At 43.1% G+C, this 60,396-nt stretch overlaps 2 protein-coding genes and 1 long non-coding RNA gene across 3 annotated transcripts; 2 read left to right on the top strand and 1 right to left on the bottom strand.

Moving 5' to 3' along the window:
- Positions 1-260: 260 nt before the first annotated feature.
- On the top strand, positions 261-21,287 carry LOC124100975 (uncharacterized). The gene is made up of 3 exons (XR_006854495.2): positions 261-1,020; positions 20,536-20,644; positions 21,136-21,287. It is a non-coding gene; the product is annotated as an uncharacterized LOC124100975 (long non-coding RNA).
- A 1,000-nt stretch (positions 21,288-22,287) lies between these two features.
- Positions 22,288-23,796, bottom strand: LOC124100971 (sperm motility kinase 2B-like). Its single transcript, XM_046456642.1, has one exon. It carries the CDS (start codon positions 23,794-23,796, stop codon positions 22,288-22,290), a length of 1,509 nt encoding a protein of 502 aa, XP_046312598.1.
- Positions 23,797-26,991: 3,195 nt separating this feature from the next.
- On the top strand, positions 26,992-28,500 carry LOC124100972 (sperm motility kinase 2B-like). Its single transcript, XM_046456643.1, has one exon. It carries the CDS (start codon positions 26,992-26,994, stop codon positions 28,498-28,500), a length of 1,509 nt encoding a protein of 502 aa, XP_046312599.1.
- Positions 28,501-60,396: the final 31,896 nt, after the last annotated feature.

Below are 60,396 nucleotides of genomic sequence, written 5' to 3'. Positions count from 1 at the left end.
TGAATTGTATTTGACTGGGTGAAGCTCAGAGGACACGTACGGCCTCCAGCCTGGGTCACACCATGAGAACAGTGGCCTAGGTCTGCAGGGTTCCATGCTGGAAGGCTGTGTGTTCTCACACTGCACGTAAAGATCAGCAGGCAGGACAAGCAGGTTTCTTTTCATACATCCTTGCAGAGGAGCCAGCAGATCAACTGGGTCAGACTGAGGTAAATAAAAAAAGACTTAAGGATAGGTTGGAAGGAGACATATGAGGCACCCAGGAGTGGCCAAGATTCAAATCCAGGTTTAATGTCCACTTTCCTACATGGATTAAGAGTCCCTTTTGCACTCCTTGATCCCAACCAGCACTACTACATCAGTTATTAGGCCCTATCCACAGGCAAACCAATGTAGTACCGTGTTCAAAGGCAGAAGGCAGCAGAAAAAAAACGACCCTCCACGCCATTGGGGGTCAACAAGTAAATGATCCCCTGCTCTGGGAATGGCCAACCTGCACAGTTAGCAACCCAGGGGGAATTAAAACACCCTCTTAGATCATGCCCCTGTGGACCTTCCATGTGTAAATATGTCAGCTAAGATGGAGCCAGGGCTTCCTCTCCAAAGCCCCCACTCCTCCCTGTCTCTCAGAGTGCCCCAGGTCCCTGACCACACCTAGGTCCCAGCTAAAGGAGGCTTCAGCCCCTCCTCCGCAGTCCCCTTCCTCTCTGCTCCCCTGCCCACAACCCGGGCTCAGTCGGGGAAGCCACCTGCGGAGGGTCTCTCAGCAGTGGACAGGGCGGGGTATGCAAATGCCCCCCTCAGCCTTTCTTCCTCCCCAGCTCTCCGGGTCCTTCCCCAGAAGTCCCCACGACACAGCCTGTGACCCAGAGGCTGTTGGGAGGTTCGGATCGCAGCTGTATAGCCTTGGTTCCCAGACGCCGGGCGACAACGAGGGCGAACGCTCCCCTTCACCGCTGCGGCCAGCTGAAGCAGGGACCACGTCCGACCCGGATCCAGGCTCAGCAGCGCGGTCCCGGGGTGAGTGCTCGGGGTCTCCGGGGGCAGAGGGCGCCCTCTACAGGCAGCCAGGGGCGGTGCCGCAGCAGAGTGATGGCAGTGGGGTGTGGAGTGAGTCCTGCTGCTCCAGGGAGCCTCGGGTGGCCTTTGGGCCCCAGGAGAGTGTAGGGTGGGGAAGGGGCTGCTGTGATATCACCGGACGCCACCTTTCCTGGAGGCCACTCTGAGCTTTCCCACCCAATGCTGTCCACTGTCCGGTGTAGCTTTGATGGCTCTCCCAGACCCCCTCCTTCCAGCCATTTAGGTCCATCAGGTGCACTTCATGAAGAGCTGCGGGTAAGAGCCCAGGCTTTGGCGTCGACCACATCAGAACTGGGGTCCCAGTTTCTTACTCTCTGTGCCGCCCACCTTCCCAAGTCTAGTTGGGGTGATCTCTGTGTCCACAGCCCAAGGTGGTTTTGAAGGGAATGGCTTCACCATGGTCATGGTGAGAAGCATCTGGCCAATGACAAATGCCCAATCCCAGTCCAAGTTTTGTCCTGCCCAAGTTCCAGCCAGTGCTAAGTGAGAGCCTCAGGGAAGGATATTGAAGCTCATCAATTTTGGGCCAACTCAGTGAAGAAAAATTTAAACAACCTTCTTGGATTCACTGCACGTTACTTTTTGGACTTGTTTATTTCCTGCTCTTCTGTTCTTTTTGGAGTACACCCACATTGATGCCAAAAATACCTGAGTGACTCAGTGAACAACCTGATGTCCTGTCCCTGGGATGCCATGTATCTGAGAGCAATCTGGGCCTTACTTATTGTCTACATAGTTCACATTCTGCTGCTATGATGTGAGTGCCCAGAAATGAGATCAGCCGAGCCGGCAGCAGTGAGACCTCAGTGCAGAGAGAGGCTGGGTGGCTGGTGAGTTCTGGGATAGCAGTTCCCCTCAGTGCATTTTCACCTACCTGGTGAGTGTCCATGGCTTGCAAAAAATCTTCCTCCATCCAGCAGTCTGTGCTGAGGTACAGCTCTGGGCCAGGCTCTTGAGCTGTGGAAACAAAGCAAAGCGGATTGGTCTTTGTCTCTGCCTTGGTAGGAAACAGCAGCTGAGCTCCAGGACAGGAGCACTCCTGTAAAGCATATTCTTAAACAAGGCTTACAAAGCAAGCTCTCTCCTTGTTACCATTGTCCTGCCATGTGTTGGGAGGGAGTTACACCTAAGTCAGAATACATTCACCTGGTGAGATGATAGATAAGTCAGCCCCAGTCCAAGGGCTGGGCTGTGGACCCTTTGAGAGCTCCAGTGGTTGAACTGCTGTTCAGTTTAGACCATCAACCCAGTTTCGCACAGAGCAAAAGCTGTGGTAGCACAAACCATTGCTGTCACCCTGGCTGAGGACTCACCAGGGCTGGAGGGATGAAGCAAAAATGCTCCCTCCCAGGCCTAGTCCCTTAATCAGGAGCCCTGACTTCTGGGTCTCCAGTTTACCACCTCTCTGGTCCTGGTGTGCCGTCCCTGCTCTTCCATGTGCAGTGACTGGACGACCATAAGCAACACCCTGACTTCAGGTCTTCACGTCTTTCCTCCACCGTGAGCTGCGATGATCTCAGTGAGTCTTGTTCTCTACCCTGTTGGGAATGGCTGCAGGACCCTGCCGGCACTCTGCTGTATTCTGTCATTCACATCTTATGTACTCTGGCTACTCCCAGTTTGTAGGCCGTAAGGAATCCCCAACAGGTCATGGGAGCATCACTGCTTCCCAGGCTGGAGGTGGTGATGGGCCGTGCAGAGCACTGGGCATCTTCCTGCCGGTGGAATGAGGCCTCCAGGTTGGTCACCCACTTTTGGTCACCTTCCTTCTAGGTGTGATGCCAGATTTCATTGCAAGTAGATTTCCCTGAACATCAGAACTTCTGACCACCAAATGCAAAGACCTATCCCAAGGTCAAACAGAAGTCATATTCACTGTCGGCTCTCCCCGGCCCCCCAGGACAAATAAGATAAGAACGGGGAGATGGTATGGGTCTCACTGCAGGTGAACTTAAGGGTAACCGAGGAGCCAGAAGAAACATGAGCACAGAAAGGAAGACTGGGTGTTGGAGTCTGTAAGCAACTGGGAACTGGCCTGAGGGTTGCAAAGCTGTTGGGTGTGAGGTAGGGAGTCAAGGTCCCCCAGAGGAGGAGGCAGTGTTGGGTTAGGACCCAGAGCCTACCACTGCCTGTAGAAAAGCATCCTTTTACAAAGGCTTTCTTTCTTTTTATGACTTTTATGGGTACATTGTATACATAATTGTAATTATATATAATAATGGGTGTCACTGTGACATATCTCTGCAGGCACATAGCTAATTTGCTCAGTCTCATTCCCCAGGGCCTCCCCCTCCCTCCCCTCCCCCCCCTGCTTCCTTCCTTCCACGGATCTCCTTTCTTACATTGTGCTGTATTTGTCCACGGACGCAGCATCATGGGGTCAATTTTGTTTCCCAGAACTTCCCCTCCTCCTCCGCCTTGTCCCCTTCCTCTGCTCTATCGGTCTCTGTCCTAGTTTGGTTTCCTTTATCACAGCACAATTCCTAATAGCCAAGCTATGGAGCCAGCCTAGGTGTCCGAAAATGGATGAGTGGAAAAGGAAACGTGGTCTCTACACACAATGGAGAAAGCTCTGAATAAAGATTCGGCCATGAAGAAGAATGAAATCATGCCATTTCCAGGACAATGGATGGAACTTGAGAGCACTATGTCAAGTGAAGTGAGCCAAACTCAGAAAGTCAAGGGTCATATGTCTCCCTCCTATGTGAAAGCTAGAGGGGAAAGAGCAGAGGTTTTCTTGGCCGGCTAAAAGGCCAGCATCCCGTGGAGGTGCTCCCACTCAAGCGTTCCCCTGGACGGATGACCTGACTTCGTCCCCCCTTGCCATCTGGTTTTTACCAGAGAGAAGCAAGGTGAGTGTGAAGATCCCAGGAGAAATCTCTTGGAAGACCGCAAGATGCGACTTCACATGCCAGTGGTCCAGCCCTGCGACCCAGTGGACGGTTTTTGGGAAATTCGCCCCAGTCTCGCCTGGCCTTTCCTGCCGTCCTTCCCAAAGAGGCCAGGGCTAGTGAGGGAAAGGTGGCTTTGTTAGGAGGAGGAGCTCATGCAGGACGCCTGTCTGTCACAGGGATGCTCAGGTGCACCTGTCAGCCGCTGTCTTGTGGGGTGGGCGGGGAAGAAGTGGCTTCCCCTTCCTACTTCTGAGTCATAGGTCAGGTATAAATCATGCCCTTTCCCTCACACAGCCACCTCGAGGCGCCGGATAAACGCCCTGGCTCAGCGTCGTAAGCAGGGGGTTGCTCCCAGCAGACTCTGCAGAGCAGCTGGTTGCAGCTGTGCACCTGCCCAGTGTGTGGGGGGTTCCTGGTGCCCCACAGCCAGGTGGCCTCTCTGGTCTTCCTCAGCCTTTCCCCACTGACTTCCTGAAAGTCAGCCTTGCTGGGATCCCAGGAGGCAGCAGAAGGCTCCGTACACCTATGACGGTGCCCTGGGCGGGCACACAGGGACATAGAAGAGGGACCAGCATGTTTGCCCTGTGAACCCAAGAATGGCTGAACTGCACGGGCCTGTGTCCTCCTCTCTACAATGGGATGCCTCATGTTTATTCCTGAATTTTCTTGCTTCTGTCAGGAATCTGATCAGAGTTTAAGTCAGTTTTCTAAGCCTTGTCTCTTTTGAAGTGAAATATTTAATTTTCCCATGGAAGGAAATGAAAGTCTCAGAAACGAAATGGGAGATGTTTCAGGGTGTGTGTCGGAGGCTACAGGTGCTCTCCTTGTCCTCAGAACACTCCTGCCGTTTTACTCTTTAAAATGTGCAGTATGATTGCTTCTGAGATAGGTGTATAGAATGACTCACGTGCTATCACCTCCACCCAATCTTCTTGGCTGTCTTGCCTTGGACAGAGGTTCCCCAAGAGGGACGGTGTCCTCTTATCCGGTTTCCCACTCCCCAGAGCCAGGTGTTTCCTAAGTGTGCCCGGGGCTGTTGAAAGGACATGTCAGTTGGGCAACTAGACTGTCTGTGCGTGGAGGGCAGGAACCGACCTGTCCTGTTCACCCTTTCTTGTCCAGTTCACTGCATCTGACTTCAGAGCAGTGGCCAGTCATGTAACTGCTAATGAGTTTCCTTATCAAATGGAGTTCTAAATGGGCTTACGTGAAAGGGCAAATGGCCCAATAGACAGCCCTGGGAAAGGTGCCAAACTGGAAATCCCACGTTCAGGAGGTGACTATGCACGGTAGGGAGGCTGGGCCCATCCTAGCTAACCCTGAAGAGACCTCAGAATCAGAAACACTGTGCATTGCCAGCTGCAAGCAAGCCTCCCGCCTGCCACTCCCTCCTGCCTGCCACTCCCTCCTGCCTCCCTCTGCTACACAACCCCCCCACCCCCCCACCCCCGCACTTGCCCTTTCTAACCCTGCCATGGGCAGAGAGGGAGGTGCAGGGACTTTTCAAATGATCTCCCGATGCGACTTCTTGCAGAGGGCGGTATAAACCTGGCATTCTCTTGGTCCTTATAAACTCCCCTCTGCCCCATCCCCAAACTGCATTCCCTCTCCCTGGGCTCCAGCCTAAGAACTGATGGCAACTGGAGGCAGGGGCCTCCTGCTGGTGAGACTTGGCAACTACAACATCTGAACAGCCTCTTCCAGACTTCGGCAGGGTCAGAGCCAGGGAGGAGGGGATAACGGGGCTGGGGGCCTGGTGGCACCCTCCTGTAATTCTAGCAACTGAGATAGAAGAATCAAAAGTTTGAGGCCAGCCTCAGCAACCTGGCGAGACCCTCAGCACCTTAGTGAGAACCTCTCACAAACAATATAAGAGGGCTGGGGAATGTAGCTTGGTGGTAAAGTGCCCCTGGCTTCCTTCCCGGGGATGGGGAATGGGAATGACAGCTGAATATACTGAAGACTCCCTCTGTGACACACACTCTCCTCGTTGATGTCACACAGACTGACTGGTTTTCCTCCTAGCAACTGTATGGGGTCCACCCAGCCAGGAAGCCAGCAGGGTGAACCTGCTGTCCCAGCCCTGACTCTGACCAAGAGACCGACCGCCTGTCCCGATTCAGGATTTATAGGTGTTCATACTGGTATGAATTTATAACACAGGGAAATGCTTATTTATAAGGAGTTAATGGTAAAACTCAATTGTTTGAAAGAATGAAAATTATTTAACTCAGCAAACATTAGATATGACTTGCAAGTCTCTGGCGGGATACTGCGAGGACGAATGACAGTGTTACAAAGAACAAATTGCAATAACTCACAATGCAGTATCTGTGACAAGACACTAACGCAAAGAGAACGTTCTAGAAGAATGCTATGAATGCTATGGGAATGCAGGGAGGAGACGTGGCCTTCTGGCCCAAGGTGAGGTGGTGGGGGCAGCAGTGCAGATCTGACAGGCCTCAGCCTTTGGCTGCATGGGTGACGGAGTAACTGGTGAAGTGGGTGTGGGGTGGGAGGAGGTGGCAGTCGCGTCCTGGTGGGGGAGCAGAGCTGCAAAGGCAGCGAGGCCACAGAGCGGAGGGCCTCTGGGAGGCCAGCTGACCAGTGAGGCTGCTGGGACTGCAGCGGGGGAAGTGACGGAAGCCCGGAGGTGGGGCAGGGCTGGGTCCTGGGTCTTGGGGATTTCAAGTTACAACCCTGAACCCTAGGGGTCAGGAGGGTGGTGACAGCCATGCACACGTAGGTTGGTACCAACAAAATTGTGAGCAGGACAGCTTCAGGGAGAGGCAGATGTACATAAATATCAGGTAACATTAGTGATGACCCTCAGAGGACGCTATAAATAGTATATTGTCCACTTGCTGGCTGTCAGCCGGTGCCGAAGAGCACACCTGTCCCAGCCTCCTCACCAGAATTGCAGCATCAACCCCAGCCCTTGGTGACACAGTACTGGGGTGGGGACGGCTCCAGTTGCATTGAAGGCAGCTGCTTTGGTGGGTGGAGAAGACAGGGACTGGCCACACGCGGATGATGAGGGTGGGGTAGTAGCACCAGCCATGCTGAGAGTCCCGACTGTTGAACATGGTGGGTGACGGGTGACGTAGGGCACAGCAGACCCCGTTTGCTCCACCATCATCCCCTGTGGTGGCTGCTTATCATTATCCCTGTTTCGCACAGGAGAAAACTCAAGCCCACAGTGGGCGACTACAAGGCCACACAACTAGTAAGTGGCAGAGCTGGAAGATGCCAGGCCACCTTCCTGCCTGCTCCTGGGAGTTCACCATCACATCAGTGCACTTAGCTCTGACTGTGGGGGAGCCACAGGAGCAAGGCCCCAAGGAGATGTGACCCAGGACAGGCCCATTTGGGAAGCACGGGCAGATGTAATTGAGGACAGGACAGCTCTTTGAAGGGAGAGGGGTCCGGAGGTGAAGCACCACACAGTGGGGAGGACCCGACCGAGCGATGGTGGGCCAGCTTCCCGGGAGCGTGGCCACACCTGGCTCTGGGTGAGGAGGTATGTGCAGCGTGTGTGTGCATCCTCTGTGTGTACCCAGCATACCTAGTGCATGCAGCGTGCGTGTGTCTATAGCATGTATACATGTGCAGCACTGTGTAGCATGAGCAGCTTGTGTGGAGTGAGTAGCATGTGTGAAGCACATGTGCAGTGTGTGGCACATACACAGTGCGTATGACATGTATGCAGTGCAATGCAACATGTATGAGCACACATTCAGCATGTAACGTGTGCAGGGAGCAGCATAAGTGAGTGGGAGACATGTGCACTGAGTGTGTGGCACACATGAAGTGCGTGTGCAGCACACTGTGATGTGTGGTACACCATGTAATGTGTACCATGTGTTTAACATGTGTGCATTGTGAGTGTAGCGTATGCAACTGGAAAGTCACTCACTCTGGCTCAAGATGGTGCTGGAAATTCCCAAAGAAAAGATTTATTTCTTCTCTAGGCACCTCTCATGGGGCTATTTTCCAGCAGGGCCACTAGCTAGGAAGGAAAGAGTTTGCTGGGCACAGCCCATGCTGCAGGGGATGTTCCCAGCATTCACCTGTGAGCAGCTGCCCTGCCGTAGAAGCACGTCTGACAGACGGATGAAGATACCCAAGAGCCTCACACTGCATCACTTACGAACACTTCCACCTACATTATTTAGTTAATTTTCACAAGGACATCAAGAAGGCACTCTCTTCATTTAAGACACTTAACACACAAACAACAACAATAATAATAAAAGCCACTGAGATTCAGAGAGGTCAGTTCACTTATCTGGGGTCATACAGCTCTAAACAGTGGGATGACTGTAGGCAGCCACCAGGTCACATGATTTAATGGGTTCTTCTGCATTTTCCATCTTTAAATAGAATGTCCTATCTTCATAGGACCCAGCAATTCTACTCCTTTGGTATACCCCAAGATAACTGAACGTATGTCCACACAAAAACATGTACACAAATATTTGCAGTAGCACTGTTCATAATAGCCCAGAGTGAAAAGAACCACAGAGCCTATCAGTTGATAAACAGAGAAGCAAAATGTGGCTGATCTACAAAATGCAGCACTATTCTGCTGTACAAAGGAATGAAGAGCTGAAGCATGTCACAACCCGGGAGCCCTGAGACATTGTGCTAACTGAAAAAAATGTCAGACATGAAAGACCAGGTGGTGTGTGGAACATAAATGGAATAGGCAAATCCGCAGAGACAGAGAGAGACCCGTGGTCACCAGGGCAGGAGGAGAGGGACAGCTACCAGCACATGGTTGCATTTTGGGTGGTGAAATGTTCTGGAATTAGATAGTGGGGACGGATGTTAAGAAAGGATAAAACCAGCTGGGCCCCGTGGCACATGCCTATCATCCCAGTGGCTCAGGAGGCTGAGGCAGGAGGATCATGAGTTCAAAGCCAGCCTCAGCAATGGTGAGGTGCTAAGCAACTCAGTGAGACCCTGTCTCTAAATAAAATACAAAAAATAGGGCTGGGGAAGTGGCTCAGTGGTGGAATGCTCCTGAGTTCAATCCCCGGTACACCCCCTCCAAAATAAATAAATAAATAAATAAATAAATAAATAAATAAATAAATAAAGGATAAAACCAAAATACTGACCCTTCATGACACTAAATTTGTAATTCTCTTTGCCACTTTGTCTGTAGTCCCATCCATCAGAGGAACATTTGGGTTCAGAAATGCCTCTTTAAAAAGGCCAAGGGCTTACCAAAGCCGTGGGTTATCTGTATTACAAAGGTTTTGTTTCTCTCAACACTTAAGAGTAATAGAAAGACTACTTGGAAAGCAACTCTCCAGGAAGGAGGAGCAGTGTTAGGGACCGTCTGTTCCCCTCTGCCAGAGCCCAGCACCACCTGAGGCTGGTTACCCAACCTCTCTATGCCCCAGTTCCTTTCAGTAAAATCAACATAATGAAAGCCCTTTTCACCCCATCAAGTCGATAGGGGTGTTACCGGGCTTAGGACAGCGCCCACCACTCAGCAGGGGCTCAAAACTAGTTGACATAAGCAATAATTTCAAGAATCTGATAAGGACTCTGAGCAGTAGGCTTACCCTCTTGTAAAGGTCACTGCTGGAGTAAGCCACATTCTGTATTCTTCTAGTTGGTTTTCCAGTTCACCCCCCTCCCCATTTGTCCACCTGTTAGGAAAAGATTTGTTACAACCCGCAAAAGAAAACTAGTTCTACTGTAAACTATATCCTATTTCTGTGCCTGATGGAAATGAAATTTCCAAATGAGCAACACTTTTGTGACTTTACACACATTCTGAGGACCACAGTTCCATGTGTAGAAGGCACTGGGGTGGGTAGTTTTTCCCGGTGAGGATTTAGTTCTCACACTCAATCTTTTTGTTTGGTAAGGCATCCCCAGTTAAGCCTTAGATTTGAGCAGATAATTCCAAATCCATGGAATGCAGATAGATTCCTTTCTACAGAGGTGCAGGAGCAGATGATTCAGCCTCCAGCTCAGGGAGTCAAGGGCCCGAGAACTTTCTGAGGAGCAGGTATTCCCCCAGTTCTGTGGGATCACTGCTGAATAAGACAAGGGTCCGAAGAGCATGTCCCGTGACGTGGGAGAGCCTTGCCCAGTGGAGCCGACTCTAAGAGGAATTCCAGGGCTGGGTACCTCTGGAAACTTGGCAGGGGAGATGTGAGCGAGGCATTCCTGGGCTGTCACTCGGCAGCATTTCCCTGATGGCACACGGCATTGCTATGGAATCAACTGGCAGCGCAAAATAGAACACCTTTGATGATACGCTGCTTCTTTCCATGAAGGCGGCCAGAGGGATCCTCTTCTTGCGGCTTTGCAGAAGAGTCATCTTGAAGCACGGCAGGCTGGTCTGAGTTTCCACCAGCGGGACTTGGAATGTGGATGACTTCCCGAGCAACAGTTGTCTTTGATATTTTGGGTTTTTAAAGTTGTATTTCAGCAGATGTGAAGTACACGAATAGTCAGGTTATAACAGGATAACTCCTTCCTAAACATGTGGGAAATCCTCTCGATTCATGGAATCAGGGCGACAGAATGCCCTCCAATGTCAGAGGTGGAGACAGATGTGCCAGATCAGGCTGCCATCGGAGACTGAGTCCGCTCCTAAATGGTCATATACTCAAGGTCACGGCTGGCAAACTCCTGACTGAAGCTGCTGGGGGCTACAGGGAAGGACTGGTGTCAGGGCCTTGGCGGATGGGGCCCCATCAGGCCAAGCGGGAGGCGGAATCCCACCCGGTGTTGGGATGGTGGCATCGTGTGTTAACCCCATCCAGTCACCAGTGACATGTAGAGAGGCCCTGGCTGTACTGTGAGGAACTGCTGCTCCCACTCAGGCTCCCCCATGGGCTTGGTGTGTGGCTTCTTCGTTCACACCACCAGCAGCCCATGAGGGTGTCCCTTCCTTCTGTCTCCTTGGCTTGCCAAGAGAGCAAAGCACTGATCATCCTCCCAACTGCTGTGGCTGGGATGAGCCGGCTGGGGTGGGGGACAACCAGTTGCTACTCCCATCTCAGGTTTATTTGTGCCCCCCACAGAAGGCTCCAGAAACTTCCCATTCCCAAACTCCAGACCTCCCAGTCTCCAGAGATCACCCACATAATGAACAAACATCTTAAGTCACCCTTGAAAAAGGGGGATCCTTTCCTCCTCCTCTTAATCCATGGAACAGCCTTCTTTCCCTTCATCAGAATAAAAAGAAAAGAGCTCTTTACAGAATAATTCTGTGGTTTGGAAAAAGCAGACAGCTGTGACTGTGTGGGACGGGTGTTCAGTGCCCACGACCCCTTCCTGGTCTCCTGTGGCTAAGTCCCTCAGAGTCTAGTCACAGACAACCTGTTTTCCTCCGCGACTCTGCAGAGGCTTTCTCGGGGATGACCTGGCCCTCTTTGTTGCCACAAGCATTACAACCTACATATAATGGAAGGAAACTTAACAAATGGTCAAGACAGAGGTAAGAATATATAACTACAGAGAAGCAGCCTGAGAGAGCCAGGCCATCTCCCTGGTGCCCAGAGGCAAGATGGAGGAGGACGCAGGGCAGGGCTGGTGCAGGAGGCCCAGGGAAAGCACAACTGAGCTGCTGTATTGCAAACTAGATGGGCTCCCCTGCGTCCTTAGGGTCCAATGCATCATCTCTTTCAGAATCTGACACTGTAGCAATTTTGAGTATATTCCCCTTAGCACTGAAATTGTTTAAAGAAACAGAAGCAAAGAAGAATTTTGGTCACCTGAAATATAGGGAACACAGGTCTGGAAAATTCTTTTTTCTTTTTTTTTCAGGGGGAGGGGGACTGGAGATTGAACTCAGGGGCACTCAACCACTGAGCCACATCCCCAGCCCTATTTTTGTATTTTATTTAGAGGCAGGGCCGCCCTGAGATGATTAGCACTTTCGCTGTCGCTGAGGCTGGTTTTGAACTCCTGCCTCAGCCTCCTGAGCACTATGATTACAGGTGTGCACGCCACCGTGCCTACAAGAAAACGTCACCAGTATGGCAGGGCATGTACTTCCCTTGCTTTAATAAAAAGATTAAAATGGTTGAATTCTATAAAATGATATTCTTTTTCCTTCCCTCCTCAGGGGCTGATCTCCAGGAGGTGAGTTCGCCCTCGACTTCCTCCAGCCCCCTCCCCGGTGTGGCTGATTCTCAGTTTAAAGCGAATTGAATCATGTCACTGTCCTCTGGAAGAGTGGCTTGTTGTCACCCATGCCCTATGCCCCCAGCTCGTCACAGGGACCATGGTCCTTCAGCACACTGTTCCCTGACACCTTCCTCCTGTGACCCCTGGTGTGTGACAGCACACTGCCCTGCCTGTAACCCCTCCCTGCTGGAAGGCCTGGTCCCTGGTCCTCTCCTCCCAGAGCTTCCCTGTCTTCCCCGGCGTGGGGGGGGTGGGCTCCTTTGCAGTGCTCCCCGGACACCTCCCCTTCCTCCAGTTGGAGCCCAGCACACTGCACAGGGGCGATTCTGCACTGGTCCATGCTGGCCATGAGCTCCGAGGTATGGCCAGACCTGTGCTCCAAGTGCAGTACTTGGTCAAAGCTGGTGGCATCAGCAAGTGTCTGAATGACAGGGATACTACTAAATGCAACCCAAAAGAAAAAACAAAAACAAAAACCAAAACAACAACCCAGAAAGCTTCTGTTCCATAGAGCATGGGGTGGTGACATGGAGATTCCTGGTATGTTCTCTTTGAGTCTGTGACAAGCTCCTACTCTCCCTACTGGCTAACAAACCCTGGGCCTTTGTAAATCTTACAAAGCTGGTTGGTTTTTGTTTAACAACTTCTGCTCTGAATTGGGGCTGGGATCATATGCTGCTGCCTCCCTTTAAATCCGCTGACACTGGTCTGTCTACTTTAAATCACATACCACTTCCCCGGTCCCTTTGCTCCATGATGTATTATTTCACATAAAACACTGTAGGGGTCTTTGTAAGAAAGAAGTCCACTCCTCAGATGAATCGAAGTTTCATTTTATCTGACTAGTGTTCCCTGAACATTAACAAGTACTGTTGATTTCAACTTAACATTTTTAAATTAATTAACAAATTATAATTTGTCATCAAGTATTATCTAGGTGTTGCTCCTAATGCTAAACTGATTGTTTTTGATCCTAAATTCTGAGATGGATGTTCCTGAAAATATGATGGCTCATTATTTATCTTCTATGCTAATGTTTCTTTCTAGTAGAACTTTAAAAATCACTTGGAGCCTCTATTGCACTTTTCTGTGCCATCCACCCCCAGCACTTGGAGGAAGATGCCAGAATTAACCAGGAAGGGGCAGAGGACACACAGGCGAAGGAGATTCTTGATTAGAATGTAAGAGCCCAGCTCTTAGGCCCCCCAATGTCCCTTTCTTTAGTTTGGCATTTCTAAATAGATATTTCTTTTAAAACTTAAAAGAGAAATACATGTTCATTTTAGAAAAAGTAAAACATGTTCATTTTAGAAAAAGTAAAACTATGAGTGCTAAATAGACAACTCCCCACATCTCAGCTACTTGGTAAAGTCTGGAACCCTGCAAACCTGGGCCCATTTTCCAGACATCACATAAGCACCTCTAGATACCTCACGCCAGACCTGGGTCTGTCAATAGCACTCAGGAGAACCAGCGGCTCCAGCTGGAGGCTATTTTCAGTCTCCTGGGGAGCGAGACTTGCCATCTCCCACCTCCTCCAGACGGAGGTCCCCCTACTTACCATGCCCATGGTGGCGGGGACGCTGTCGCGGCTTTCCCCTTGCGGTGCTCTGGGGGGCTGGGGACCAGGCATAGCGGTGCCTCCAGGGTGGCAAAGGGCTGAGTTTAGAGTCTCATGGTCAGAACCCTCGCTGTCCACTCCAGGCAGAAGTGCCACAAGAGGGCCAGGCCGGGCACTCCACGCATGCGCTCTCTCCTCCCTGCCAACTGGCTAGAAAGTAGCGATCTCTGTTCTCTCTTCTCCCCCCCCCCCTTTCATCCTAAACTTGGATTGACCTGCCAAATTCTTAGGAAAATCATGCCACAAGGGTCTATTTTCAGCAAATGCTGCTTGGAGGGTTAGGGGTTGTTCTTGTGCAAAGCAGGTCACTCGAGCACCTCTCCCTGTGGAGGCCTCTGTCGTCAACTGTTGGACACTTACTGAGGGCACGACGTGGGCGGGGACTACAACACTGCGCTCCCCGGGATCCGGCAGTGGCTGCATGCAGGGTCCCTTTTTATAGCTGGCACAGGTGGCTGTGCTGCAAGCCCTGGTCTCCAAAGCGGAGCGTCCTGCTCCTCGCCTGTGGTAGGAGTAAGGGGGAGAGAAATGGCCTGCTCGCTTCTGGGAACTCCAGCACATTGATCGTCAAGGCTGTCTTTATTGATGGATATCAAGTAATGGAACGAGCCCATTCTAACCAGGAATCAACGGGAGAGTGTACCTGACAAGAACTTTCTGTCAGTATCTATGTTGATCTTTCAGAAGAACTTGTAGAATTTCACACTTTGTTGCAACTTGAAAATTAATCTGGTCCAAACTTCCATTTTCTAAGCAAAGAAAGGAAGATTAAAAAACAATGACTTCTTCAAGGTCAGGGAATGGCACATTTTGCTTTAGCATTAAGATAAAGTCTCTGCTACCGGATCCGTCCTTGGTGTTTAGTGTTGGTGGCATTCCATACCCAAGGTGCACGCTCCACACATCAGCAACACATAGCTAATGTGCAATGACTTCATCCATCTTTTCATAGACATAAGTTCCTTAGAGTGGTTTCCAAACACTGAAGGACCATCAAAAATTTGTAAAGGAGAGCTGGGGTTGTGGCTCAGTAGTAGAGCACTTGCCTACCACATGTCAGGCACTGGGTTCAATCCTCAGCACCACATAAAAACAAAGATATTGTGTCCATCTACAACTAAAACTCTCTCTATATATACGTATTTTTGTAAAGGAAGCTCTGTTCTTAAGGTTGCATTTTGAGAAAAATTGTCCCTTGATAATCTCTAAGTGTTTTTACTCCTGTGAAAACTCTCTCTCTCACACACACTCTCCAGCACTCTTGGTTGTTATGCTTGTGTGGGAATACACTGCCTCCATTTTTCTAGGAGACTGTGCTATATGCCTCTGTAGTTCCAGACCTAGGAGGATGCCTGGTATTTGTAAATGCACAATCAATATTTTTTTAAAAGAATTATGTATAATCCCGACGGAAGGGAAACTCCAGGTTCTCAGAAGCAAAACCATAATTTCCAGTAATTTAAACTTTACCGAACCTTCTACCAAGGGGCATGGCTTCCATCTTGTGTTGCAAAACCTTGCAAATAAACTAGATAGAGCATCAGAAGTCATTCTTGGGACATGTTTACTTTATACACCCGCACTTTGAATGCAACATTGAGTTTGGTTCTGCGTCTTGTCTCTTTTTACTCCTTTCATAGGACGGGAATTGGTGTCAAGGTCAGATTCACTGACGTTACCCAGGAACAACTATTTCCTCCCAGGGTCACACAGAAGAACAAGACAGTTGGGGACTTCTGGTGCTAAGTGGAGATGAGGCTTTGTTTGTGGCTGAGGCCTGCTTGGAGGAGCGGGGATACCGAGGGGCTGCAGGTGGTGGAGGGGATGGTGCGGAGGTCTCCGACTGACAGAGGAGCTGCCACGGGAAGCTGGTGCAGCTGCGAGGAGCTGCTGAGGAGGTGGGAGTCTGTGGCACTGGAGCAGGTCCAAGGGTGGCAGTGAGGGTGGCAGGTGGCTGTGGGACGGCTGCTGACCTGTGTGTGCTGACGTCATAGAGCTCTTGTCTTTTGATTCAGCCTGGAGGGGACAGGAGGTCACTTCCCTTCCTCAAAGGATAGGACCTTTATTTTGGAAAAGTCCAGTGGGGTGGCAGGATGTATCTTATACAGTCGCTACCATCGTGAGGACAGTGCCTCTGGCACTATTATCCCGGTGACTGCCTTCTTCTGGTCACACCTAGCGATGGCATGTGGCCTCCCTGCCAGCGCCTATTTCCTCTCTTTCCCTCACTCAGCTTAGCCCCTGTCTTTCTTGTGTGTTCTGAATTAGTTTCGCTTACTCAGCTAGAGATAGAGGCGGCTCTTTGAGGTTAGGGAACCAGCCTTCCATGACTTTATTTCAGTGCCCAAACCATGTCCTGCAGTCGGAGCACACAGCAGGAGTGGTTTGCTGGTTGAAGAACAGCTTAGGAAGTGGTTTTCTATGACCTGAACCTGGAGCAGACACAGGAGTGAGGTCCCCTTCATGGCAGGACAGCTGCTCATCCCACTGGTAGTTTCCTGCTGGTTTCAAACTGAGCTCCCTCTTGCCTTCCGCTGACCAGTTCATCCAATCTGTCAGGATCCTAAGGAGTGTTTTGGAGCGTGGTCCTTGTGAGAACTGTCCCCTCAGCAGAGGTGAGAAGTCTAGTTGGAATTCAGTGACACCCTGAACCCTGGGAGTACACCAGACTTATCTTTTTCTTGTATGTGGTAGGCACCGAAAGTTTGTTCAATAAATACAAAGTAATAAAAATAAAATATAGAGAAAACCCCTTTTATTTAAGTAAAATAATTAATTTCAAGTAGTTCCACGTTCATTATGCGTCTCTGCGTTGAACAGTTTTGCCTTTAGAACTCAGGGAGAAGAACAAAGGTACTTTGGCCTCTACCAATATGGAGGAGCCAGCACCTCTTTCCTGCAATGGAGCTCTAGTTCCCTCTAGTGGCAGATCCTGGGACTGCAATGGACTCTTCTGAGGCTCCAGCAAGGAGGTTAGATTGGAGCAGAATGGATTGTTCAACTGGGAGGGTCCAGCTGGAGTACTGTGATAAATTTGAAAAAGCATCTCCTTCTCCAAAAAAATAAAGATTTGCTTGAATTTTGACATATAAGCATATTTTGGGCTATGTGGATGACCACTTTCTGATCCCGACTGCCTCAGAGTTCTGTTTTGACCTTTGTGTTTGCATTTATAGTCACACTGGTGCCCCTTCAGTCACCATGAGAGGCTCACAGCAACCTGGGTTTCCTGTGCCAATGGAAGCTTAGCAGCTTAGAAATGCATGTAGCACAGCACAGCACACGTGGGCCCAGAGCAGAGCCCTGTGCTGTCTTCACCCTCGGCCATGAGGGGCAACGTGGTTTCAGACATCTGCCCTTCTCTCTTATGTTAGTTTTGCCAACTGAGTTCTAGTGAATTCAAAGTTATTATTTTAAATATGTGTTTTGCAATGCAGCGGACCCCTTATCCACAAGAGAGAAGTTCCAAGACCTCAAGTGTATGCCTGAAGTCACAGACAGTACCAAACACTATATATATATATATATATATATATATATATATATATAATATATGATTTATATACACATATATTATATATGATATATATCACAAATTATATATCATGTATAATCATATATGATTTTTTTCCTATTCATACACACCTATGATAAAGTTTAATGTACAAATTAGGCACATTAAGAGATCAACCACCACACTGATAAAATAGAACACTTGCAAGAAAATGCTGTCATAAAAGCTACATGAAATGTGGTCGTCCTGTCAAAGCATGCTAACTCCTCCTGGCACTGTAGGACGACGTTCAGTGCAATTGGCTGTGGGTGTCTGAAACCATGCAAGGCGAGTCTGCAGATCAGGTGGCATTGTACTTTACCTGAGGGGCTTAAGCCTAAATGGTTTATACCTTATATTTAGAAATTTTTAAATGTGTTATTACAATAAAAAATGAAGTAATTCAAGGGTTCAGTCTTTAAGTTTTCTCTTGAAAAGTAATTCAAATGTTAATTGTGTTTGAGCAACAAATAATACAACCCAGGCCTGGAGGAGGGTGTCACTTTCCCAACTGGGTTGGACTCTTGGATGTTATATGTCTCCAGCCTCAGCCCCCAAACATAGGCCTGTGGTCCTTCCAAATTCCAGGCTAATTAGCTATAAATCTGCTGAGTGTCCTTAGAAATGGTGTCTCCAGGACCTATGGAGAGAGGTAAGTCCTATATCCACAACGGAAGGAAACAAAGGTTACCCTCTGCTCACACATTGGCATGCCATGATCCCAGTGCTCTGTGGGCAGCTGGGCCAGCTGGGCCAGCTGGGCCAGCTGGGTGGTCTGGGGTGGTCCAGCATGGCGCTGTCAGTCAGTCTTATCCAGTAGTTGCTTGATGTCAGTGGGAGCATGGCCCCGCATCTAGCCTGGGTGCCATCACAGCGCTGGCCCAGGCTTCCCCACCTACCACCTTTGCTGGTGTCCTGCTAACCCAGATGCACATGGCCAAGGCCAGCTTTGAGCAGAGTTGGGGGTTGGGCAGAGGTAGGAGACTGACTACCTGTTGGCAGGAGTTACCACCAAGTCACAGTGAAAAATAGGTAGAGGGAAAATTGACTGAAAACCTTGGGAATCCGCCCCGTGTTTAAAGAGCGATGATCAACACTCACCCCACCTCACAGGGTTCACAACCTGGCTGGGGTCAGGTGGAGGCAGGGGTGGGTATGTTTTCAGTCCATAGGACCCAGTGACAGGTGGCCTGAAGACCCAGAGTGGCCCTCAGCAGCCCCTGTTAGGTGGCCAGGAAGATGCAGAAGTGGGCTGCACAGAGAAGTTTCTCCCCTGATGGAGGGGCCCAGAGCACCTGGGGTCTGTGGCAGGTGGGGGAAAGGAGGCAGGTGAGGCCCCAAGGTACAGCCATTGAGGCCTCATTCCTGAAAGGGTGCTTGGAGATTTTATTACTTTTAATTCAGGCCCACATTCCTGCTCAGGTAACTTGAACTTTCACTCACGACAGTCCTAGCGAGTTTACCGGAAAGTTCTCTCTCTGTCTCTCTCTGGCATTTATTAGTGGCATTTATTAGTGCAGCTGCCACAGTAGAATGGAAACTATGTGGATGAATTTATATCCCTGCTCTAAGGATGATTTATTTAATCCTCTTTCATTTTCAGACGCATGTTGATATTTCTGTGGGAGTTCCCTGTATTATCCCAATTATACAGTCAAAGGGAAAACACATTTATAGATTTGTAGCTGAGGGGGTTGCAACTTCAGCTTTTCTGATTAAACTCGGCACAAGGATTCTGGCAGCATTATAAGCTGGAATTGCTGGGGATCTATTTATTACGGCCTGCAGCCACTGCAGCAGAAATGGAATTTTGTTTGAGACTGTGAAGGAAAATAAAAAAAAGTCCTGAGGGTTTATGGAAGCACAATTGGTGGATATCTCTGTGAGAGGTGTCAAATACAAACCGTGCTCCAGGTGACCAGGAGGCGGCTGTGAGGCTCCTGCCTCCCTCCCTCCCCTCCCTCTCCACCCCTTTCTCACTGGCCTCCACAGCCCTCTCCTCTCCTGCTCCCTCTCTCCGTCCTTTCTTGCTTTGCCCTAAGAGCAAGTAGCCATTTGTGCACCTAAGTCTTTTCCACAAACGGAGACGGGCCTTGGGATGCTGTGGGGACAGGAAAAATTACCAGTCACTTTTTTCACAGGGGCAGGTGAAAGTGTTCCTCAGGAGATGAAGGAAATGTAAGAAGATGGATCAGAAACTAGAGTGTGCTTTTTTTTTTTAACATAGTATTTTCCATCTTTCTCTTGGGGAGTCCCTAGCCTGTATCCCAGGGTTTGGCATTGAGTGACCTGGGAGGAAGTCAGCTGGGGCAGGGTCCTATTCTGAAAGCTTCTGAGAGACAGAGAGAGAGAGAGGGAGGGAGGGAGGGGGCGGGCAGGTGAGGGAGGGCCCAGGTGCTGGAAGGATGGTGTTCCTGCTGGTGGGTGGAACCAGAATGTGCTGTCTGGGAGGCTGGGGAGGGGATTTGCAAAGCGCCTACTCAACTAAGTGCACAGACCAGCTGCTGGGAGGTCACCCTCACAGTGTTGTTATGACCCTGAGGGTTGGAAACACCTTGTATTTTCTGTAAGAAAGCAGTCATTAAAGTTACAGCTTTTTCTTTCAATGGAATACTAAGTGGACATTGAAATAATATCATAGAATTCTACTTATTGATATTAAAATATTCCTAATGACTTCTAAATTTAAAAAAGTTGCAAAATCATATAAAACAGCACATCTACTGTGATCTTGAAAAAAAATGTATAACTATCTATACATAGAAAAATCTGGAGTGATTATATATTGGAATATTAACTGAGATGTTTTCACTGTAGTGTTTGAGGGCTGTTTTTACATTCCTCATTATGCATTTTTTTTCTGTATCGCCTGACCTTTAAAAAATTAGAATTTTTGGAGGCGCTTTAGGCTCATAGCAAAATTGGGGTGAAAGCACAGAAAGTTCAAACACAGCCCTGCCCTAGTAGCACAGGCTGCCCGTGTCCCACAGCAGAGCAGGACATTTGAACCTACACAGAGGCTATGCCAAAGTCTACAGTCCACTTCAGGGTTCTTGCTTCGTGCTGTGCATTCTACGGGTTTTGACAAATGCTAATGATGCAGATCCTTCACTGTATTGTTGTACAAAGGATTCAATCACCCTAAAAATCCTGGGTGCTCTGGGATTTTTCCCATCAATCTCCTGGCAATTACTGGTCTTTTTACTCTTTTCATCTGTGCTTGTCAGGCTTCTGTTGCTGAGACCAAAACACCTGACAAGACCAACTTAGAGGGAGAAACGTTCATCCTGGCTCATGGGTTCAGAAGTCTCCGTCCACAGATGGCCCCACTCCAAGGTGAGGCGATGCATCCTGGTGGAAGGGGAGAGCAGAGCGGAGCTGCTCAGCTCCCAATCTGTCAGGAAGCAGACAGGGAGGGAGAGGGGAAGGGGAAGGGGAAGGCACACCCTTCCAGGGCACTCCCCAAGTGACCCCCCTCCTCCAGCCCCACCACACTTGCCCCCAGTTGCCACCCAGACAGTCCAGGATGGACTCAACAGGTTAGAGCTCCCACATTCTGGTCATTTCACCTCTGACTGTTGCTGCATTCACACAAGGGGCACCTCACCTCAAACCACACACCACAGTTTTACCCTTTCTATGGCGCCGTAGAGTTAGAATCCCACACGGTGTGTCTTTTCCAGCTAGCTTCTTTCGCTCAGTGATATGCATTTAAAGTTCTTCATACTTTTTCGTGGCTTGATAGCTCCTTTAGCTATTCCATTTTCTGGAAGTACCACAGCTTATGTATCCACCCACCTGCTCTAGAACATCTTGGTTGCTTCCAGGCTTTGGCAATGAAGAATAAAGCTGGTATAAACATCTGCCTGCAACCTCAGAGTCGGCACATACCAGGACGCAGAGGAGAGAACTGATTTCAGCTGAAGTTCAATTTACAGGTATTTGGGGGTTCACTATGGATTTTGTGTTTATTCATGAATCTGTGTTCTCTGTATCAAGCAAAAAATAATCTCATACAAATTGAGGATTTTTTCACAATATTTTGAATATTTTTAAAGGAACACTTACGTTAGAAAATTTGGACACGTTGGAAAGGAGACCCTGAGTTTTCTTTGAAGCAATCTTTCCTGTTTTAGAGCAATGGTTCTTGAGGTTGGTAAGTGCAGCACTCCCCCATGGATAGCTAGCTACCTTACCTGGGAGCCTGTTAGGATCCTGGTTCTCAGCCCCACACTGACCCACTGAATCGGAAACATGGCCTGTGGTCCAGGAATCTGCATTGCTACAAGGTGGTTCTCATGCACACTAAAGATTGGTGACTAGATTTGGAAAACCAATCAGAAGAGTCTGAAAGGTGATTGAAGGTTTAAGAGTTAGAAAGGGAAAGTACACAGGAAAAAGGTCTGAGGTGGCCAGGGCCTTCTTTGAGGTGACAACTCCGACAGGTGCCACCCCCTGCTGCCCAAAAACCTCAGGGAAGGATTCCTCCTGGCCAAGGTCACCAACTAAAAGTGATGTCTATATTGGCTCAAGTGGAGAGACACTCTCCACCCTGGGTCGGGGGAGCGAGTCTGTCCACAGGAGCTCAAAGCAGGAGAATGCTCCATCCTGGATCAGGTGAGTGACTCCTGTACTCAGTCTCAAGACCAGTGAGGCCCTGTCAACATGCAGAGGGAGGCACAGAAGTCCAGGCCTGGGAGAGGACGGTTGGTGGGCCCCTGCGCTCAACCTGAGGCTCACGTTTCTTTACATCATCATACATTTTAAACTTAGGAACAAAACAGTGATGATCCAATTTGTCGGAAACCAATTTATTAAGAAACATCTGAGAAGAATTGTGGGAAAGGAGAGAGGGGCAGGGCGAAATGTCCCAGGCAGAACAGCCTCTGAGGTCTTCCGCAGGTGGGGGCAGAGGAGAGACGGCTGTCCGCTGGCGCTGTCTGTCTGTCTGGCTCTCCACTTCCTTGGAGGCAGGCCGTCTATGGGTGTGGCACGTCGCTTCTCTGTGACATTGGAGCCACTTTATTGCTGACACGTGGCACGCAGCAGCAGCACAGGGCTCGGACACAGGCAGCGATCCTGCTCCTCACCTGTTTCCAGCCATTGGTGTGGCCAGGGCCTTGCCTCGGGGCTGTGTCCAGGGAGGAGGAGCTGCTGTGTGCCCTGGACCACCAGACGAGGACCCTGGAGGGCTCGGGCCTGGGGAAACCAGAGTCAGACTGGGAGCAGCTGCGGAGAGTGGGGGCCCCTGCAGGCGGGCAGCGCAGAGGAATGGCAGGCAGGCTGCCACCCCTGATGTCCCTGTGCCCTGGCTGTTGGGCGTCCTCGGGCAGCGGATACTCAGAGGGCAAGGGGAAGGTGCGCAGGGCAGGCTGGCTGGCGCTCCTCTGTGGGAGGACAGGGACATTGGAGAGATTCTCGGGGCGCTGGCGAGGCCTAAGCCACTGAGGCACAGGCTGCCCCTGGAAGGCGCTCCCTACCCCCTGGCCTTGCTGGTGCTTCAGGATGAGGTACGTCGCCATGACCACATCGAACTTCCTCTTGGCCAGAGACACCCAGGTTTGGTAGGGATCAAAACTCAGGTCGAACAGCATGGTCAGGATGGCGGGGTCTGGGCGTGTGGGCAGGGCCTGGCTGGAAGGATGGGGTGCACACGGCTCACCCTGCCGCAGCCAGGGGTGCTGCAGGATCTGCTTCACTGTGGGTCGCTTCTTGGGGTTCAGGACCAGGATCTGGCGGATGAGCCTTCGTGCTTTGACCGGAACAGAGCTGGGCACCTGGAACCTGGCCAGAGTGATCCTCATCAGCAACTCCTGAGGGGTGTCCCCCCTGAATGGATAGCTCCCCGTCAACATACAGTGCAGGATGACGCCCAGGCTCCAGATGTCCGCTGGGGGGCCCTCATACTCTTGCTTCAGGACAATTTCTGGGGCGATGTAAGCCAGAGTACCCCATAAGTCATTAAGCTTCTGCCCGGCTGTGAACCTGGTGCTGAAGCCGAAGTCAATAAGTTTTGCATGTCCTCTGGCATCCAGCATGATGTTCTCTAGCTTCAAGTCCCTGTGCACGATGCCCTTGTCGTGGCAGTGGCCCAGGGCACACACGATCTGCCTGAAGATTCTGCAGGCCTCCTCCTGCTGCATGCCACCAGGGGGGATATGCTCAAGTAGCTGTCCCCCACCTGTGTACTCCATCACCATGTACAGGTTTTTCCTGGTCCTCATCACCTGAAAGAGTTGTACAATGTTGGGGTGCTCCAGGCTCCTCAACATTAGAGGTTCGGAGAGGTCCGAGATGTCCTGCGTCTCCGTCTTCAGGACTTTCACTGCGACATCTGCCCCTGTGAGGCGATGGCGGGCCAGGTAGACCTGACCAAACTCGCCATGCCCAATGGCCCTCAGGACCTCGTACTGGTCCAGGAAGTCTGGCTCCTGGCAGGAGCCCGGCCCCCACAACGCTACTGTAGACTGACTACTGTTGCTAACCATGGACACCCTGAGCAGGAGCACCCACTCAGGATGCTAACTGGAGAATAAAATAACAAACCAAAACAATAAATCAAAATCAAAAACCAAAACCAGACAAAACAAAAAACCCAAATCAAAAAAGCAATATTCACAGTCCACAACCACCGACCGCCAACCACCAAGCGCACTAAGGATCTGGTGTCCGACAGGTCACCACCAAGAGCTTCCTGTACTTGTGGACAAAACCCAGCCTCAGCCACCCCCTTATATACCGGCTGTTTGAGATTCCTCACAATGGCTCCTTGTAAGGTCAGAGCTAGAAATGGCCCAGTCATGGCTGGCCATAGCCCCAGTGGTCCTCTCCCTCTGGGGCCTCCAGAACTTTTTCCATTTTCAGAATAAGAATAGAAAAGGACTCCAGATGTTTTTTTTTGCTCCAGTGGGGTGTGGAGACTGATGTTTGCTTGTTTAGAAATCAACATTTGTACACTAGCTCAATGGACTTGTCATTTCAAGTCTCCAAATTTCTACTGACTTTGGGCTTTGGAAGACCTTGTCCTACCTGCACTCGAGGCATTCAGTTCCTTTCTCGGAATTACCGTCAAAAGTGCGGTAGCCCCTCATCCACCTTGTGATACCACAACTGAATGCTCTGTCCCCTGAGACACTCTAGCGCTCAGTCTTCACACCTATGGGGTTGGGAGGGAGGAAGGCGTCCTCATCATTTCCTCAGATGGTCCTCATAAGACCTCCTCTTAGAAGCCCTGGAATGCAAAAGACTTGATAGATTCAAAGTGATAAAAACGTGGAAGCCAAAAATCCTACAAAGGCTAAAGTGTCCTTCCCAAAGAGGGAAGAAATGGAGGCGTTCCTGAGGACTGGGATCCCTCATGCTGCTGGAGCAAAATACCTTAGACTGGGCAATTTATGAACAGGACTTAATTCTCCCGGTTCTGTAGACGGGCAAGTTCAAGAACAAAGCACTTTGTTGATGAATCCACACATGATGGGAGGGGCAGAGGATTTAACTGGATCCCTCAATCACTCTTCTTTATAAATTCTGGGCAATAATCTGGAGAAAAAATCCTGACAGATATAAATAAGTGATAAAGTGTCAAAACAAGGTGCCAAGCTAGGCACTGACTGTGTGCTGCTTGTCCTCAGGTAGGTGTGTGTCAGGATCTATGTCTCTATGTGCAATGAACAACCTGGAGAGAGAAGCAGATTGTGAAGCTGAGGGACAGTGCTGGGGGCACTTGCACAACATTTGCATCTTTAACCATGACTATGGCTACCAAAAACAAAAACAAAAAAAAACTGCTTTTAAAAATAATTGCTTCTGCTCTGGGAGCGTGACGTGGACTCCCACTTGCCAGGCCTCAGGAGCCAGAGAGTCCTTCCCTCCCTACCACCCTCCTTGCCCATCTGCCTATGCCCCAGCTCTGCTCTGGGTGGGGCCCAAGCTGTGCAGGTGCTTTCCCTCCACAGAGTCCCTTTCTCTCTCAGCTGGTTCTCTGCTTTCTGGTAACAGAGATGGCCCTGGTGTGGGTGGCTCAGGCTGGATGGAAGGAGTCTGGTTTTTCCTTTCCTCCTGGCACCGCTGGCCCTGGGAAGGCTTTTCAAGGCCTCCTTCCCAGTGCGAGTATCTCAGGCCTGCCCTCCTTGAATGATTTCATCTCTGTCTCACTGACCTCGCCTGATCTATCTTCCATCTCACAGAACCACAGCCTCCTCTGTGGCACCTTCCTGGCAGGTTCATTGTGTCCCTGTGATGTGTTTGAGGCAGCTGAAGTCCAGATTGCTGGTGGAAGTCATAAGTCCGGTGTTAGCTTCTCAAAACACTCCCTCTTCCTGCCTTTACCCCCAGGGATGTGCTGCTTGGACTCCAGGAGGGATGTCCCCCATCGGGCCACCCCTACCATACATCGATTGACATGACTGTGAAGACCACAGGACTCACTTGGCCATGTTCACTTTGGCAAAGTGGGAGCACTGAAGATTTTCTAATAGACAAACCAGGAGTAATACTGGACAATGTGGGACCTCCAGGTTTGTTTTCTCCACAGTGCAAAACCTTTGCTCTTCTGGGGAGCTAGGCCTGTACCTCGGTGGTACAGATTTTCCTGACATGTGTGAGGTCCTGGGTGAAATCACCAGGATGCCCCTCATAAAAAAAAATAAAAGAAAGGTGACTGAGGGATCCAGTTAAATCCTCTGCCCCTCCCATCATGTGTGGATTCATCAACAAAGTGCTTTGTTCTTGAACTTGCCCGTCTACAGAACCGGGAGAATTAAGTCCTGTTCATAAATTGCCCAGTCTAAGGTATTTTGCTCCCGCAGCATGAGGGATCCCAGTCCTCAGGAACGCCTCCATTTCTTCCCTCTTTGGGAAGGACACTTTAGCCTTTGTAGGATTTTTGGCTTCCACGTTTTTATCACTTTGAATCTATCAAGTCTTTTGCATTCCAGGGCTTCTAAGAGGAGGTCTTATGAGGACCATCTGAGGAAATGATGAGGACGCCTTCCTCCCTCCCAACCCCATAGGTGTGAAGACTGAGCGCTAGAGTGTCTCAGGGGACAGAGCATTCAGTTGTGGTATCACAAGGTGGATGAGGGGCTACCGCACTTTTGACGGTAATTCACGAAGAGAAAGGAACTGAATGCCTTGAGTGCAGGTAGGACAAGGTCTTCCAAAGCCCAAAGTCAGTAGAAATTTGGAGACTTGAAATGACAAGTCCATTGAGCTAGTGTACAAATGTTGATTTCTAAACAAGCAAACATCAGTCTCCACACCCCACTGGAGCAAAAAAAAACATCTGGAGTCCTTTTCTATTCTTATTCTGAAAATGGAAAAAGTTCTGGAGGCCCCAGAGGGAGAGGACCACTGGGGCTATGGCCAGCCATGACTGGGCCATTTCTAGCTCTGACCTCACAAGGAGCCATTGTGAGGAATCTCAAACAGCCGGTATATAAGGGGGTGGCTGAGGCTGGGTTTTGTCCACAAGTACAGGAAGCTCTTGGTGGTGACCTGTCGGACACCAGATCCTTAGTGCGCTTGGTGGTTGGCGGTCGGTGGTTGTGGACTGTGAATATTGCTTTTTTGATTTGGGTTTTTTGTTTTGTCTGGTTTTGGTTTTTGATTTTGATTTATTGTTTTGGTTTGTTATTTTATTCTCCAGTTAGCATCCTGAGTGGGTGCTCCTGCTCAGGGTGTCCATGGTTAGCAACAGTAGTCAGTCTACAGTAGCGTTGTGGGGGCCGGGCTCCTGCCAGGAGCCAGACTTCCTGGACCAGTACGAGGTCCTGAGGGCCATTGGGCATGGCGAGTTTGGTCAGGTCTACCTGGCCCGCCATCGCCTCACAGGGGCAGATGTCGCAGTGAAAGTCCTGAAGACGGAGACGCAGGACATCTCGGACCTCTCCGAACCTCTAATGTTGAGGAGCCTGGAGCACCCCAACATTGTACAACTCTTTCAGGTGATGAGGACCAGGAAAAACCTGTACATGGTGATGGAGTACACAGGTGGGGGACAGCTACTTGAGCATATCCCCCCTGGTGGCATGCAGCAGGAGGAGGCCTGCAGAATCTTCAGGCAGATCGTGTGTGCCCTGGGCCACTGCCACGACAAGGGCATCGTGCACAGGGACTTGAAGCTAGAGAACATCATGCTGGATGCCAGAGGACATGCAAAACTTATTGACTTCGGCTTCAGCACCAGGTTCACAGCCGGGCAGAAGCTTAATGACTTATGGGGTACTCTGGCTTACATCGCCCCAGAAATTGTCCTGAAGCAAGAGTATGAGGGCCCCCCAGCGGACATCTGGAGCCTGGGCGTCATCCTGCACTGTATGTTGACGGGGAGCTATCCATTCAGGGGGGACACCCCTCAGGAGTTGCTGATGAGGATCACTCTGGCCAGGTTCCAGGTGCCCAGCTCTGTTCCGGTCAAAGCACGAAGGCTCATCCGCCAGATCCTGGTCCTGAACCCCAAGAAGCGACCCACAGTGAAGCAGATCCTGCAGCACCCCTGGCTGCGGCAGGGTGAGCCGTGTGCACCCCATCCTTCCAGCCAGGCCCTGCCCACACGCCCAGACCCTGCCATCCTGACCATGGTGTTCGACCTGGGTTTTGATCCCTACCAAACCTGGGTGTCTCTGGCCAAGAGGAAGTTCAATGTGGTCATGGCGACGTACCTCATCCTGAAGCACCAGCAAGGCCAGGGGGTAGGGAGCACCTTCCAGGGGCAGCCTGTGCCTCAGTGGCTTAGGCCTTGCCAGCGCCCCGAGAATCTCTCCAATGTCCCTGTCCTCCCAGAGAGGAGCACCAGCCAGCCTGCCCTGCGCACCTTCCCCTTGCCCTCTGAGTATCTGCTGCCCGAGGACGCCCAACAGCCAGGGCACAGGGACATCAGGGGTGGCAGCCTGCCTGCCATTCCTCTGCGCTGCCCGCCTGCAGGGGCCCCCACTCTCCGCAGCTGCTCCCAGTCTGACTCTGGCTTCCCCAGGCCCAAGCCCTCCAGGGTCCTCGTCTGGTGGTCCAGGGCACACAGCAGCTCCTCCTCCCTGGACACAGCCCCGAGGCAAGGCCCTGGCCACACCAATGGCTGGAAACAGGTGAGGAGCAGGATCGCTGCCTGTGTCCGAGCCCTGTGCTGCTGCTGTGTGCCATGTGTCAGCAATAAAATGGCTCAAATGTCACAGAGAAGCGACGTGCCACACCCATAGACGGCCTGCCTCCAAGGAAGTGGAGAGCCAGACAGACAGACAGTGCCAGTGGACGGCCGTCTCTCCTCTGCCCCCACCTGCGGAAGACCTCAGAGGCTGTTCTGCCTGGGACACTTCGCCCTGCTGGGACACTTCGCCCTGCCCCTCTCTCCTCTCCCACAATTCTTTTCAGATGTTTCTTAATAAATTGGTTTCAAATTGGATCCTAACCTTTTGTTCCAAAGATTAAATTGTAGGCTGATTAGAAGTAAGGTGGGGCCTCAGGCTGAGGGCAGGGCCCACAGGGTCCAACCCGCCATCCTCTCCCAGGCCTGACCTCTGTGCCTCCCTCTACAGTGCAGGTAGAGACTCACTGGCCTTGAGCCATCATGGAGCATTGGGTTGCTTTGAGCTGGTTCAGACAGATTTGTTCTACACTGGCTCTCCCCTTGAGCCAGTGTAGACATGACTTTTACTTGGTGACCTTGGCCAGGAGGAGTCCCTACCTGAGCATTGTCCACAGGGTGGGTGGCAACTGTTGAACAAATCACCTCTGAGAAGACCTGGGCGACCCCAGTGTTCTGTGGCATCGTCTTCATGATAGTGTGTGCAGGGAAGGGAGATGGGAGAGCGGGCAGGGCGGGCCTGCCTGAGGGGTCCTGGGCAGGGGTGAAGGGACTCAGCACAGGGACAAAGGAGGACGGTGTTAAAGCATTGCCAGTGCCGGGAAGAAGAGATGCAAGGGACGGTGCACCCAGGCACATGTGTGCCCACCTGGCATGGCGGGGTCCTCTGTCACTGCCCCATTGGGAAGCATTCTTGATGACTCCAGTGGTCCATGGCATGCCTGGTCACTTCCTTAGTGACTCAAGTGCCTTGGAAAATAAGGGCTGGGATCACATATCTTCTCACAATGGCCTGACGTTTGGGGAGGAATCCGCCTCCTCTGTGTGATGGGCCAACTCCTAGCCCCTCACAGTCCTTGTTTTGAAGTCCTAACCCAGGAGCTCAAAGTGTGCCCAGATGGAGAGACCGGGTCTACACAGGGATTATTAAGTTCAATGAGGCATCTGGATGGCCCTAATCAGAGGTGAGCCATGTCTTTTGTCTGGCAGAGGAAATCCGGGCACAGACTCCCAGAATTACCACTATGAGGATCAGGCAGGGAGTCCATCTGCAAGCTCAGAGAGAGGCCTCAGTGGCCACCTGCCCTGACTACACTGGCTGACAGATGCCGGCCCCAAAAAATGTGAGTAAATGATGAGCTCACCTGGTTTTATGGTGGGTGTTGCATTCAGTCTACAGGCCTGGAGAAGTTAAGTCCTGCTAATAAATTACCCAGAGTGAAGTTTTTTGCTATAGCAGCATGAAGGCTCCCAATTATTTGGAATGACTCCCCCTTTGGATAGGCCACTTTTGCCTGGGCTTCCACGTTTTGTCCTTTATCACTTTGAATCTACCAACCCACTGTTTTTTGCATTCTACGGAGAAATCTATGAGGACCCTAGTGGAAATGATGATGCCTTCTTCACTCTCAACCCATAGTTTTGAAAACTGTGCTGTACATTTTCTTAGTGAATAGCATTCCGTTGTACCATCATAAGTTTGGTGAGGTGTTACCATACTTTTGATAACTCTTTGAAAAAAAAAAGGAATTGAATGCCTGAGTGCAGGTAGGTAGGGTCTTCCAAAGCCCAAATAAGTAGAAATTTTGAGATTTGAAATGACAAGTCCTTTGAACTAGTGCACAAATAACAATTTCTTTTTTTTAATATTTATTTTTAGTTTTAGGTGGACACAATATCTTTATTTTTACATGGTGCTGAGAATCAAACCCAGTGCCTCATGCATGCTAGGCAAGTGCGCTACCACTTAGAAATGGTAATTTCTAAACAAGTGAATATCAGTCTCCACACCCCCTGAAGCACATAACTTCTTGAGTCCTTTTCTATTCTTATTCTGAAAATGGAAAATGTTGTGGAGGCCCCAGAACATTCAGAAAGATTTTGGTGGTGACCCCTCAGAATCCTAGTTTCATTAGAACATTTGGTGGTTGGCTGTTGGTGTCTGTGCTCTCTGGACATTGTGTTTTTTTTTTTTTTTTTATTTCTGAGGACTAAGAATGGAGGCTTCAGTGGGGTTTAGGTTAACATTAAACTGTAATGGAGATGACATGAGGTGAAATAAAATTGGAAGCTCAAAGAAAATTCAAGCAAATGGCTTTCTGGTTGATCACAGATCAGAGAAAGAAGATGGAAATGGAATTTGGGGAAATTGGATGGCCCTGTAGCAATGGCCCACAGGGACTTTTCACCCCTACAGCTTGGACCTGGGTTTAGTGGCAGTTCTTGTGGTAGGCCATATTTAATTGTCTACCCAATTTATTTTCGGGGAGTCACACACAAACCTAGTTTCTTTGCATCTGCATATAGGCTGCTCTGAAATTCTGCTGGAAGATTTCAAATAGTGTTCTGGCAGCGGTGCTGGGATGAAGTGTCGTTTGTCACTTGAGTACTCCTCAATTAATCTTAGACATGTTCAAATGTTGCTGTTGTTGTTTTAAAGTTTTCCTGCATGTCTATTCTAAATCTTTAGCTTTTTATGTTGCTTTTTTTTTCATTTTTCAGAATGATATAATGGTTCCTTCTCATTTTATTATTATTTGAACATATTGTGACTTTTTTTCCTCCGTCTCCTTCCAAAGTCCATTTTTCTTTGCATTCTGTCTTCTCCTACTTGCTCTAAGACCTTATTTCATGAGTTTATTGGTTCTGATATTTTAATTTCTCATCTAATTCTTAAAATTGAGAAATTTCTCTGTCTCTTTCTTCTTCACCTTTTTTCCCTCCCTCTTTCTTCCCCTCCGCCCACACACACACACACACACACACACACACACTTGTGAGCTTTCTCTCTCTCAGGAGATCCACCTTCTTTTCTTTTCTTTCTTTTATTGGTTGTTCAAAACATTACAAAGCTCTTGACATATCATATTTCATACATTAGATTCAAGTGGGTTATGAACTCCCATTTTTACCCCAAATACAGATTGCAGAATCACATCGGTTACACATCCACATTTTTACATGATGCCATACTAGTGTCTGTTGTATTCTGCTACCTTTCCTATCCCCTACTATCCCCCCTCCCCTCCCCTCCCATCTTCTCTCTCTACCCCATCTACTGTAATTCATTTCTCTCCTTGTTTTTTTTTCATTCCCCTCACAACCTCTTATATGTAATTTTGTATAACAATGAGGGTCTCCTTCCATTTCCACGCAATTTCCCTTTTCTCTCCCTTTCCCTCCCACCTCATGTCTCTGTTTAATGTTCTTTTCAGTGACAGCACACTGACATTTTGCTTGGCCCTGAGTCCACTGAAAACTATTCTTTGCCTTCGGCACAAATGATGAATTTTGTTTTGTTGTTTGTTACTTGTTTATTTTTAACTAAAGAAAATCCATAGTTTTTCATTTGATTTTGGGGGTTTTGACTATTTCAATCATTGCTTTCTTCCAGCGTTTAACCTCCTCACTGTTAACCCGGCACTGCATCTTCAGTCTCCCACCCTCTCACTGGGGTTTCCTTGTGTTTTGACCAATGTTTCTTTTTTCCCTCTACATCCACTATTTGTTGAAGCATTAACTTCCTCGTGTTCTTTCTCCGGCTGATTACCTTCTCAACTCTCCACACTCTGTTGGTTGCACGGCCACCCCTCTGTGTATGGCAGCTCCGTCTTCCTCCTTTTACCTTCCTTTTCTGGGACATGTAGGGCACATGAAAACCCAACAGATGCTTTTCTCCAACACTGAGAATTTTATTCAGATTCAAAGTTTGTTTCCAATTCTGTTTTTCTGATTTGCTAAAAACATTGGGAATTCAAAGTGTTTTCATTTTGTCTCCCTCAATTCATTTTCCTTTTACTGTATTTCAGATTCTTGGGGCTTCGTCGTCAGCTTCTTTTCTTCTTGTCTGTGAGCTCCTGAGCCTTGGGCATCCCTGGGTTCAGTTCCTAACACTTTACTTCTCTTTGTTTATCCTCATAATCTTCATAATTCTGCACATGGTTGTAGCTTTTAAATTAATTTCAAACACTAGGCTGCTTTAAACAGTTTCTGTATATTCAAGGTTTCAAACTTATTCCTCCATTTTAACTTCTACTCTCAATTCACACTCATGTATCCACCAAATAAACGTCATTCCTGGGTACGCACTGGGCGTTGGAAGCCCAGCCTGCACTTCTCTTTTCCCACACCTGACCCTTTCTCATCTCCAGTATTTTACTTACATGGTCCAGAATTCTTAACTCTTGATTTTCTCTCACACTTTGCCTCCCAACTATCAGGTTACCCTGTTGGTTCCACCTTCAAATACATTCAAAATTTTACTAATTTTCCTCAGCTTCCCCCCACCCCTGATAGTCCAAGAGCTATCATAGGACCTGTGTCCTTCCTCTATGGTATACCTGACTAGCTCCACTTCTACACCTACACTTTGCTAAGACTATATCAGCCATTTTAAATTAAATAAAATATTTCTTGCATATTCTTGCCTAAGGACATTTGCACAAACTTTTAACTAGAAAACTCTTCTTTGGAGAAAGGCTATGAAGTTGATTTTGTCTGGGCTTTCAGCAGTGTATTATTTCTTTAAAAATCAAAATTTCATACTGATAACATACACACATATACTCCCCAATTTCTTTTTCCTATAGTATTCCTTTTTTTTTCTTTTTTAGAGTCACTAGAACTCCCTTTCACAAGGCAACCCAAGATGAAACTGACTATATTGAGAAATATATTATATGTGTGCATAGGTCAGTTTTTAATGGCTATAATGAAATACCTGAGACTGGATGCCTTATAAAGAAAATGGGTTCATTTATCTCATAAGTTAGAGGTTGAAAGTCCAAACAGTATAGTGCTATCTCTAGCAAGGGTCTGCCCCCAAATTAATCACATCTGGAAAATGATATCAAAATGGCAGAATGTGTGAGAGTTAGGATTCATGTGGTGAGACAGGAAGCCAGACATACAGAGAAATGGGGGCTACCTGAAGTGTCCTGAGGACAATTTAAACCTCTCAAGACAGTGCCCCCAATGACCTACAGACCTCATATTTGGATCCCATCTCTCAGGAGACCCACCACCTATTAACACTGTGACACTGAGAACCAAGCTTCTGACCCAGGAGCCCTTGAGGGACATCCTTATACCATATATGTCCAAACCAGAGCATTGCATTTCTACAGTTCCCAGTGGAGCCCATTTCAAGTTTCAGCTCCCCCTGCAGTCCTTAGCTCTTCACATAGATCTATTTTCTTCACATGCTTATTTTCAAACAAAATATGTGTTATTTTTTATTTGTACAGTGCATACTTCCAAAAAACCAGAGATGTTGTCTGTTTCAGTCATGGAAGAACCCCAGGCATCTAGAACATTGTAGAACACGATAAATATTTGTAAGAGGAATAAATGAAATATTTTGTTTCTTTCATGGTTTGCTCTATTCTTTGAAATAATGTGTTCTTTTTTTATTCTAATTTGTTATGTATGACAGCAGAATGCATTATGATTCATATTACACATATAGAGCACAATTTTTTATCTCTCTGGTTGTACACAAAGTAGAGTCACACCATTTGTGTCTTCATACATGTACTTAGGGTAATGATGTCCATCTCATTCCACCATCTTTTCTACCCCCTTATCCCCTCCCTTCTCCTCCCCATTGCTCTATCTAGAGTTCCTCTAACCCACCCATGCTCCCCACACAAACCCCATTATGAATCAGCCTCCTTATATCAGAGAAAACATTCAGCATTTAGTTTTCTGGGATTGGCTAGCTTCACTTAGCATTATATTATCCAACTCCATCCATTTACATGCAAATGCCATGATTTTATTCCCCTTTAATGCTGAATAATATTCCATTGTATATATATATATAACATCTTTGTTATCCATTCATCTACTGAAGGGCACCTAGGTTGGTTCCACAGTTTAGCTATTGTGAATTGTGGTGCTATAAACATTGTTGTGGCTATGTCCCTGTAGTATGCTGTTTTTAAGTCCTTTGGGTATAGACCAAGGAGTGGGATAGCTTGGTCAAACGGTTGTTCCATTCCCAGTTTTCCAAGGAATCTGCATACTGCTTTCCATATTGGCTGCATCAATTTGCAGTTCCACCAGCAATATATGAGTGTACCTCCCCCCCCCCACCCCGCACACACCCTCATCAATGCTTATTGTTGTTTGTATTAATAGCTGCCATTCTGGCTGGAATGAGACGAAATCTTAGAATAGTTTTGATTTTCATTTCTCTAATTGCTAGAGATGTTGAACATTTTTTCATATATTTGTTGATTGATTGTATATCATCTTCTGAGAAGTGACTCTTCATTTCTTTGGCCCATTTATTGATTGGGTTATTTGTGTGTTTTTTCTTTCTTTTTTTTTTTTTTGGTTTTAAGGTTTTTGAGTTCTTTGTATATCCTAGAGATTAGTGCTTTATCTGATGTGCATGTGGTAAAAATTTGCTCCCAAAATGTAGGCTCTCTATTAACCTCACTGATTGTTTCTTTTGCCGAGAAGAAGATTTTTAGTTTGAATGCAGCCCATTTATTGACTCTTGATTTAAAGTCTTGTGCTATAGGAATCTTATTAAGAAAGTTAGGGCCTAATATGACATGATGGAGATTTGGGCCTACTTTTTCTTCTATTAGACACAGTGTCTCTGGTTTAATTCCTAGGTCCACTTTGAGTTGAGGTTTGTGCATGGTGAGAGATAGGGGTTTCATTTCGTTTTGTTGCATATGGATTTCCCGTATTCCCAGAGCCGTTTTTTGAAGAGACAATCTTTTCTCCAATGTATGTTTTTGGTGCCTTTGTTTGCCTTTGTCTAATATAAGATTACTGTAGTTGTGTGGGTTGGTGTCTGTGTCCTCTATTCTGTACCATTGGTCTACCAGTCTATTTTGCTGACAATACCTTGCTGATTTTGTTACTATTGGTCTGTAGTATAGTTTGAGGTCTGTTATAGATGAATTTCATGACTGTTTTTTCTATTTCTGTGAGGAATACCATTGGGACTTCGATTGGAATTGCACTAAATCTATAGAATGCTTTTGTTAGTATGGTCATTTTGACTGTATTAATTCAGCCTATCCAAGAACAAGGGAGATCTTTCCATCTTTTAAGGTCTTTTTAAATTTCTTCCTTTAGTGTCTGTAGATTTCATTGTAGAAGTCTTTCACCTCTTTCATTAAGTTGATACCCAAAGTACTTTTTTTTTTGAGACTATTGTAAATGGGGTAGTTTTCCTCATCTCCCTTTCAGATGATTTGTCACTGATATACAGAAATGCCTTTGATTTACGGGTGTTGATTTTTTATAGTGCTACTTTGCTGAATTCACTTATTAGTTCTAGAAGTTTTCTGGTGGATTTTTTTTGTGTGTGTCTTCTAGGTATAGAATCATATCATCAGCAAATAGTCATATTTGAGTTCTTCTTCTCCCTTTAATTTCTTTTTATCTGTCTAATTGCTCTGGCCAGTGTTTCAAGAACTATGTTAAATAGAAATGGTGAGAGAGGGCATCCCTGTCTTGTTCCAGTTTTTAGAAGGAGTGCTTTCAATTTTTCTCCATTTAGAATGATGTTGGCCTGGGGCTTAGCATAGATAGCTTTTATGATTTTGACTCTTGATTTTGAGATATGGTCTTGTTATCCCTAGTTTTTCTAGTGTTTTGAACATAAAGGGGTGCTGTATTTTGTCAAATGCTTTTTCTGCATATTTTGAGATATCTTATGATTCTTATCTTTAAGTCTACTGATGTGACAAATTACATTTATTGATTTCCATATGTTGAACGAACCTCACATCCCTTGGATAAACCCTATTTGATCATGGTACCCTATCTTTTTGATATGTTTTGTATTAGATTTTCCAGAATTTTATTGAGAATTTTTGCATCTATGTTTATTAGAGATATTGGTCTGAAGTTTTCTTTCTTTGATGTGTCCTTGCCTGGTTTTGGAATCATGGTGATACTTGCTTCATAAAATGAGTTTGGAAGTGATCTCTCTTTTTCTATTTCATGAAATAATTTGATAAGTATTGGTATTAGTTCTTCATTAAAGGTCTTGTAGAACTCACCTGTGTATCCATCTATTCTTGGCTTTTCTTGGTTGGGGGGCTTCTGATGGCATCTTCTATTTTATTTCTTGAAACTGATCTGTTTAAATTGTGTATATCATCCAGATTTAATTTTGGAAAATCATAGGAATCTAGAAATTTGTCAATGCATTCAATATTTTCTATTTTATTGGAGTACAAGTTTTCAAAATAGTTTCTAATTATCTTCTATGTTTCTGTAGTGTCTGTTATGATATTTTCTTTTTCATCATGTATGTTAGTAATTTGAGTTTTCTCTCCTTTTCTTTATTAGCATGGCTAAGGGTGTGTCAATTTTATTTATTTTTTCAAAAAACTATTTTTTTGGTCAATTTTTTCAAATGTTTGTTTTGTTTCAATTTCATTGATTTCAGCTCTGATTTCAATTATTTCATGTCTTCTACTGCTTTTGGTGTTGGTTTGGCCTTCTTTCTCTAGGACTTTGACATGTAATATTAAGTCATTTATTTGTTGACTTTTTCTTCTGTTAAGGAATGAACTCCATGCAATGAACTTTCCTCTTAGAATTGCCTTCATAATTTACCAGAGATTTAGATATGTTGTATCAGTGTTCTCATTTACCTCTAAGAATTTTTTAATCTCCTTCTGGATGTCTTTAGCAACCCACTATTCATTCAGTAGAATATTATTTAGTCTCTGGGTATTGGAGTAGCTTTTATCTTTATTTTATCATTGTTTCCTAGCTTCATTCCATTATGATCTGGTAGAATACAGGGTAGTATCTCTACTTTTTTGTATTTGCTAAGAGTTGTTTTGTGGCATATAGTCTATTTTAGAAAAGAATCCATGTGCTGCTGAGAAGAATCTGTATTCACTGGCTGAAGGATAAAATATTCTATATATGTCAGTTAAGACTAAGTTATTGATTGTGTTATTGAATTCTAGAGTTTCTTTGTTCAGCTTTTGTTTGGAAGATCTTACCACTCTTGATAAGCTGAAGGTTTCATATAATGAATTATTATGGAATAAAAAACAACAAAATACAGGGGAAAATTTGAATCATATATTTAAAATGATGAAAGAAAATAGCTGTTGACACCATTTTAAAAAACCGGCAAAAATATTCTCCAAAGAGGAAGGTGGAATTAAAATGTTTTAAGACAAATAAAAATTACTTATTTATAATAAGCAGAGTTAGATTAAAAGAATTGCTTAAGGGAGTTTTTGAGGAAATGTAACTCGTCCCAGAAATAAATACAAATTCACAAATAAAGAGAATTAATGGTAAATAAATAGGCAAATGTAAATAAGTTTTGACTCAGCAGAATAATAATGAAATCTATTGTGATATAAAAATAAAATACACTTCAAATATAGTGCAGATGTGAGCATAGGGTAGGATACTGAACATATTTTTCAAACATATTTTTTGTCAGAGAAGTAAGAGAAGTACTAGTTTATATTAAGAGATTTAAGTCAAGATTTCACATTGTAATTTTTAGTAAAACAACTAAAGAATAATAAAATGTACAATTCTCAAGTTAAATAATACTCTATTCACCCCAACCATTCCCCCAGCCCTTGAGTGGTATGGTTATATGATATCACATAAAATTTACTTTAAAGTCAAAAGTCTTATTAAAAATGCCTATGTTCCAATACTATATACTAGCAATTTTAAACTATGTTTAAAATTCCTGTTTTTGTAAATAATGTTTTATTTACAGCATAAAAGAGCCATACGTATCATCTTGATATATTATCTATAGATGGATTTATGACATAGGATAGTTACAACAGAGAGCCTATGTCCTGAAAGCACAAAATGTTACTACCTGCACCTATACAGAAAAAAAAAAAGATTTTTGGCTTCTATGTAGATGCAAAATACATGATTATAAATGTAAAAAACTAAACAGAAAAATAAATAATTCCTAAAACATTTTGTGAAATTATATTAAAGTACCTTTATGAAAAAAATCACTGTGGACAAGGAAATTTTTAACAAGCAACAAAATAGAACTAATTTCTATATAAGAACACAACACTCAAAGGTACATATATTTTTCCAAGTAGGCATAAAATACTTACTAAATGCCATATTCTGACCCACAATGGTATTTTAAGTAATGAATATATATATATATATATATATATATATATTCTCTAATTACAATGAAATTAGCCTAATGATAAGATCTTCACAGATTTTCAAATAATATACGTCCACATATATTGGATCAAAGAAGCCACAAGGAAAATAGTTTGTGCTGTATAACAATGAAATTATTCCATATGAAAACTTGTTGGATTCATCTCAAATCAAGGTTGAGATGTGTAGTATTAACTGTGAACATTACATAAAAGTAAAAGAAAATGAGACATTTAAGCATCCACCTCAGGTAGTCAGGGAAAATCAGTAAATTAAACACTGAAGAATATGTGGAGGAAAAATAACTAAAATTAGCAAAACAGAAAATAGACAAATAACAGAACAACTCATAAATAAAAAGGAGAGAACTCCAATATTCCTACAAGTGTTGAAGAAACCACAACGAGCTCTCAAAAACAATTTTGTGACAAAAAAAAACTGTAGCTGCATTTGAAATGGAAATATTTACAGAAAAACACAACTGAACAAAATTGATGCAGAAAAATGAGCACACAACAGGTAATATACAAAGGCATTGAAACTTCATTCAAAATCACCCAAATAGATATTTCATTGGTGAATTCTTTTTAGGTTTTGTGTACTGGATTAGAGATCAATCAGATAGCTAATAAACCTACATATACTTAGAGATTAAGCAGCACAAATAGTAAGAATTTTAAATTCTATTAAAAATTGTATCCAGAAATATGAAATAATTGGGGACAATTCTATCCAAATGTGTAGTCGCTTCTGTGCTCCAAACTATTAAATATATTAGAGAGAAATCAAGGAAGTCCTGAGTATGTGGAGAAGTACATTATATTTATACCTGTGAAGACGTATCTGCCCCAGCTCATTTGTGCTAGGGCAGTACTAAGAGACCAAGGGAGACACCAGGAGACGAGATGGGAGACACAGGTTTATGAAAAACGCTTATAAAGAAGATGCAGTTGTGATGGGCTGGACAGGTGCACCTCTCTTTTACAGAGTGCCTCTGGTGCTCTCTGCCAAAAAAAAAAAAAAAAAAAAAAGTAGCATCCCCACCTGCCACGATGCTTTGTCTAGTGGCTGCTGGAGCCCTTCCCTCTCTGCGGTTCTCTGGTCCCAGTTAACACAGGGAGGGGGATTTTACAGGTTGGGTTACAAGGACAGCTTTGGCTTATTAGCTTGCTTTGTCCCAATTGTATGAGCAGCCTGACAAAGAACTTGGAACAAGAAAACAGCTTTCTACGGATAGCTCTAAGTTGCCCTAATTTCCAGCTTTCATGAGAGGAAGCCAGTGTCCTTCAATGTTTATCTGGACATTCTGGCCTAAGCCCACTCTCTCTGTTCCCTCCAGTTGGCTCGGTTCTTGGAAACGGAGAGGGGCACTTCAGGAACATGGTGTTTTACTATCCTCCTTTTCTCCAACGATGACACAAAGATCAAATCTTATTAAAATTTTAACTCTCTTTTGTTAATGTAAAGGTTTAATGGGCTTCCAATTATAATCAAAGTAAGCTTTTCATGCATGAGAAATCACAATGTAAGTTTTGAAATTCACATGCAAATTCAAGTAGTGTAAAAGAAGAACATGTTTGGATGACAGATCCTATCTAAATTCAAGACTCACTCTCATGCTGCTGTACGGGTGTAAGGATCAGCATATAGATGAATGAAGTGAAAAAGGACATGAGGGATAGACTCACACTTACAGGAGTTTTTGTTTTTCCATTAGGTCATGAATGCGATAAAGTGAGAGAAACAAGCTTCTTTTTAAAACACATTGCTGGAATAAATGGCTCTCCGTAGGGGACGATAGCAAGTTGGTTCAATGGCTAGTTCATGCCATACAGAAGTTATTTGAAGATGGATTATTATTACAGACAGAAAAGCTAGGAGAAAGGAAGCTTTTCAAGGAAATGTGAGAGAATAGTTTCTGGAGAGTGAGCAGAGTTCTTAAGAACATAGAAAGCAGTAATCATAAATTAAAAAGAAATGCATGAAACTTCAATCATTCCATCATGACAAAATAGAAGAAATCAGTTTAACTAGCATGGTATAATTGACTAAGAATTATACAAAATAGATGAAGCAACAATTTTCATGAGTAAGGGTTGAAGCAGGCTGTGGACTCTGAGAAAGGGGAAACAAAATAGCAGGCTATGAAATTGTCCTACGTTTCTTCTGGGAAGTAGTTACCTGGGTTCAGGGACTCGTTGTCCTGCTGATCTGAGGAGATGGCAGTGATAGTACATTTAGCTCAAGGAGATGGAATTATGGTGCAGAGTACTCGACAGAGGGGAGCTGAACAAAGAAGAAACTGGAGTTGTGTAGAGGAGTCCCCTTGGGTGTATAATTGAGCACTGATTAGTTATTGTGTGAGAGGGAAACACCAAAGGCTGAAAAGAGCTACCAGAACTCAGACCAAACAATGCCAGTAGCTTTGGAGATAAGAGGACACTTCTCATCAGCCTCAGTAGAAAGACCTGGCTGAGGAAGAGGATGTGGAAACAGACATCAAAAGGGGAGTAGGTCTCTATTAGCCTTAGATTAAATGATCATCTGGATATGTTGTACCCTTCAAATCTCAGAAGAACTAAACTGATACCAAGTAACTTAACTGCCCGCCAGGACCAACTCAAACACTACTCAAAAGAACACAACAAAATTAAGCAATCAACCATGTAAAACACCTAATGAATAAGACTCAATAGAGCCAATCTTCAGTTGTGCAAAGAAATAGGAAAATAGTATCTGCAACAAGGAAACCATGGATCACTAGAAGTACATCCATCATGACAGGTCATTTGTATATTGGACCAGAGTGAGAACAATGGCAAATGGTGGTGAGGATGTGGAGAAGTGGATCATTGATATTTTGCTCATGGGAATAAAGAGTGGTACAGACACTTTGGGAAAAAAAAAAGATTGGTAGTTTATCTAATTAAACACACAGTTATTATACAACACACAAATTGTATCTTTGGGCATTTATCCCTAAGAAATTAACACTAATGTTCATACAGAAATCTGTGCAAAAATGTTTGCAGCATTTTTTTGTTTTTAGCATCTAAAATTGAAGTCAGCCCACATATCCTTCACTAGTGACTGATTAGGTGACCTGTGGTCTATTTATACTATGGAACTCCAGTTGGCAATAAAAAATAGCAACCCTGATGCATGAAGTGCCTTGGATACATCTCCAGGGAGACTTAGCTCCTTAGGAATAAAGCTAACGTAGTGTGTTATTCCACTGGAATATGATATTGGAAATGACAGAATTTTAGAAAAGGAGAAAGATTACCGGTAACACATGGGATCCTTGTACTGATGGAACTATTCAGCTTTCACTGTGGTGGTAAACACAAGAACCTGCACAGATGACATGATCATGTAGAACTTCACACATTCGATGTGCACGTGTACACAGCACCAATGAGCACAGATGGAATGGGAAGTCTGAGCAAAGCAGTGGACAGCATTCGGGCCAGAGCCTGATTGTGATGCTGTACTATCTTTCACAAGATTGCCATTCGGAGAAAAATAGAAAAATGTACAAGGGATCTACTTGTATTGTGTTTTTTTAAAATAACTGTGAATCTATAATTATCTCAATACATGTTACAATTACAAAATTTTGGTTGGTCAAGATTTCATATACAGGACAAAAGAAGTACTAACCTCCCAAATAATTAACTAATTGGATTCCAGCAAAATTAAAATTTATGTTATCATCATGTATTATTAAAATTTATGTTATCATCATGTATTATCATGTAGCAAATGAGGAGATAAACCTCACCCTGGAAAAAAGTAGTCACAATATCTAAATCTCACACAGATTTCATATTCAAAATGTTATGAAGAATTCTTACAAAACAGTCATAAAAGGCAGCCCAATTAAAATTGAACCACAAATCAAATTTAGAATAAATATATCACCAGGCGGCTGAGACAGGAGGATCACAAATTCAGAGCCAACCTCGGCAACAACAAGGCACTAAGCAACTCAGTGAAACCCTGTCTCTAAATAAAATACAAAATAGGGCTGCTGATTGTACACACTCAGTGTTTGAGTGTCCCTGAGTTCAATCCCTGGTTCAAAAAAGAAGAAATATAGTATAAATACCATAAGTACTCCAAAATTTCTAAAGTGCATTTGTACTTCCATTTATCAAAAAATAAAAAAAAAACAGAACATTTTTAATATATCGGTTCAAAAGTCCACATTTAACGAGGGATTTAAAAATGGATGTTGTGGTCGGGTTGTGGCTCAGTGGTAGAGCACTTGCCTAGCATGCATGAGGCACTGAGTTTGATCCACGGCACCACATGAAAAAAAATAAAATAAAAACAAATGAAGGCATTGTGTCCATCTACAACTAACAAAATATTTTTTAAAAATGTATGTTGTCTTAGAATACCAACCCGAGTAGTTTATCTTCCTATATGAGACTTATCCAGGATCCTGGCATCTACCACTGCTCCAGCAAGCATCTTGCTTTGGTAGCCCTTTGGTTGATGAAAGATAGAGGGCCTAGCGACTTTAGAGGAAGGTGCAGGATCATCAGGTAATCAAGACCCATGAGGAATCTGATACTTGTGAAGCTGGGGTAGGGAGCTTTCTAGGAAGCAGGTATTCATGAATGTGTTTCTAAAGATATTTTTACAACCAGCATATCTATGCATGTTACTACTAACATTAGCTTCAAAGAACATCCAACTCCTTTATCCTGCTGAGTTACAGAAAAAGCAGCTATATAAAATGTTCATTGACACATCTAAGATGTGCAAAGAAGTGCAAAAGGTAAAAAGATTGACTTTTATTTATATCATAGTCATTTAAAGCCCGAATTATAGGCACTCTAGAAAAATTATGCAACTTCATGTTTTTTTATCTGTTTATTCAGAGGTTTTTAAAAATGTTTTAGTTGTAGATGGACACAATACCTTTTATTTTATTTGTTCATTTTTATGTGGTGCCGGGGATCGAATCCAGTGCCTCACACATGCTAGGTAAGTGCTCTACCACTGAGCCACTACTCCAGACCCCATTTAGAGCTTTTAAAAATCAAATTTAGTAACTTGTGCTGATTGTACATACCAACTGGGTCAAATATGATATTTTCATATGAGCATGTAGCATGAACTGATCAAATCCATTCCCCCTTCCTACCCCCATTACCCTTCCCAATCTCTGTTAATTTTTATTCTACTTTGAGGTAAACGTTTTCAGTTCCCCCATATGAGAGAAAACATGAGGTACTCATTTTCTGTGTTTGATCTATCTCACTTAAAACATTTTGCTGCAAATGATGAGATTTCCAGCCATTTTGCTTCAAATGACAGGATTTCATTCCTTTTTATGGCTGATAATACTCCATTGTGTGTATACATCAGATTTTCTTTATCCATTCATCTGTTGACAGGCAGCTAGGCAGATTCCATACCTCAGCTATTGGCAAGGGAGCCACAATAGACCTGGGTGTACAGATATCTTTTAGGTACTCTGATTTCATTTCCTATGAATATTTACCCAGCAGTGGGATAGCTGGATCATAAGTTATTTCTATTTCAGCTTTTTTGAAGAACCTCCATACTTATCTCTAATGAATGAACCATTATATTGCCACTACAGTGATTAAGGGTTCATTTTATCCACATCCTTCCCAGCATTTGTTATTTTTTAATTTTTTTTTTTTTGAAAATGTTTACCAGGAGAGGTTTTCCCAGGATTCCAGTTTAGCAACAGTACAAGGGTTAGGTACTATATCCTAAACATCTTAAGCAGCTGTGTTTCTGAGAGTAACTATGCCTTATGAAAACAAAATTAGGAGAGAATGTCACTCTACTATTAAATAATTTTTGTTTGTGACACTTAAAGAATCATTTGCTTTAGATTTTCAAATATCTTGTGGTAGAAAGGAAGAGGAGGGTGCTTCACAGAGTTCTCAGACTTCAGCAGCTTGAAGATTGCTGATGGCTAGATATGCACCAGTCCTACTACCACAGAAGCCAGATGCTACTAATCAAATGTGACTATCACAAGAATTATTTTTTGCCTATGTTTTGCCAAAAACACGTATAATTTTTTTCTTATGACATAGAACGTTTTAAGTAACCTTTAGAAAAGCACATTTTCTTCTGCTCAATTGTTATCATTAGGAAGCTCAAAATGAACAAACACTATTTACACTGTATTTGTTTTCATTGGGAGTGATGCTAATATACCCCCAATTATAATGTGGCGCTTAATAAATACGACCAAATTTTAAAATCAGCCATCATATTCCATTATTGGCTAAGGGAAGTCAAATTATATGAATTTTGTTTCTTTTTTGATTGTCCCTTTCACTTTCTGGAAAATGATATAAACAAAAGGACATTTAGTGATCTTGTAATTCAGATGTAATTCAATGAATGTTACTTTATGACTGATCTTTAACAAATGACATTAGCAATGCAGGCTGCTGTGGTAAATTACTCTGTAACCATAGCGTGGGCTGCTGCACTGGGAACCTTTGTGGAGGTCAGGGAAGCCTCTTTCTTTTGTAAAAGGGAAAACATCAAAGCAATCATGTGTTTCCATGATAGCACTCCCTCGAATTAGTTTGTCATGCTCTCATTTTTCTTTATTGAAAATAAAATACTGATTATTCAAAACTATACCCAGTTTTGCAAGCATTTAACGATGGAAATGAGGGGGTTTGGGAGTGCCATATCCAACTGGGATGTTTCTGAAATTTACCAGGATTGGATACTCATTTTATATCCACATCTCTACTTTTTATTCTATCCTAAAACAAGACCACCCTTAAAAATAAGTAGGATCAATGATTATTTGTACAGCACAGATGAAATAAATAATAGACATAGATAAAATCCTGAGGGTTTTGTTGTTGTTGTTGTTACCAATTTATAACTTGGTCTCCTATTCTTTTCATTCATCCAGAGAACACCAAATGATCTGTATTTAAGGAATAACTAAAGATGTCGAGACGGAGGCTAGTGATATCAAGCGATGAAGAGCCTAGGATAGAATGGCTGCCATGGTCGTTTTTAGAACACAGAGCATATTTTAACACATAGAAAAGAGCTGATGAGAGGCAGGAGATAAAGTGCCAGTCAGATGTCGCTGCAGTCACAGGTCAATTCTGTCGAGCAGACCGAGGATACCTCACATAGCCTGCATCATTGGCATCACAACCAGAATGAAAGCACCATTATAAGCCCATCCCTGGGGATCCCAAACTTTGCTGCCACTGGACCTCCTCTGTAATCTGCAGAGAATGACCTTTGGTGACTTGAGCTGGAAATACACTGCTAGAAAAAGGAGATTCCTTTGCTATTTTAGAAGGGACACATTCCTAAGTACTATGTATTATCTGAGCTCTCCGGAAGACTGCGACAGCACCTGGCATGGTTCTTTTACTTTCGCCTCTTCCATTTTTTCGGATGCTTCCAGACTCTTCACTGTTTTTTCCTGAGAGCACTTTAAGAAATTCTGTGCACCAATGCTTCATCTCAGGGTCTGCTTCTGAAAAGCACAGGCTGAGGTGGGTACCCTTCATTAGATTGGGACCCAAAAGACATGGTGGGGGGGGGGCAAGGCATTTGCAGGAGAAGGAACAGGAAGTCTAAATAGATGGCAATATATATATATATATATATATATATATATATATATATATATCTGTCAAACTAAAGTGAAAGGGTTTGAGACACTGACATTTTAAAGATTTTTTCCAGTTAATAGTAGCAGGATTTCAGAACACTGTTAGAACCCAGTGATATTTTAGAAAATTGGATTCTTGACAAGCAAGCAAGAGAAGTAGTGTCAAAACTTGTAAGGGTTCTGACTGTGGAAATGTACAAGACAGCAAGTTTCCTCTAGTGAGCAAACTCCCGGGGAATAACAGGTGATTTGCTTTCCACAATTGGAATATTCTGCAGTTTCTCCCAGGAACTAGTAAGATCACTAATGTGTGTGCAATGCCTAGCTGCTATAGTAATGTCCTCCTTGAGGAGGCTTTGTGTTAGAGTCTTATGACCTTGATAGCTCCTGGGAATAAAGGAACTTGCTTGCCAGATAACTACAATGTTTCACCTGGACCTGCCTGCCTAACAGTAACTCCAAACAATGGACTTTCTTAAGAGCTACACAAAGCTCCTAACATTGCATATTGTTACTGTAGGATACAACTGCAGAATAAGCGATCTTAGTGACAGGATAAACAATAATGAAGTTAAAGCACTAGCGACCTAATGTAACCTACTGATATAAATAAATGCAGCCGCTTAGAAGAGCAGCCATTTTCTGCCTCTGCATCTCCCCTCTGTGTCTCTTTTTATTCTTTACAAAAAAATAGAAGTGACTTAGAGCACCAGAGACACAGAGGGCAGGCCTTGTGACAAAGTGTCATGTGCAATTCAGGGGCTGCAATATTCAAGGAGAGGAGCAGCTGAAAACAGTATAAGATAGGACATACAGCAAGGGTTCAGGCAATGCAGAAAGAGAACATGGAGGTCCCAGTAAATTCTTATCCTGGGGTGTTTTCATTTTATTTTATTTTTTAGTACTGGGGGTTGAACCCAGGTGCACTTAACCACTGGACCCCATCCCCAGTCCCTCCCCCCTTTAAAATTTTGAGACCCCTCCCCCTTTAAATTGCTTAGGACCTCACTAGGTTGCTGAGGCTGTCCTTGAATTTGTGATCCTCCTGCCTTAGTCTCCCTGGTCGCTGGGATCACAGGTGTTCACCACTGTGCCTGGCTAGAGTATCATCTTAAAATTAAACTTGACTCCCATCTGCCCAAAGTAGGGCTATTTATTCATAAGTTGAATTCTCATGATTTTGGGTGGGATTAGCTCTTTTTCTTTCACACAGCATGAGAATTAAGATGAATCACTCAGTAGCACATACACATTATGCCTTATACAGTCATTAATACATTAAACTATATTTTTCTTTTACTCAAACTTCAACAACATCCAATCTTTGCAGTTTTTTTTTAATTCTTTCTATGCCATCTACATTCTTACAACTGATGTCCTTTATTGTAAGAAAACAAGTGTGTGCATGATGGTAAATGTGTAGAGATCCCAAATGTGTTTCAGAGGTCAGTCACTCAACAGAAGTATACTTTAGTACCCCCCCCAAAAAAAAAAAAACCCACAGGAATGGTATTTTAAAAATTATTTTCCAAATATGTTCCAAGTACATTTCATTTCTCTTAGAAAATATGCACATGAAAACAAGGGCACATAATGAGGCTGAAATGACAGGAAAAGAAATGGATTCAGAGAGTTTGACCTTCAAATATCCTCTTTTCCTCTCTCTCTCCTTTCCCTGCTCCAAACTTCCATAAGCCAATTGTGCTTTATTTCGTGAATAATAGTCCCTGATCCCTTTTCAACCATTTCCCAAGCTGAGCAGTCTCTGATTTTCAAAAAATCATATCATATGCTTTTTCTTTTTCATAATGCTTTCAAAACTTCATTCATTAGCTTTTGTTTATTTCATCTGCAACACAGGTTACAAAAGAAACACAAAAAATTTATCATCTTCTGTTCAACTCTTTTCATAATCCTATTCTGGTATCTTGAATATTGAATGCAAGAATTACTGAGAGGGTCAGGTTTTCTATTTTTCATTCTAGAAAATAATTTCACATTTGTTATAGGATAGAATGGCTGCCATGGTCGTTTTTACAGAACAAGAGTTCCCAAGTGCCTGAAAATGTCAGTCTAGCCTATGTTTGTACTACCAGCTCTATAAAAATCAGACTGCATAATACAGTAGAAGGAACATGTTAGAGACAGAGCCAGATGGAGAACTAGATTCTACCAGATTTTCTCACATTCTGGAGGATGGGAACTGGAAGAGAAAGCACCAGCAAATTCAGTGACTTCTGAGGGCTTGCTTCCTGGTTTACGGAAAGAGGCCTTCTCAAGGAGCCCCCATGTGTTGGAGGGCACAAGGCACCCTCTGGGGGCCCTGTTATAAGGGCACTCATTTCATTCGATCACTCAAGCCTCTTCTTACTCTATCTGGATATATATTTGTGTGTGTGTGTGTGTGTGTGTACATGTGCGCTTGCATGTACATGTATGAGTGTATGTATGATATCATGTTTAATTTGTAAATCAGTCACAGTAAGAGATTAATAATGACCATTAATGAAATAGAGTGATTTTTATACAAAAAATGCAGTACACAAAACTATACTGCATCGTAAATTATATGATTGTGGTTTATCTCTCAAAATATCTTTTAAATATATTTTTATTGTAAAAGTTTATAGGGTATGTTCTATAAATTTGATACATGTACATTATGTGTAGTGATCAAATCACAGTAGTTAACATTTTTATTTCAAACACTTAAAAATTTTTTTGAGTAGCACATAATAATTGTAGACATTTATGCGATAGTGTCATATTTCAAACACATGTATACAGTATATACTGATCAAATTAGGTACTTTGACATTTTCACTAAAAAGGAATTTATGTCTTCTCTTTGACATATTTAAAATTCGTTTTTCATTGCTCTTGCACTTGAGGCCATTATTTAGTAAAATAAGTGTTACTCAAACATGAGCACTGTAATACCAGGACCGGTGATCTGAAAAACTCAGATTGCTTCTAAGTATCCAACAGGTGGGTTACTAGGTGGGTATAAACACCATGGATACCCTAAACAGAGGGATGATTCACTTCCTAGGTAGATCAGATCAGGATGGTAAGTGATATCAACACCCTACTCAGATTGGTGCGCAATGTAAAATGTACACATTGTTTATTTCTGGAATTTTCTAGCTAATATTTTTGGACTTCTGTGAACTACAGTTAACTGAAAATGCACAAAGTGAAACCGTGAGCAAAGGGGGCTACTGTCATTGGAAAAAAAGATCACGGTTCTGTGCACCAGGAAGTGGGCCTTCCCCAAATACTGAATTTGCTGTGGCTGCTGTTGGACTTTCCAGCCTCCAGGACTGTGAGAGATGAGTGTCTGTTGTTTAGAAGGTACACAGTGTATGGCCATCCCAATGGATATTGCAGATTTCTCATAAATATATATTAAGGTAATGGATAGGAAAAGATAATAAATTCCCAATATCATATGCAAACAAATATTTATTACTATACTCCTTCCTAGTCAGAGAAATAATGGTTCATAATTATTATTTATCTACCACCACAAGTGTTTTCATTTTGAGTTTTGGAGATTGATAACCACATTTTAACTTCACATCTTTCTTAAATGGGAAGAAGAAAAAAAAAAAGAGTGTGCTCTTAGAAAGCTGCTGATGCTGATCCACCCGGAGTTGGCTTTACAATCCAGAGAATCTGAGCGGATCATCAGATTCCCCAGAGAACCCACATTTCCCCACTTAACACAATGGGAAGGTGAAATGTGTCATCAGTCTCAAAAGATCACGGTGAGAAGGCACATGCTCTTGCAGAACTCTGAGTGACCATGAGAATTCTCAATCTCAAACCCCAAACTATTTCTTTTTTTTGTGTCACAGGCATGGGAGATAGAAATTCAGAGTGGATGCTGGTGCAAAAAAGAATGAACTCATGATTTTAATATTGCAGAAAACTATTCTTACTCCTTAAATGATATTGGTGAACTCATTTAAATAAATATTAGCTTCTGTAAATTAAACCTGCTCCTTTGCCCAGGGAAAAATATAGTAATAACTGCATTATATGAGACATCTATTGAGTATATCATCAGGATTACTCCTAGAGTAAAAAGCACACCGTGGTCCTCTCTGTCTGAAGAACCATTTCCTTTATTTCACATATTGTTTGAATCATCTGGGGCCTTTACAACTCAAAAGCATATATGAAAATAATCATCCTACCATCCAAACACTAGTTTGGAAACATTCAATGCAATTTGTATTTCTAGATTTTTATACTTTCTTTTTTTTCATTTCATCATTCTCAGCCTCATACAGTGCCAAGAATTTAAGCATTATTGGGTAATATTACTGTGATACTTGATCAGTGAGAGTACCTGGGGCTATCTCATTTCTCTAGTGCTGATATTAACTTGGAAATTACAGTGCCCAGGAAAATTCCATCTTATATATCTAACTGCATGCTATTGTTTAAGATGAGCAGCTAGCACAGATATAAATCTTGAGGGGATCAAGTAAAGAAATGGTCTCATTATCCACGTACTTCATGCTAGCAGATACTCTTGAGTCCTCCCTATGTACTAGTTTTTGATCATAAATTTAGATACTATTAAATATAAGAAATTATCATTAGAAACATTGTTCTGTCATATTTATTCAAAAGTCTGTATTTCATAACCAGATCTGTGTACTTTGACTTGCAAGGTAACTGATGGCATGTCCCTAAATATCCTAAGAGATTGAGAATTATTTTAAGATAATTCTACTAAAGAATTGTGTATATAAGTATGCATGCACTCACATATACACAAACACACATACATATCTAAGGATTCCAGGGCTTTTTGTTAGGGCACCCCAGGGAAGGATCCTCAGCCTGGAGGGAAGAGGTGATGGACAGAGGGTTCCAGAGCAGCCTTGTGGACAAGCATCTTATGAATGAACCGAAGTTAAAATATTACTCTTTCATCTGATGTGCTCCACTTTTTCCTAAATTATTCACAGACAACTTTTCCAGGAACTGTTCAAAAAGAAGTGAAGACGATGTAAAGTTCCAATTACTAAAGAAAAACTTCTGAACAAAAGGAGAGACAGACTTAGGTGAAATTCTCAGACCAGCATAGCTTTACAAGTTGGACTAAGTGTTTTATGTGGGACACTGATCAAAGAAAAGCTTCAAATGTGAGTGAGTTTCTGTCTCACTCTGAAAGGCAGAATACACCTGGATTAGCTGAATTCTTCTGTTCTCCCTGTAGCTCTGGTGAGAATCAGTCTGACTCTTAGGGGTTCATGTAAAAGGAGATGTGAGGTGCCCCAGAGCACTTCACACGTGAAGAGGCCAATGTACTCTAACAGCCCCGTCTGTCACCAAATGAGGGATCTGGATAGATTACATAGCAATCCCCAAAAATGTTAAACATAAAGATACAGTTGCTGTTTCACATACTGGAAATAAAGAGTATTCATGCTCACAATATAATATTTTTATTATGACAAGTTTTTCACATTTCATTTTGGAATCTTTCATCATTAAATAAAAATATATTAAAACTTAAATATGATTGTTAAATTGCAAAAGTCAAAGAATTGTTCATAACCACATGAAATAACTGCATATTTTAAAGTCATGTAATTTAACTTTAAGATAGCCACAAATCAATGAGCACTTTGTGAAGGAATTTGGACTGGATTTTTAAAATACCTCTCATACACTAGATCATCTATTTCTTATATCTGTACTGAATTAAGCCTTATTAAGTATTAAACTCCATTTAGAACCAAGTAATCCAAGGATCTGAAAGTGTGATGACAGTGGAGGTCCAGGATTTATGACCTTGGGATCACTGCACCATGCTGAAATGGTATCCAAATTTGAACCCACAACATTTGATGGACATTGGAGCTTTAGTATATGAGTAATGAAGAGCAGAAAGGAATCAAAATAACTCAAGAAATGGCATATTGTTGCTATCTAAATAGTCCATTAGGAAAAACAATCTTACATAAAGACCTCCTGAAGAGTCACATTTCCTCCAATCGCTATTAACCACATTTCCATCAAATGGAACTACTCATTACCAATGAATTAATGTTGTTTGGGGAACATTTACTTCCTAGGCTAATTTTTATTCAGGAATTGCAGTTTTGTGATTAAATTAATATAGGTTTTCCATTAATTAAATCTGCAGTCCTGTGTCAGTAGGTATCTATATACATCCTGCAGATTGGACAACAACCCTTTATCTAACTAATTTTAAGAATTTTAAGATTAATTACATATTACCTAATGTGAATGAAATGAGATAAATCATCACCAGTTCTCTCATTTTTAAATTAAAAAGCCTCAAAGAAGCTAAGATGTAAAATAATTTGTTTAAAGCAACCATGTTGCACGAGATCTGGGAACTGACCCCTGGCCTCCTGACCTTATTTATTTATTATTTTTATTTACTCCTTGTTGAATCATTCATAAATTTGCATCATTCACTCTTTGCATCGATTTAATTTCCATTTTTTTAAATTTCTTAAATCAACAGCTATCCCTACTATGTGAAAATTCTCCAAGTACCTTTAACAGTTCTATATTTTACTCATATTACCAGGTTAAAATAGTACGCATATCATCATCTTCTCACTCAAGGGTATGAGACATTATTGCACATTGCATATCTAGAGATAGTATTGTTAATAGTTGCATATCTAGAAATAGTATTAAAAACAATACTATTGTATTGCTATTATTAACATATTATTAATATAACATTGCAAATCTAGAGATAACATTAACAATAATACCACCTGCATTGTTGTTATTATCAACAATACTCTCTATAGATATGCAATGTGCCATACTGTCCTACATTAGAGCATGTTTTTAAAGTAACTTGTGGCAACAATTTAAAAAAACCATTGTATTGGTCCTTGAAAAGCAGGTTTCTATAAACAAGTGATATCAAATTTAAGTCAGGTCATATAACCTTATAATTCCTCTTCTTAGATAACTTTTGCATTGGCCATTTTCTGGCCTTATCTCTGGATTCTGGGATTTTCCTCACTTACTTGTGGGTCTCCAAGTTAGATTTAATTTTCTTACCTGTGGCATAGAACTCATGAATGTAAGCTCTGGAGACGTAATGCATGTGATACTAATTAGCTGTGAAAAGTTGGGAGATACCCTTAGACTTTTCTAAGCTTACAACCCACACGATAAATGTAGAAAATATTAGTACCTACTTCAAGGGGTGGTTTTCAGCTTTGTATAGATGATTCCATTTAAAACAAATAGAAGATAACAGTTTTTAATAACTTTTTAAATATTTATTTTAGAATTTTTATAATACAAATCTCTATGAATATGGAAAATGGCAAATGTGATTTGACCCTAAAGCACCACATATATGGCAATATGATAAAAGACATTTTTCTAACATTCCTTTGGTAAATATTCATTTAAAATAACTAACATTGAAAAAAACTGGAACCAAAATTATTATGAAATTTTGCTCTATAAAAAGATTACACCAAGGATTGTAAAGGTGAAATTATTTAATATCTCCCTAAATTATATTAAAAATGAAAGTGTAATGATTGATCATATTCATAAAGATAACAAATGGCTTCATTTTAATGAGAAAATTTGACACATCATTATTCCAGAGTAATGCAGTCAAATTACTTTCCTTAGCTGGGAAAATATACAGGTGAAAATAGAGTGAGAAATTCAAGTCTTTTTAATTCTAGTACCTCATAAGCTTTAGTTGCATGGCAAAATAAAAGCTGAGTATGATTTGAACTAACGACTCAAAAGAACCTGGAAGTAATTTTTACATTTTCTACCAAGTGAAAAATGTGGTTCTATGCAAGGACCTCTACTGATGTTTCATAACTGCGACATGAATGCATAATTAAATAAATTATCTCCTGCTGGATAAATGCATGACTCCTACTTAAATGTCTTTATACAAAATCTCCTTTGTGCACAGTAGCTCTCTGCTTAGGTCTAGGGAGAAGCGCTGGGTAGAGGAAAATGATAAAAAAAAAATCTCTTTGCATTAATTATCTCTTGGAATTCTAGTTTTGTTTTGTTTGTTTATTTGATTTGGTTTTTGGTTTCTTTTGGAAATGGAACAGTGAGAAAAGTTTCCTGCTGTTTCCCAGAGTACTTCTCTATGATCCCCATGCAAAAGAATAGCAACTGTCTCTTTCACCAACTGAGGAGGAGGAGAGGAGGGAGGGGGGATCTTGCCTGAGACCAGGTACATACTGCTGTCTTGTCAGAATATTTTCTTTCTAAATATTGATTACTATCTTAGACATCTGCAGATTTGTCTACCTGTCTCTGGGCAGGCCTATCTGTTTTCTTTTGTCTCAAATATTCTGAAGACCAAAGCCAAAGGAACAAGATGGAAGATGAGTCCCACCCAAGCTTGGCATTGAGATGCTACTTTTCCATCTTCTGGATGTTTCTGTCTTTATAGCTATTACATCCAGCTATAGAAAGAATGGCTTGGGCTATGGTCATGTAATCAATGGTCAATATAGCAGAATAGTTACGGGTTCAGAGGCTTACTTATCTTTTACACGTTCAAGTCATTAAATTAAATATTTATTTAAAGTTAAATTTCATTAAAATATCTTGAAAACTGTGATATCTAACTTTACACATTATAATGGGAATATTTGCTAAATTTCTATATAAAACATTAGTTACATTACTTAGATGTTATTTTGTCTTCATGTTCTAATAAAAGTGATGGTTTGGTGATAATGTTCACCACTACATTCTGCCCAGATTGCATTTTTATGAAATCAAAACAGAGATAATTTTTATTTTTAATAATTCATAGTTAGTCTCAGAATCACTTTCTTTTAGGCATTGGACAGCTTGTCAAACCAGAAAACAGTAAAACTTTAACCAACAATAACAGACAGCAATCAATCAGACATCTGGTATTTTCTGGACTGATCCAGATTACCTCCTTGTTCTCTGAACACACCATTGATCCATTGTTGATTCAGAGAAAGGAGGCAGACATAAGCCAGAGGTCAATTAGAGGTCAGGAGAAATAGTTATTGAGTTGACCAAAGAAAGTACTTGGCAGAACCAAGATACACTATGAAGATGACATGAGTTTGCAAGGATTTGTTGAATTCTCAATAAGGCAGGATATTTTGCAATGGACTAACATAAGTGATATGGTACTTCATGGGTCATTCTGTAGAATACCTTGCAGAATTTCAGACTGTTAATTTTGTTCTATTGGCTCTCAGCTGCCTTTCCATCATTTTGTGTTCTTTGGATTTTAGGATTCTCAACATGACTGAGGGCTCTAGCAATAATACAGATAAAGGTTTCTGAAGAGGGGTTTATAGGAGTACAAATTCCTGTCCTTCGTTGAGAGGCAATTCAGAAAACATAGATGCCTGAGAGAAGCTCTCCTTATGATGGCGATGCAACATGAGAGTGCAGGGAGATAAGAAAACTCTCAGGCTTTGGCTGGGAACTTGAATGCCAACAATGCTACCCCATTCTTCTTTCTAAATGAAGGCTATCTGAGTAAATTCAAAATCAAGGAGTGGGGAAATCTACAATGGTCCTTAATTTCCCTGGCTCAGGTGATCCTTTGGCTCATGCAGGATAAAAATCAAACACAGCTAACAATGCAAGGGATAGTAAGAATTCTTTATTGAATTAATTAACATAGTAAGGTGGCCAGGAAGAGTAGTATGAAAATCAAGTGGTGAATAGCAGATGAGTGTTTTGGAGGGCTTGAAATTAACATACTCATAATTCATGTTGCTGCCAATTTGTACAAGGTCAAAATGCCTCTAAAATTGTGTGAGAGTTCCCAGGTGGTGGGTTTTTAGCGTATAAATGCATTTAATTGAGGGTCTCAGTTACTTAAGGGCAAGTTATTGTGGTCATATCTGCTTGCACTGGAAGTTTTAAACAATGGATCTTTGTATTAAACAACAGTTGGGCAGCATAGTTGGGAAGTTCCTTGTGCCATTTATCTCAAGCATAGAATACACAGTCCTTTCTTTCAGAAGTCACCAATTTAATCTTCAACTCAATATTCCTACTTATTAATGGGAGGAACCCCAAAACCACAGAGCAAAACACATAAAAGGACCAGGCCTAGAAAGCAACCTGCCATACGTGTTTTGTACTGTGTGTACAAAACTGACACCAGGAGCAAATGTCAGAAACTCTCATCATGACTGTCTGGCTTGAGGAACATAGAACACTGTTGGTGGTCTTTTATGTTTCTTTAGGGAATGGAGTGATAGGAGGAAGGTGAAGGTTCTGAAGTGTGGAAGTTTATATGAACAAAGGAGATTTAAATGTAATATTTGGTCAGAGAACAATAAACTCTGAAGCCCAATTCATTGTGCAAACTAAGAATTATTTTTGCCTCTAAATATAACATAGTATTAGGAAAATCCAATTTCTATAAAGATTGTATTTATAGAAAAGAATGATATCTACAATTTTTTTTTTACTTTTCTGTATGGTGATATTAAAAATATACCATGATATATTATGATAATATTATTTAATCATACTATTTTACATGATGTCATTTCTTTCTTCCTTCCTTCCTTTCTTTCTTTCTTTCTTTCTTTCTTTCTTTCTTTCTTTCTTTCTTTCTTTCTTCCCTTTTTCCTTCTTTTCTTTCTTTCTTTTTTCTTTTGAGTGTAAGAGCAGGATTCATTGAAGAGTAGAGCAGGAACAAATCTTACAGTGCGAGAGGTGACTGGATAGCAAGTTTTCTGCCTGATGCTATTTTTTTTTTAAGAGCAGTGTGAACTTTCAGGTATTATATTTGTACTTCAATAGCAATAAAAAAAATCATAATCCCAAGAAGATGCTTATATAAAATCAAAGCACACTCAAAGTCTCTAAATAGTGAAAAATAAAATGAAATATTCCAAAAGAAGCGATGAAAAGGCTTTAGAAACCTTCAAAGAGATAGAATTCTATCTTACGACCAGTGGCATAGCATAGAAGAAATATAATTAGTTTCATAATTTAATAAGTTATCCTTTTATATTCACTAAAAATTATTTTTTTCTACTTTCTGACATTCTAATTATTCAAGAAGTTAGAATGAAACTCTGGAATATGATGCTAAGAAGATTTAAGAGTGAATTGGAGAGGAATAGGAAAGCAGAGAAATGTGGAATGAAATTGACGAAATTATGCCATGTACATACATGAACATACCAAGTGAATTCCATCTTTGCATATAGCTATAAAGCACAAATTAAAAAAAAAAAGATAAGTAGAGACAAGACCAGGAAAGTAGAGGGAGAGGGAGAGGGGAGGGAGGATGATAGAGAAAGTAGAAGTACTCAGGTTATTATGGAGCAAATTACATGCCATGCATGTTTGAAAATGTCAAAATAGGACCCACTGTTATTTGTAAGTTTATTGCACTAATAAAAATATTAAGAATACAATGGCAAAAATAAAAAGCCATAATTTTACTGCAAAATAACTTGATTATCTTCCTAATGGACATTGAAAATGGCCTTTAAAGCCCCATCTGGTTTTAATATTTGTTTTAATTTAGTATGGAAAAGAATGATAATAACTCAAAACAATTCTCAACAAATACTCTCTATGTCCAGCACAAAATGGAGCAGATACAGTTCTTTAGCAAATAAAGGAAAGCATTTAAACCCCCTCTATTTGTACTTACTAAAACTCACCTAGTTTGACTACATAAATATATGGCAGCTGGTCAATATTTTTTTTTAAAGGGGGGTGGCTTGGAGATCAGTACCAGGGGATAGGACTGCAAAAGCTAGAAGGCATTTTTCTAATTTCATATGTTAAATTCTTTACTGGTAAGCTAAAAAGTTCTAGGCAAATGTGACTATCCAATGTAGCAGCATTCTAGAAGATGAGAACAAATCAGTTGCTTGTTGATATCTCAACATCAATCTGAAAAAAAATTGCAAATTTGCCACAATTTATTTCATACAAAGACAAGAATATAATTGTCTATGTAAATTGGAATTTAAAATTTAGCAAACAATCCCCTGTCAAAAAATGTCTCTGATCACCATCTGCCATGTGAAATAACCACTCCTTCACCACAAGCTGGTGTCTAGGGTGAGGTCACTGCCTACAGAATCTTAGCACCCAGAGACATGTCCCCTGGATCAGGTGGGTCCAATCTGGCATCTCCCAGTCTTTGAGTTCCAATGCATCTTTTTTTTCTAGGATCAGTTTTTAAACATAGTGAAAGTGCTAAAATTTAGAAACACTCAGCAGGGTTGTTTTGTTTGTTTGTTTTGTTTTGTTTTGGTGTGTGTGTGTGTGTGTGTTGGTTTTTGCTTCTTGCCATGACAGAATAATAGATACAAGATTTACATTCCTGCTATTAAAAAAAGAAGAAGAAAGAGAAAGTAGGGGGCAGGGAGAGAGAAATTGAGCAAATGAGCAAAAACAGGAAGTGGTACTATAGATACAGGGAAACCCATATTGCAGGTCTGTGGTATTTGAGTGAAGAGGAAAACAGAAAATGTACCTTTAACTCTTGTGCTATGGGTGTTCTATTAAGGAATTTGGAGCCCGACCCCACAGTATGTAGATCGGAGCCAACTTTTTCTTCTATCAAATGCGGAGTCTCTGATTTGATATCAAGCTCCTTGATCCATTTTGAGTTAACTTTTGTGCATGGCGAGAGGAGGGGATTCAGTTTCATTTTGTTGCATATGGATTTCCAGTTTTCCCAGCACCATTTGTTGAAGATGCTATCCTTCCTCCACTGCATGCTTTTAGCCCCTTTATCAAATATAATATAGTTGTAACTTTGTGGATTAGTCTCTGTGTCCTCTATTCTGTACCATTGAGCCCTAATATCCAGAGTATACAAAGAACTCAAAAAATTAAACAATAAGATAACAAATAACCCAATCAACAAATGGGCAAGGGGCCTGAACAGACACTTCTCAGAGGAGGACATACAATCAATCAACAAGTATATGAAAAAATGCTCACCATCTCTAGCAGTCAGAGAAATGCAAATCAAAACCACCCTAAGATACCATCTCACTCCAGTAAGATTGGCAGCCATTATGAAGTCAAACAACAACAAGTGCTGGCAAGGATATGGGGAAAAGGGTACTCTTGTACATTGCTGGTGGACTGCAAATTGGTGCGGCCAATTTGGAAAGCAGTATGGAGATTCCTGGGAAAGCTGGAAATGGAACCACCATTTGACCCAGCTATTGCCCTTCTCGGACTATTCCCTGAAGACCTTAAAAGAGCGTACTACAGGGATACTGCCACATCGATGTTCATAGCAGCACAATTCACAATAGCTAGACTGTGGAACCAACCCAGATGCCCTTCAATAGATGAATGGATAAAAAAAATGTGGCATTTATATACCATGGAGTATTATGCAGCACTAAAAAATGACAAAATCATGGAATTTGCAGGGAAATGGATGGCACTAGAGCAGATTATGCTAAGTGAAGCTAGCCAATCCCTAAAAAATAAATGCCAAATGTCTTCTTTGATATAATGAGAGCAACTAAGAACAGAGCAGGGAGGAAGAGCAGGAGTAAAAGATTAACATTAAACAGAGACATGAGGTGGGAGGGAAAGGTAGAGAAAAGGTAAATTGCATGGAAATGGAAGGAGACCCTCATTGTTATACAAAATTACATGTAAGAGGTTATGAGGGGAATGGGAAAAAAAACAAGGAGAGAAATGAATTACAGTAGATGGGGTAGAGAGAGAGAAGATGGGAGGGGATGGGAGGGGGATAGTAGAGGATAGGAAAGGTAGTAGAATACAACAGTTACTAATATGGCATTATGTAAAATGTGGATGTGTAACTGATGTCATTCTGCAATCTGTAGTTGGGGTAAAAATGGGAGTTCATAACCCACTTGAATCTAATGTATGAAATATGATATGTCAAGAGTTTTGTAATGTTTTGAACAACCAATAAAAAAAAGAAAATGTACCTTT

This window comes from Marmota monax, unplaced genomic scaffold (genome assembly GCF_021218885.2).
Source record: "Marmota monax isolate L192 unplaced genomic scaffold, Marmota_monax_Labrador192_F-V1.1 WCK01_AAM20220418_F8-fsc00668, whole genome shotgun sequence".
NCBI lineage: Eukaryota > Metazoa > Chordata > Mammalia > Rodentia > Sciuridae > Marmota > Marmota monax.
The sequence above is the reverse complement of the archived record's forward strand: the minus strand, read 5'-3'. Positions and strand labels throughout refer to the sequence as shown.

Bases quoted from the DNA above. Each gene is read 5' to 3' on its own strand.
- LOC124100972 (XM_046456643.1), top strand. From the start codon at position 26,992: ATGGTTAGCAACAGTAGTCAGTCTACAGTAGCGTTGTGGGGGCCGGGC.
- LOC124100971 (XM_046456642.1), bottom strand. From the start codon at position 23,796: ATGGTTAGCAACAGTAGTCAGTCTACAGTAGCGTTGTGGGGGCCGGGC.